We start from the raw sequence: 72,089 nt of genomic DNA on the forward strand, positions 1-72,089 counted from the left end.
CACAAGCTTCTACTTTGTTAAAACTTCAAGAAAGGGTTACAATTCACGACTGCAGATTGATGGAAACACAAGTGCATCTGAGAGGACTACCTGAAAGAGAGGAAACAGATTTAACGGACTACATGGTGAAAATCATTGCTGAATACTTTGAAGAAGATCCTGAAAAATTTAGAAGTATGCTGGACAGTGTCTACAGAGTCAACTCATCATATGCAAAAAACAAAGGCTTACCCAGAGATATCGTTCTGAAACTAAGGTCCAAGGACATAGCAGGAAAAATCATAAATAAAGGCTTTCAAAAAGCTTGGATAATAGAAGGGACCAGAGTTAAAATAATGAAAGAACTACCAAGACAAGTGATTAATGACAGGAAGAAATATAAGAGACTAACAGAGAAATTGCGGGCAGAGGGTACAAGATACAGATGGATACTACCGGAAGGTCTTGGTTTTGAACAGCATGGAAGAAGGATTACAATAAAGAATGAACAAGAGATGTATAGCTTTTTTGAGGAGAATAAAGACTCTGCACCATAATGGAGTACAAATTACTATCTTGGAATATAAATGGACTAAATTCACCACAAAAAAGAAAAGCAACATTTCATTGGATTAAAAAACAAAAATGTAATATAATTTGTCTACAGGAAGTTGTTCATATACAACAAAAAGACTGTAAATATTTGAAGAACAGAAATTTGGGATTGGAATTCTTTTCATTGGCAGAACAAAAGAAAAGAGGGGTAGTCTTTTATATTAAAGAACAATTAGAGCCAAAACTGATACTCAAAGATAAAGAAGGAAGATATATTGCAGTAGAAGTGACAATGGAGGCAAAAAAACCCTTGTTACTTGGATTGTACGCGCCTAATGGAGCAAAAGACAAGTTCTTTAAAAACATCAACCGACAGTTGGATGAAATGTCGTACGGCCAGATTTTGATGATGGGAGATTTTAATGGGACAATACAAAATAATATTGATAGATCAAGCCAAAAGAAAAAAGACAAAGAAGGAAAATTACCAAATTCTTTTTTTGAGTTAGTAAAACAAGAAAACTTGGAAGATATTTGGAGAAAATTTAATCCAGAAGTAAGAGACTATACCTTCTTCTCAGCAAGACATAATTCTTTTTCTAGAATAGATATGTTATGGGGTTCCAAAAACTTGGGCCTCATGACTAAAAAAGTAGAGATTCTACCAAAGGTTTTTGCAGATCACAACCCAATTTGTTGGACTACAAAATTGCAAAGGAAAACAAGAAGATGGAGAATTAATGAGGACTTACTACAAGATAAAGACATTGTGACATTCTTAGAGAAGGAATCCGCAGCGTTTTTCCAAATAAACGAAAATGAAGATGTAAACTTTCAAACAGTTTGGGACACTTACAAAGCAGTAATGAGAGGAATACTAATTACATTGAATAATAAAGATAAGAAGGCCAAAGAAGAACGGTTATTAGCTTTACAAAATAAAATAAATAAAAAAGAGGGGAAATTGAAAAAAAGACCAGGAAAAAAGAAGTTAATAAAAGAAATTACAATATTACAATCTCAAGTAAGGCATTTGCTGAACAAAGAATTAGAATGGAATTTAAAAAGTTTACAACAGAAATCGTTTGAGGGTGCGAATAAACCTGGGAAGTACCTAGCCTGGCAGTTGAAAAAAAAAGGAAAATAAAATCATCAATAAAATTATGGTGAATGGAAAAGAAATAGTAGACCAAGACGGAATCAAAAGAGAATTTTTAAATATTATGCAAAATTATTCAAAGGCGTGACAAATAGAAAAAAAAAAAATGGAAGAGTATCTACGAAATATTCAAATAGCGCCCCTGACTGAGTATATGAAAAAGATTTTAAATGATCCAATTGAAAAGATTGAAATTGAAGCAGCAATAAAAGCAATGAAAGAAGGTAAGGCTCCTGGGCCAGATGGATTTACATCTAAATTTTATAAAACCCTCAAAGATGAGATAACACCCAAACTGCAGAAACTGATCAATATAATAAGAGAAAAAGGGATAATTCCAAATACATGGAAAGAAGCTGTAATTTCGTTGATCCCCAAAGAAGACAAAGATGTCACAAATGTAAAGAATTATAGACCAATTTCATTATTAAATAATGACTACAAGATCTACACAAGAATTCTGGCAGAAGGATTGAAGCAATATCTGATAAACTTTATAAAAAAAGATCAAGCTGGATTTCTTCCTAAAAGGCAAATAAGAGACAATGTAAGAGCTGTCATCAATGTTGTGGAATATTATGAAAAGCATCCAGAAAAAGAAGCGGCTTTATTTTTTGTAGATGCGGAAAAAGCCTTTGACAATTTGAACTGGGACTTTATGTTTGCAGTAATGGAAAAAATTAATTTAGGGGAACATTTTATAAGAATGACGAAAGCAATATATACAGAACAGCAAGCAAAATTGTGCGTAAATGCAGACCTTACAAGAGAATTGATGGTAAGCAAAGGCACAAGACAAGGATGTCCGTTATCACCATTGTTGTTTATAATGACTCTTGAAATTTTATTACAACAAGTGCAAAACGACAAAGAAATAGAAGGATTAAAAATCAAAGGATTCTCTTATAAATATAAAGCTTTTGCAGATGACATTGTGTTTATTATAGAGAATCTGATTCAAGTAACACCATTGCTCTTAACCAAGATAAAAGAATATGGAGAGATTGCAGGACTATATATAAATGCAGAGAAGTCGATGTTTTTATGTAAAAATATGCAACCAAATAGACAGAATGAATTGCAGGCACTGACGGGGTGTAAAGTTACTTCTAAAGTAAAATATCTTGGCGTAGAAATAACTATGAAGAATATAGATTTATTTAAAAATAATTATGAAAAGCTTTGGTGCAAGATGGACAAAGATTTGATAAAATGGAACAGACTTAATTTGTCTTTATTGGGCAGGATTGCTGCAGTTAAGATGAATATTTTGCCAAGAATAATGTATCTGTTTCAAACTATCCCGATCGTGAAAGATAGCAAACAATTCAATAAGTGGCAAAAGAAGCTCTCTGACTTTGTATGGGCCGGGAAGAAACCAAGAATTAAGATGAAAATTTTAACAGATGCAAAAGAAAGAGGAGGCTTTCAGCTCCCGGACTTAAGATTGTACCTTGATGCTGTTTGCTTGACGTGGATCAAGGATTGGATAATGCTGTTGGATAAAAAACCTTTAAGGTTGGAAGCTCATGGGAATAAATTCGGCTGGCACGCGTATTTGTATTATGGGAAACACAAGATGGACGGGTTTTTTTCTCATCACTATATTAGAAACACTTTATTAAGTACTTGGATAAAATATAAGAAATATGGTGATGAGAGGAAGCCGCTTTGGATAGTGCCAGCAGAAGTAATAAAAATAACAGCTGAATCTGAGGAAGAAAGAGTGATGTCATACAATCAATTGTTAAAGATTCAAGGTGGGAAAGTTGAATTAAAGTCAGCAGAAGAGCTAAATAATAAATATGACTGGTTTCAAATGCAACAAATAAAAAGTCTGATGGAAAATGATATGAAATCTGATGGAATTAGACGTGAGCAAACAGAATTGGAAAAGGTTTTGCTTGGAGACAATGAAAAATTAATATCAAAAGTATATAAATTATTATTAAAATGGTCTACAGAAGAGGAAGTAGTAAAATCTCAAATGGTTAAATGGGCAATCAATATAAACAGAGAAATCCAAATGGATACTTGGGAGTACCTTTGGAAGAACTCGATGAAGATATCAACATGTCAGAATATCAAGGAGAACTGTTTTAAAATGATGTATAGGTGGTATATGACTCCGAAGAAACTGGCAAAGATGAGTAAAAAGATGTCAGACAGATGTTGGAAATGTAAGCACCATGAAGGTTCTTTTTTTCATATGTGGTGGACCTGTGAAAAAGCAAAAAACTTTTGGCGGATGATACAACAAGAAATTTCTAAAATTTTGGGTTATGACTTCAAGAAAGTGGCAGAGACTTTTCTGCTAGGATTACAAATAGAAAAATTTCCAAAAGAAGATAGGACTTTAATTTGGTATCTGCTCTCAGCTGCTAGGACACTGTATGCGCAGCTGTGGAAACAAGAAAAAATACCAGAGAAATGGGACTGGATTTTGAAAGTTTTATCGTGGAGCAAGATGGATAAATTAACAAGAACTTTGAGAGACTATGATCTGGAAGTGTTTAAAAAGGAGTGGAAGAAATTTAAAAAATATATAGAGTTAGAATGGAACGTAAAAAGACATTGGACAATTTTTTAATATGAATGAGAAGAAAAAGACAGTGTGTTTTGATGGGTTTGGGATACCTTTATATTTAGATTTAAATATATAACTTCGGGGTAAGTCTAATAACGGAGGGAGGGGGATTGAAAATATCATATGGGTTAGGGATAGAAAAGATATAACTAAACATCGTAACCGTATGTTATTAATAATTTGTTAAAATACAACATTGGAGGGAGGGAGGATTGAAATGTCATACGGATTAATATTGAGATAATTAAGAAATAACTAAGTTGTGTAATCATATGATATCAATAAATTGTTAAAACCCGAAATAAATTTGGTTGGCACGCTTATATGTATTATGGGAAGGAAAAGATGGATGTTTTTTTCTCTCATCACTATATAAGAAGTAATTTGTTGAATACGTGGATGAAATACAGAAAATATGGAGATGAAAGGAAACAGTTGTGGATAGTGCCAGCAGAAGTAATTAAAATATTGGTGGAGACGGGGGAAGCAAGATGGTTGTCATATAATCAATTATTAAAAATACAGGGTGGCAAGTTGAAAACAGCTGAAGAATTGAATAAGAAGTATGACTGGTTCCAAATGCAACAAATAAAGAGCTTGGAGGAAAATGATATTAAAAATGAAGGAATAAGGAAAGTGCAAACTGAATTAGAAAATGTTCTGCTTGGAGATAATGAAAAGTTGATTTCAAAATTATATAAACTATTACTGAAATGGTCTACTGAAGATGAAGTAGTAAAATCTCAAATGATAAAATGGGCAATTAATGTTAATAAAGAAATACAGATGGATTCATGGGAATACTTGTGGAAGAACTCTATGAAAATTTTGACATGTTATAATATTAAAGAAAACTGTTATAAAATGATGTATAGGTGGTATATGACTCCTAAAAAGTTAGCAAAAATGAACACTAAGATGCCAGATAGATGTTGGAAGTGCAAAAAGCATGAAGGTTCTTTCTACCACATGTGATGGACTTGTGAAAGAGCGAAACAGTTTTGGGAAATGATCCAACAAGAAATCTCTAAAACTTTGGGATATGAATTTAAGAGAACTCCAGAGACTTTCCTATTGGGATTAGAAATGGAGAAATTTCCAAAAGAAGATATAACTGTAATTTGGTACTTGCTAGGACATTATATGCGCAGTTATGGAAGCAAGATAAAATGCCAGAAAAATGGGACTGGATTGTAAAAGTCATGTCATGGAGTGAAATGGATAAACTTACAAGAATCTTGAAAGACTATGATTTAGAGGGATTTAAAAGGGATTGGGATAAATTCAGAAGATATATAGAAAAAGAATGGAAAGTAAAAGGACATTGGGTGATTTTTGAGAATACCACCTAGATTTTTAGGAGAAGAAAGAAGATGAACTGTAATAACTGGGTGGGACTTTATAAAGTATAAGAAATGTGTTTGTTTATTTCTCAGCAAAATGATTCTATATATTTCTTTTTTTATTAAGATTCTTTTAAAGTTAAAGATATCTTTTGATATTAGAATTTTAGGTAATTGGCACTGGCAGAAGTCATGATTTGGAGGGAAAGGAAGTGGGGAAAGTGTAATGTATGGGGAAGGTAGTAAGTGCTTATTAATATGTTATTAGTATTGGATATGATTACCATATATTACCAAATAAAATTGTTTAACTCGAAAGAAATGGCAACAATTTTATTTAAACTTGACTTTAAAGTATAACAGATATGGTTTTTACTGGGAAGAAGGGGGCTTGTACAAAAATGAGTGTTCTCTAACTGTGAACATTTCAGAGAGCTCTGAGAGAGAGCGGATAAGAAGTGCTATAAGGGTAAGGTTTGGGTTTCTAAGCAGCTGGGGAAGTTGCTGAGAATTTCTGAGTTGGTGATTGCTGGGGAACTGCTGTTTGTCTGGTTTGAGTGGGCTGAAGGTGATTGTTGCTGATTGATTAGGAGTGGCTGTGTTCCTGGGGCAGACTGAGACCCCATCCTCTTTGCATTATTAAGCTGCACCTTTGCATTATTAAGCTGCACCTTTGGCACGAGAGCTAAAAGGTTCTTGGCCTGGGGGCTGTGTAAGGACTAGAAACCCAGATCCCTATTTTCCTTCTGTTCCCAATAAGGTAAGTAGACCCTCCAGAAGGAGAGCCACATAAACAAACAGGATTTAAAAGGGGACTGTATATTTTAAAAAAGCTATCATGAAGGTAAAATACCAGCAGGGGGGGGGCTTTCCAGTGTTTTGCACTGGGTGTCACATGTGTGACTATCTGCCCACAGGACAGAAGTCTTGGATGTGTGCTCGATGCATGGAGCTCCTGGTACTAAGGGAACAAGTTCGTACCCTTGAGGCCGAGGTGGCGGACCTGGAGAAGCAGAGACAGTCAGTTAGGCACTCGGAGAAGACACTCAGGGACGTCTTAGATAAGCCCCACTCTAAACATGACAGCCCCGTTGCTGCCAGGGAGCATGAGGGTTGAGAGGGAACAGGGCACTGTGCTGAGGATAAGGGGAATGCGCCCTCAGAAGGGACCTCTTCTTCAGTTGGTGAGTGGGTATTCTTTCGCATCAAGGAACCATCCCTGGGCAGGGAGAGAGGTGAGGTCTTGGTAGTTGGTGAAGAAATCCTTAGGCAAGTAGACAGCTGGATGGCAAAACCACGTACTGACCATATGGTGACTTGCCTGCCTGATGCAAAGGTAGCGGACATTACGCATGTTGTAGATAGGCTGATAGACAGTGCTGGGGAGGAGCCAGTGGACATGGTGCATGTTGGCACCAACGATGTGAGGAAATGCAATCGTGAGGTCCTGGAGGAAAAATTTAGGCTGCTAGGCAGGAGACTTTAGGCCAGGACCTCCAAGGTAGTCTTCTCAGAAGTGCTACCTGTTCCATGTGCAGAGCTGGAGAGACAGACACAAATTAGAAGTCTCAATGTGTGGATGAGACGATGGTGTAGGGAGGAAGGGTTTAAGCTGCACCTTGTTTGTTAGGCACTGGGATGCTTTCTGGAACAAGCGGGAGCTGTACAAAAGAGACGATCTCCACTTGTCCCCAGATGGAACCAGGCTGCTGGCACTTAAAATCAAAAAGGTGGCAGAGCAGTTTTTAAACTAAATCTTGGGGGAAAGCCAACAGAAGATGAAATGTCTCTGGTTCAGGAGGACTCATCTCAAAAAGATGAAGGTTAGTTGTTACCTTTCTACCGGGTAATGGATCAGAGTTGTCCACTGAGATGGTGAAAAACAGTATGGACTGTCTGCCAAAGTCTCGAGGCAGCAGGAGGAAGGTTGCGGACCTAACTTGCCTGGGAAATTATAGATGTTTGTATACAAATGCTAGAAGTGTTCAAAGTAAAATTGGTGAGTTGGAATGTTTAGTGTTGGGGGAAAACATAGACATTGTGGGAATTTCAGAAACTTGTTGGAATGAGGAGAATCAGTGGGACACGGTGATTCCTGGATATAAATTATATCGGAAGGATAGGGAGGGAAGGGTTGGAGGTGGGGTGGCTCTGTATGTCAGAGGGTATACAGTCCAGTAAGACTGAGGTCATAGAATTATATTTCCTTCTAGAAATGCTTTGGGTCGAAATAGAGGGCCCAAAAAGGAAATTTAACTATGGGAGTTTGTTATTGCCCACCAAATCAAAAGATAGAGGACGATTATAATATGACAGAAGGATTAAAGATAGTGGCTAAACATAAAAACTGTGTCATAATAGGTGATTTTAACTACCTGCAGTTGATTGGGTCAATATGTGTTCTGATCGAGAGAAAGAGACTGAGTTTCTAGAAGCTCTCAATGACTGTGCTATGGAGCAGATGGTCACAGGACCTACCAGGGGTGGGGCGATTCTGGATTTGGTTCTAAGTAATGCCCAAGACTTGGTGAGAGATGTAAAAGCGATCGCACCGCATGGGAGCAGTGACCATAATGTTATTGATTTCACCATTTGTATAAATAGGAAGTTGCCCCAAAAGACCAGCACAACCATGTTTAACTTGAAAAGGGGTAAATTCTCTGAGATGAGGAAGCATGTGAAGAGGAAACTGAAAGGAAAGGTAAATACAGTCAAAACCCTTGGGGAACATTGGAGAATATTTAAAACTATAATCCTAGAAGCTCAGATAAAATATATACCACAAGTTAGGAAAGGCACAAAGAGGTATAAGAAAAGGCCTGCACGGTTAACAAACAAAGCAATGGAAGCTGTAAAGGTAAGAAGGATTCCTTTAAGTGGTGGAAAGCTAGTCCAAATGAGATTAATAAAAGGGAAGACAGGCTGTGGTGAATCACATGCAAGACTGTGATCAGGCAGGCAAAAAGGGACCATGAGGAGCATATTGCAAAAAACATAAAAACCAACAATAAATATTTCTTCAAATATATTAGGAGCAGGATACCAGCCAGGGAGGCAGTGGGGCCCTTGGATGACCAAGGGGTAAAAGGATTACTGAAGGACGATAGGGAAATGGCTGAGAACCTGAATGCATTTTTTTGCCTCCATCTTCACTGTGGAAGATGAGATGTGTTTGCCCGCTCCAGAACAGCTAATTTTGGAAAGGGTGTTGAAAGACCTGAGTCAGATTGAAGTGACAAGAGAGGAGGTCCTACAATTGATTGATGAATTAAAAACTAATAAGTCACCAGGTCCAGATGGAACTTGTTGAACTTGTGGATCTCCTGACAAAAATATGTAATCCTTCATTGAAATCTGCCTCCGTTCCTGAGGACTGGAAGGTAGCAAATGTCACCCCCATCTTTAAAAAGTGTTCCAAGTTTATGCATGGGATGGAGAAAGTAGAGAAAGAAGTACTTTTCTCCCTTTCTCACAATACAAGAACTCGTGGGCAATCAATGAAATTGCTAAGCAGTCGGATTAAAACAGATAAAAGGAAGTACTTCTTCACCCAAAGGGTGATTATCCTGTGGAATTCACTGCCACAGGTGGTGGTGGCGGCTACAAGCATAGCCGGCTTCAAGAGGGGATTGGATAAACATATGGAGCAGAGATCCATCACTAGCTATTAGCCACAGAATATTATTAGAACTGTCTGGGGCAGTGATGCTCTGTATTCTTGGTGCTTTGGTGGGGGTGGGCAAAGTGGAAGGGCTTCTAGACCCACTTGTGGACCTCCTGATGGCACTTTGTTTTTTTCTTGGCCACTGTGTGACAGAGTGTTGGACTGGATGGGCCACTGGCCTGATCCAACATGGCTTCTCTTATGTTCTTATGAAGGTTCACATCTGATGTACAGATATGCAAAGAAATAATACAGGGTTCTTCTGCATGCCCATGTGTGTCCATGCAGATTTTAGCCATTTATGTTTAAAAATTGCCCCCATCCCCCACTTCCACCTGGATTTTGGTAGTGACAACAGATAGATAAAGGGAAAACACTGATTACCACAGTTATGGGTACCCACTTGGCAAAGGAGAACTTTAATGGGTTGTAAAATGGGGCCAGTTTATCCTCTTGGACTTAAATTTGGCAAGTAGGGTTCCCTGGAAGACAAGTGAAATCCCTAAGAAGTTCATCTAAGTTTGAGAGAGGAAGCAAGTTGCAGATAGGAATGTGTTTCCCATTGAAAGCAATGCAAACGTCACCCAAACCCCCAAACAGAAGTTAAGACTATTGAGTAACTTGAACAAATTTTTGCATAAACAAAATCAAGTGGAATAAAATGCCCATTTGCATTCCCAAGTCGTGGTGCTACTGCCTTTAGAAAAATGTATTACCTACCACCTGCAGCAGCCTTGTCTCTTTTGCACAATTAATACTATGCTTATAACTGAAAGCAAGGGTTTTTTTTACTGAAAGCAATTATGAATTGCTCATTTAAAAAAGAAATACGGACCTTCATGCTAACTTAATTCTCTGCTTGTTAACTATTGCATTTTTCTTAATGGAAAATACATTATCTATCAAATCAGTTCTTATATCCTGCTTTTTTGTCATAAAGGAAGTTAGTGTAAGAAACGTAGCCTGGTTGATCAAACAAGAATGAGTGGAAAAGTTTCTTGGCAAGATCACTGTAGGAACTTGGCTTGTGTACAGTGAAAATATGCTGCAGATGTATAAATTATGCAGGCTGGGACAGCATTGGTCAAAATCTTCCATGCTGGAGTCATGTAGGAAAGCGTCTAGACATCATAGATTAACTCATTTCTTTTACACTTGTGCAATCTAGACATGGTTTAAGAAAGCTTAATCAGCAAAGCCCATCAATGTAGAGTTGTGTCACCCAATGTCCTTATGCAAGTGCCATAGTAAGGTTCTGAGGATTCCTTAGAGAAAACTATTAGTTTGTTTGTTTGTTTATATCCACCTTTCTCACTGAGACTTAAAAGTAGATTACACAGTGTGGAACAATTTAAACAAACAGGAATGGGACATCCATTAAACAATACCATAGGGGGCTGGGTCTAAAACCCAAGCATAAGTCTTAACATGACACATTAAACAGTGCAGGAATTACCAACAGACAGTATGTACTGGACACAGTAGTACAGTCTACAGTCCATATCCCTTTACCCCATAATATCTTTCTGAAAAAAATTTCATTACGATGGTCCTATTACCTGTGTAAAAAAATATATTCTCCTGAATAATTCAGCTTTGCATGGTTTGTGGAAAGCTAGGAGGGTGGGAGTCTCCCTGACTTTATCTGACAGGCCATTTCACAAGGTGAGCCACAACACAGAATGCATGTGTATTTGGCCCATCTGAAGAGTGGCACCTGCAGAAGGCTCAGATAAGCAAACTGACATGGTGGGGCACAGGGGGAGTGGCATCCCCACAATGCGGTGGGCCAGCCTGATCAAACTAGCCCTGATGGAAGTGAAGACAAGGATGGTGATCAGGAAATACTGGATGTGGAGCTCCACCCACAACTCACTGATGATGAAAGGGTTTCAGAAGTCATAGCTGCCCCTTCAGTGGAGGAGCTGTTATCTGAAGATAGTGTATCCACAACTCAAGCCAATAGCTCTGGTGAAATCTCCAGACCCCCTTGCCCCCTCCTTCTCTGGAGCCACAGGAATGCCAATGGAGAAGAGTGTGGTCTGAACTGCAGGAACGGAGGTGCAGTGTGCAATTGGCAGCTCAGCGACACCTGAAACTAACAAGCCAGGTCCATCATCCACTCACAAACTCAAGATGATTCAGCTGTGCGCTCAGCATAAATGCAGAAGTGGAGGATGGGATAGGCATGGTGCTAGGGCCTTTTTGGCCTTGGCCCTGGCCTAGTGGAATCAACTCCCTACAGAGACCAAGCCCTCACTGAATTACTACCTTTCCATAGGGCCTGCAAAATAGAGCTATTCTGCCAGGCCTTTGGTTGAGGCAACAGGCGTCCTATTCCATCAGCTGGCCCTTTGCTATGATACCACCTCTGCTGCGATAGTATCCTTTATTTTAATTCCTGTTCTAGAACTTCAGTATTTTTAAAATGTGCCCAACTGTGCCACCATCGATAATTTATTTATAATCTCTTTATAATTGTTTATAATTTATTGTATTGTTTGTACTGGTTTGATTTTAAATGTACGTTTTAAATTATTATCTTTTATGTTGTTATCCACCCTGAGCCTGTTCTTGGGAAAGGGCAGAATATAAATTGCCTCAATCAATCAATCAAAATCGGAGCAATAAGTCACCAAACCTCTGATTCTGTGACCACAACTCTGGAGCCTGTTCTGCTCTGTTCCTGCAACTCTTGGACCACCTCTTAACCCTGATGGCAGATCCTCCCTCTCTGCACTCATGCACAACTTCAGAGGACTATCTGACTTTGCTTACTGGACAATGCTGTGAACTGGGCTCTACTTCATTGGTAATCAACCCTTGGATTGAACTTTGACTCTGACTTTGGAACTTGGCTTGGACTGAAGCTTGACTCTGACACACAGATATGATGGAACTAGACCATGGAGGGCTTTTTGTGTGAAGCCATGAAGGATTTTATATACAGTGGTCAGTACCTTGAACTGACCCCAATAGCTGATAGGCAGTCAGTGGAATGACTGCAAGATGGGAATAAGATGCATGCTCTGCCTAACGCCTGAAAATAACGGAGCTACAGCATTCTGCACCAACTGGGGTCTCCAAGTTGACTTTAAGGGGAGATCTGAGTAGAGTAGTAGTTTAGTCTTGATTTTGCCATGGAGAGGATCAAGATAGCCAGATCGGCTGTGTATAGGTAGAAGCATCTTACCAGGTAGACTAAGTTGAAACTTCTCTGGTTGCGGTACTAGATCCAGTATAACTCCTAGGCTGTTAACTGAGTCAGCAAGGGTCAACTGAATTGTATCAAAAATGGGAAGAACAATAGCTCAAAAATTGTGGCAAACCGAGGGGGGGGGGTTGGGGGGGGAGTTTTGCAAACTGAACCAGTTTGTATCCATTTGTGAGCTATTTAAAGTCTAACCCTCTGCTTTCTGCTTCCCACTGCAGAAAGCAGCTGCTCAGTTGTTTGGTTTAAATGGTCCCCTGCTTTCTGCTCCCCATTGCTTTTTAAACCACTGCTTTCTGCTCACTGCCAAAAGCAGCTACAAGCACAAAGCAGGGGGTGAAATTGGGAGGCATCTACACCCCTGCTTTCTGTTCCCTGTGGCTTTTCACAGGGAGCAGAACGCAGTGGTTTAAATCGTTCTCAGCCATTTAAAGCAAACAGCTGAGCGGTGGGGAGCTGTTTTTTTTTAAGAGCAGAAAAACCAGAGTTTTCTGCTCTTTGTGAACTGCCATGAACTGCATCAAAATTTCTGAAAGTTCATGGCAGTTCCTTAGTTCATGAATATTGCTTCATAAACCATAAACCAGCCAAAATTCATGACAATAGATGGTTTGTGCCTATCCCTAACTGTTGCTACCACCATCACTAATAATAATTTTATTTATCATGCAGCTAATGCATCTTGTTGTTTACCTTACTTTGTTGCACTTTTATCTTCACTGCAGTATAAGAGAAAGGTTTGAACCTGTGACTTCTCTCATCATCCCTTCTGTGTGTACTTTTCAAGGCTCTGGAATAGTAAACCATATCTTACTGACGATACCAGGCATCTACTTGCTCATTCTGACCTATATCCGCTCCCTTTCCATAACTCTGTGTACAAATTAAGAAACTGGTTTTTCTTCTTTCATTCCATCTGAGAAAGTGAGCTCTAATCCATGAAAGCTCAAGCTGTAATAAATGCTATTAGTTTTTAAGTTGCCACTGAATTTATGTAGTGTGGGGAAGAGTCTTCATAGTTGAATGCTACTACACCAGTGGAATACCTCTATGTTCTAATTCAAACAAAACTTTTCATACTTTTTGCAAGTTTCTTTAAGGCCTGTAGTATGAATCTCCTCAATACACTAAAGTGATTGATTCCCCACCAGTAGCTGCACAGTTGCATTTTGACTCATGGCTCTCCAATTTCCCCCATATCTTCCTGATCTTGTTTTTTAGAGATCTGGAAGATATGGGGGAATTGCAGGGAGCTGTAGATCAAAATGTGGCCATGCAGCAGCTGGTGGGAAATTGATCACTTGATCCAGGGAAAGCAGAAGCCCAGGGGTGGAGCAACTGCTTCTGTGGAATTGGTATTTTTATTTATTTAATTCCGTTGATTTATACTCTGCCCCTACGTGAACGGCTCAGTAAGAGTGAAATAAAAGCCCGCCCCTGGATTCTGCACTGGGGAAGTTGCAACTGTCTCCCCCATTTGCTGCTTTTTGTTCTGTGCGCCTTTTAGTTCTATGCCCTTTGGTCTATTAGGCCCCAACCTTAAATCTGACCAAAAGCATGCAAGGGTGTCCCTCTGATGTTTTTGTTTGTTTCTTCAGGGCTGTTTTTGCTTCCCAACCTGCCCCTGATACTTTTTGCAAGTTTCTTTAAGGCCTGTAGTATGAATCTCCTCAATACACTCAAGTGATTGATTCCCACCAATAGCTGCATATGTTGGTTAATGCTAACAGGGGCATGTTGAAGCCAGTAACATGAAGCCAAAGCTGTGGCAATTTGCAGGGCAGGTTTTGCCCAAGCTGTTATTTTTTTCCATGCATCTTCACACTGTGCAGTTACAATTAAACTACAAATATTTCAGTATGTTTTCAATGTTGCATCCACAGAATGAGTCTGGTTCCCACAACTCATAACAATGCTCTAAGTCGGGGCACTCGGGGAGGGGAAATACCTCTCCCAGTCTTCGACGGGGCGCCGCTGAAAGTGGCGTGCCGGGTCAGGAGCCTGGGAGTTTTACTGGAGCCTTCACTATCAATGGAGGCCCAGATTGCAGCCACTGCCAAGTCAGCCTTTTTCCATCTAAGGCGGGCAAAGCAGCTGGCTCCCTTCCTAGAGCGTCAAGATCTGGCAACGGTGATTCATGCAATGGTCACCTCGAGACTGGATTACTGTAATGCCCTCTACATGGGGCTGCCTCTGTACCGAACCCGGAAGCTGCAGCTGGTGCAGAACGCGGCGGCTAGACTGCTGTTGGGGCTCCCTAAGTGGGAGCACATACAGCCTGGGCTACGCGAACTGCACTGGCTGCCAGTTGTATACCGGGTTCGTTACAAAGTGCTGGTCATTACCTTTAAAGCCCTATATGGTCGAGGACCTGCCTACCTTAGGGACCGTCTCTCCCCATATGAACCCCAGAGAGCACTGAGGGCAGCCGGGAAAAACCTATTGACCATTCCCGGACCGAAAGAGATGACGCTGCAAAGCACCCGTAACCGGGCTTTCTCCTCTATGGCTCCAAGCCTATGGAACCAACTTCCAGAGGAAATGCGGGCCCTGCGGGACCTTGAACAGTTCCGCAGGGCCTGCAAGACCATCCTCTTCCAATTGGCTTTCGCTGACGAAGAAGGAAATTGTCAAGAAAACCTCCATCATAAAAGTAAACATAGCACTAGTACATTTTATTAATTTTAAAAATTTAATCAGAATTTTAATTAAACTGTTAAACGTAGTTTTATTAAATTTTGTATAATCAATGTATGAATCATGTTGTTAGCTGCCCTGAGCCTGCTCCGGCGGGGAGGGCGGGATACAAATAAATATTGTTGTTGTTGTTGTCTATTCCAGAGGTGTCAAACATGCCGTTCGGGGGCCGAATCAGGCCCCTGGAGGGCTTCTATCAGGCCCCTGAACAACTGGGTGTCATCTGCTTCCTTCTCCCTCTCTCTTGCTTTTGTATCAAAGTTTGGTTTGCAAGGCTTTCTCAATGGCACAGGAGCTACAGAGCAAAACCTCTTATTTTCTCCATTTGGCTGAGGCTCCTCCACCCCCACCCCCATTTTCCTGGGGAAGGAAGGAAAGAGCCAGAGCTTCCTTTGCCCAGTTCCCTGGATCCCATGGGAGAAACATAAAGAAAGCATCCTTAAGACCAACGAGTGCTAACGTTTTAAGTATGTTTTATTTATTTATTTTTCAAAAAAATTACATTTATGTTTATCTGTGCTCTTTATAACATTTATATCTCTGCTACCTAATCTTAAATAGGTACACACATGGCCCGACCCGACATGGCTCGGTCCAACCCAACATGCTCTGGCCCCTCAAGGTCTCATTTATGTCAGATCTGGCCCTCATAACACATGAGTTTGACACCCCCGCTCTATTCTATTAAGGACTTAAATCAACAGACTATCTTTCATGCTACAAGACAGTGAAAGAATGCTTTATCTATGTGCCAGCAAGCCTGTTTTATGTTCCAAGAGTATTACGCCAAATATTTTGTAACTAAGACAGGGGAACATCAGTTGACTCTAAGTAATTCTGAAGAACTTAAAAGGAAAAAGACTGTTCTTCAAACTGTGAATCATAATCCCTCCAAAAGTACACAAACAGCAGTGTATGTATTACCTGTAAATAACCTTGCAACTATGTTATTCCTCACCAATACAACAAATGTTTGTCATAAAAATGTATTAGTCCAGTGAGAGATTCCTCTCACAAAACTCAGAAAGGGCTAAGTAAGCACAGGGATCATAGCGGCTTGCCTTTGAATGGGAGCCTGGTTCTGACCTCCCTTTTTCTTTTTAAAGTAAGCAACTGAGACATACAGCACAATCCTGTCTGAGAAGTGTCTCAGCTGCAGTAGGAAAAGGTGCTTGGATCTAGAACAGAGCTGCTGGTAAGGTGAGTGAGACTTGATTTGCTTTTCTAAAACTGCTGGGGAGCATTACCTAGTTTGCTGTGGGAGGTAACTGTGTGTGTGCTTGATGCCTGCTGGAGAGGGGTTTCTGATTGCTTTTGTGTGTCTTTTGTGTAGCTGTTGCTGAGTGAGGAGAGCTTGTTTGCCTGGGGGTAATTGCTGGCTCCACCCTCTGCTGTTGCTCTGGCTGTTGAGTAAGAGGTGGGTGGCGGCTTGAGCCTTTAATTTGCAAGGCTCATCCTTGCCAGAGGCGCGAGCCAAAGGGCTCTTGGCCTGTGGCTCTTAGCCTGGGGGTCTAGCTCGAGGGTTCTGTAGATAGGTGGGTAGTTACCCACAAGTAGTTTCAAGTGGCAGTTGGTAGTGGAATTTAAAGATAAGTGAAGATAAAGAAAATTTTGAAATGGATTGCAGCAGTATGGCTGGTAAGGGAGCAGAGGCAGTGACATGTAAAAACTGTGGGATGTTTGTATTTTTACCTGAGAGTAGCACAAATTACACTTGCAGCAAATGTAAGTTAGTGGCCCTTCTGGAGATATAGGGACTGGAGGCACAATTGTCCACACTGCAGTGTATAAAGGAAGGTGAGGATTTTCTTGACAAAATGCATGAGGCACTCTTGAAAGGACAAGAGGAGGGAGAGGAAATGGTATCTCAGCAATTAGAAGAGAACCCAACACAGGAGGAGGGTTCCTGGAAGAATATAACCCAAAGGAGAAAGAAAATCAGGAGATGTTCTGAGCCCCTGCTGCTCAGCAATAGGTTCCAGGATCTCCCCACAGTAACTGATTTTGAACCATTGGAACAAGGCCTATCTCCCCAGCCTCCACGAAGCTTGAACAAAATTTCTCAGGATCCTGTGGATAAGAAGCCTGGAGCTTCTGCTCCCCAATATAGGAAGAGGAAGGTGGTGGTGATTGGAGACTCCTTGCTCAGAGGGGTGGAGCCCAAAGTGTGCCGACAGGACTTGTCATTCAGAGAGGTCTGCTGGGAGCACGCATCCAACATGTGACAGAAAGGATTGGAAGACTTATCAAGCCCACGGATTACTATTCTTTCTTACTGATCCACGTGGGAACGAATGATACTGCCCATCATAGCCCTGAATGTATTAGAAAAGACGATGTGGCTCTGGGTCAAAAGGTGAAGGAGCTGGGCATACAGGTTGTGTTCTCATCAGTGCTTCCTGTTGAAGGCTGTGGCTTAGGACAAGAAAGAAGAATACTTCAAATAAACAACTGGCTACGTCGATGGTGTTGTCAGGAAAGATTTGGATTTCTGGACCATGGCTTACGCTTTCGAGATGGTGGTCTTCTATTGGGGGATGGTTTGCACCTTACGGCAGTGGGGGAAAGGGTGTTTGGTAAAAGCCTTGATAACCTAATAAGGAGGGCTTTAAACTAAATTGTATGGGGGAGCAAGACAAAGCCTTGTATGATGCCAGAAACTGGGGATAAGAACATTAAAGATTTGCAGAGAGTGGCGCATATGCTAGGTAATGTTAACTTGCAGGCTTGTACGGAAACCAAACCCTTGGGATGCATAAAACTTGGATTCCAATGTCTCTACACTAATGCACAGAGTATGGGAAACAAACAGGAGGAACTGGAAGTCCTAATACGGGAAGGAGGCTATGACATAATAGGCCTTACCGAAATGTGATAGAATGACACTCACAACTGGAATATTAGGAGTCAGGGGTACAACTTATTTAAAAGGGACAGGCAAATGAGAAAGGGCGGAGGCATAGCAGTATATGTGAAGGAGGTATATACTTATGAGGAAATATGTGAATCGGAGCATGGCAGATCAGTTGAGAGTCTCTGGGTAAAAATAAAAGGAGTAAGAAACAACAGTGTTATTATTATGAGGGTCTACTATAGACCACCAAGTCAGGCAGAGGACTTGGATGAGATACTTCTACAGCAGATTGCAAAGTTCTCCAAGAGAAGGGATACAATGATCATGGGAGATTTCAATTACCCTGACATCTGTTGGAAGTCCAACTCTGCTAAAAATGAAAAGTCAAATAGATTCCTGACTTGTCTTGCTGACAACTTCCTTTTCCAAAAAGTGAAGAAGGAAACAAGGGAATCCGCTATCATGGATTTGATTCTCACCAACAAGGAAGAATTGATTGAAGAAGTGGAAATAGTGAGCACCCTGGGCAGTAGTGACCATGTGATTTTGGAATTTACAGTCTTAGGGAAGCTATACATAGTCAGACTTATAGGTTGGACTTCAGAAAGGCAAACTTTGATAAACTTAGAACTATGCTGGGTAAAATCCCATGGTCAGAAATACATAGGAGGAAGGAGGTTCAGGAGGGATGGGAGTTTCTTAAAAGCGAAATCCTGAAAGTGCAATCACAGACGATTCCTATGAGAAGAAAAAATGGAAAAAGCCTAAAGAAGCCACAGTGGCTTCATAAACAGCTCTCTAAAGACTTGAGAAATAAAAAAGACTCCTTTAGGGATTGGAAGGAGGGCCTTATAACTAAGGATGAATATAAACAAATCACCAGTGCTTGTAGAGAAAAAGTTAGGAAAGCTAAAGCTCAGTATGAGTTTAGGCTGGCCAAAGATGCTAAAAACAACAAAAAAGGGTTCTTTTCTTATGTTCAGATTAAGAACAAGAGCAAGGACATGGTAGGCCCATTGCGAGGGCAAGAAAGTGGAATTGTAACAGGTAATGAAGAGAGGGCGGAACTGCTCAATTCCTACTTTTCCTCAGTCTTCTCTTCTGAGGGGAACGGTGCTCAACATGGCAAAAACAGAACATATAAGGCGGGTGTGAAGTTCCAACCTAGGATCAGCGTAGGGGTAGTACATAAACGCCTAGTTCCTTTAAATGAAACGAAGTCCTCAGGGCCAGATGAATTGCATCCAAGGATTCTAAAAGAATTTGCTATTCTTTTCTGAGCCTCTGGCTATTATTTTTGAAAATTCTTTGAGAACAGAAGAGATGCCAGAAAACTGGAGGTGGGCGAATGTTGTCCCCATCTTCAAGAAGGGGAAAAAGGGAGATCCGGGTAACTACCGACCCATCAGTTTGACGTTTATACCTGGAAAAGTTTTAGAACAAATCATCAAACAGTCAGTCCTGGAACATTTAGAAAGAATGAATGTGATTACTAGGAGCCAGCAATGGTTTTCTCAAGAACAAGTCATGTCAGACTAACCTGATCTCTTTTTTTGAGAAAGTGACCACCTTGTTGGATCAGGGGAATGCTGTAAACATTGTTTATCTTGATTTCAGTAAAGCTTTTGATAAGGTTCCACATACTATCCTTGTTTACAAGTTGGTAAAATGTGGTTTGGATCCTGCTACGGTTAGGTGGATCTGTAACTGGTTGACAGATTGCACCCAAAGAGTGCTTGTGAATGGTTCCTCATCCTCTTGGAGAGGAGTGACAAGTGGAGTGCCTCAGGGATCTGTCCTGGGACCTGTTTTGTTCAACATCTTTATCAATGATTTGGATGAAGGAATAGAGGGAATGCTTATTAAATGTGCAGATAACACTAAATTTGGAGGAGTTGCAAACACAGAAGAAGACAGAAACAGGATACAGGATGACCTTGACAGGTTGGAAAACTGGGCTAAAATCAATAAAATGAATTTTAATGGGGATAAATGTAATGTTCTGCATTTAGGTAGAAAAAATCCAATGCATGGCTGTAGGATTGGGGACACTTGTCTTAGCAGTAGTATGTGCAAAAAGGATCTAGGGGTCTTAGTGGATCATACGCTGAACATGAGTCAACAGTGTGATGCTGTGACTAAAAAGGCAAATGCAATTTTGGACTGTATCAACAGAAATATAGTGTCCAGATCATGTGAAGTGATGGTATCGCTTTACTCTGCTCTGGTAAGACCTGGAGTATTGTGTTCAGTTTTGGGCTCCACATTTTAAGAAGATTATAGACAAGCTAGAACGAGTCCAGAGGAGGGCAACGAAGATGCTGAGGGGTCTGGAGACCAAGTCCTATGAGGAAAGGTTGAAGGAGCTGGGGATGTTTAGCCTGGAGAGGAGACGGCTGAGAGGTGATATGATCACCATCTTCAAGTACTTGAAGGGCTGTCATATAGAGGTTGGTGTGGAATTATTTTCTGTGGCCCCGGAAGGTAGGACCAGAACCATTGGGTTGAAATTAAATCAAAAGAGTTTCCGGCTCAACATTAGGAAGAACTTCCTGACCGTTAGAGCGATTCCTTAGTGGAACAGTCTTCCTCGGGAGGTGGTCGACTCTCCTTCCTTGTAAGTTTTTTAACAGAGGCTAGATGGCCATCTGACAGCAATGAAGATCCTGTGAATTTAGGAGGAGGTATTTGTGAGTTTCCTGTATCGTGCAGGGGGTTGGACTAGATGACCCTAGAGGTCCCTTTCAATTCTATGATTCTTTGAATCCTAAGTGGGGGGGCTGAAAGCTCTGTTGAAGCGGACTTACAGCTATGCCAGCGGTAGGGAGACCTACGCTGGCATATCCAACTCTGCACCGCTGGAAATAGGGTGTGACAGAGTGTAGTGGAAACATCCCGCAGGGCCACTCTGGTCAGCCCAGCCTCAGCTGATGTTCTAATGAATACACACTCACAGACAGCCAGTTAACAGAATTGTATTAGGGTTTAGGCAATAGCAAAGTCAAGTTACAGTCCAGAAGTCAGTCCACTTACAGCCAGTCCAGCCAGTTCAACAGTACAGGTACACACAGCCCAAAAGAATAGTCAGTTACACAGTCCATCCAACAATCCAACAGCATACCACTCCTCTCCTTCCGTTCTCTCCACAGTAGGTAGCAGTGTGGCTACTGCTGTTATACCCCCACCAGCCAATCACATTCCTTATTGGCTAATGGGTTACACATGCTACTCACATGCTTTCACTTTATCACCGGTATAGCAAGTGTTACTGCCAACAGTACCAAGAAACCTTAAAGTGACGGATACTGTCAGGGTGTGTGCCACTCTCTGGCCGCCGCAGCATGCCACTGTTGCGGGCTGATGGTGGCGTGCCACCCCGCTGCACTTGGGGTGCAGCAGTGGTGCAGGGCGGCAATTTGGCGCAGGAAGGGGCCGACGCAGGGGCGTGGCTGCTGCTAGTCGGATCCCAGAGACCTTTCAGTGTGGGAATGGCCCCCCCGTCAGGCACAAACCTGCGCAATGGAATATGCTGCTGTGCCCCATAGGCACTAGTGGAAGCACAAAGCACACACCAGCAGCGTGGGCACAGAAGCACAAACCCATTTGGGAGTCATGTTATCACCCTACCAACTCCCTTCCACTCCAGACTGGCCAAGGCCCCACTCCCACACCCAATCAGTGCCCCCCTCCCTACAAAGGTTTCGACTCCTGCCCTGCACAACTCCCCAGGGAGGGCAGGGCGCACGAACGGCACTCTTCTTTGGAGGGCTATGCCGTGCGGATTTAGCGTGAGGAGGGTTGCACTTGCTGGAGGGAACGGCACAGAGAAGGATGTTAGTAAAGTTTGAGCAGCTGGACTTGGGGGGAGGTGAGCAAAGTTTGGGCTGCCTTTTGCTTCCCAGTCCTAACTGGTCTTGCTTCCAGACCCCCGCATCAACGGGTAAGTCCAACTAGGAGTCTCCGTGGCCCCCAGACCCCAAGTCCGGCCAGCATGGTTGCGGATTCTATGCATGTGGGGGTGCACCCTGGCCGTCCATGCCGCTGGCGACACCCCCCCACCCTGTGTCTCGGTCATCCACATGGCGGGGCGAAGGAGATGCGACACATGTCCCAGCTTTCCACAGCCCAGCCAGCAACTTGCCATCTAGGGGAGGTCCTGCTGCTTGCGCCGACCCCCGCTGCGGCTGCCATGATTGCAGGCTCGCATGCGAGTCAGCTGGCCCATTATGCAGGATACCTGGAATTGTGTGGGATGGCCCCACCAGAGACAGCCGGGACGCTCGCCCTGATCCCCGCAGGCTCGCCCAGGTGGGGAGTCCTATGCTTGCAGCCAGCAAGGCTCCCCCCTGTCTCTATGTCTTTCAGGTGTGTGCGCTGCACTGAAGCCTCAGCAGTCGCTGGAGCATAGCCGGTCAGTTCCATCAGCCCCGCAGCTGTTGGTGCATCCTCCGTCAGTGGCATCTCAGCCTGCGGGAACCAGGAACCTCCGCGCCCGCTTGTTCTCCCTGCTTGCAGACCAATAAACTTAGCCAAATGCGGCCATCTCGTCTCCCATGTCTTTTACTTTTCCCACCTCGCCCCGGCCCCCTGTATCCCCCGTGCACTCTGCTTATGGCCATCCCAAGGGCATGGCTCTGTGGCTAGGGGGACTCTCGAGGCATCCATTAGTGTAGTTGTGTGGGAGATGCAGTGGGCAATAGCGGGGGATGGAGTGTTGGCATTTAGTGTGTGGTCTCTTGAGACTCGAAGGAATAAAGTCTGCACACAGCTGCTGTTAGGCAAACTATATACACTATTTATTTACACATATTTACACAGACTAACAAAGTACTCCGCATATACAACCACCATCCATCCACCACACGTAGCACTGGGCTACATTACATTTATATAGTTCAGCACAGTTCATTATCCAATCAGCTTAGTGCTGAGTCATTATACTCTTCCCCCTTACATCATCCTAGCTGATGCAATCTGGAGGACTGCCAGCTGTCAACTGTCAGTTAGATCATCTACTGCCATGTAGATCATGGCAGCTCTAGCTGTGGTCTGATGACTGTATACTCTGACAGGGAGGGGCTGATGGTCGGCGAGGCAGATACTTGACTGGAGTTGCACTATGTGCCCATGCCGCCTGGGTCTGTGATGCCGCTGACAGGGGGGTTGGATCGGGGTGGGTGCCCGCAAAAAAGGGGGGGCGGTCCAGGGAGTAGACTTGGACAACCAAAAATAATGGCACTGGATGGCAAGCTCAATAAAGAGGGAAGCTGGCCATGTGAGCAGTCCTGCCGCAGGGCAATCTCGAACCCCCAGGCCCAGCATAATGAGGCGGGGAAGTGGCTTGCTAAGCCAACCCACCTCCACTGTGTTCTTAGGCAGCTTACAGCTGCTACATGCTGGGGGTAGGGTTGGTCCTGGTTGAGAGTGTCGGCATGATCAGCTCCTCCCAGCCCCCTTCGGAGCAGGCTTGGTGGGGTCACGCAGGGGCCACAAGCAGGGGGCGGTGAGGGCCGCCATGAGGGCTTCTCGATATGCAAATGAGATAAACCTATGGACTTGAAGGTGCGCCTGCTCAGCCCAGGGAGCACGTGGGGAGGTGTGACTGGCGGCTCTCGTTCCCATTAGCCACTGTTTGTTGAGGGGCAGCTTCATCAGGGAGTTGAGTCTGTGGCCACTCACACCTCACAGAATGTCTACCGTGGTGCCCTGCCTGACAGTCCCATGGCCACGGTATGTGGAAACCCTGCCGAGGCATGCCTGGCATTGCACAGGGGTTCCCGGGTCCCCTCCTAATGTTTTTCTCCATTGTCTCTTTTTTGTGTGTCTCCCCCCAGGACTTCAGCTCTGCCTGCCATTTCATCATTTTTCCCCATGCCTTTTCCAATAAGTGCATGAATTTTTGAAGGGTTCCCGAGAGTGGTCCCGACAATACTGGTTTAATAATGGATTGAGGTGCTCCAGAGGCATCAGCATACATGGGAGCACGCGGTGTCCCATCGGTGGCCCCAGGTGTGTGAGCGGCCGCACTCACGGCATGCTCTCATCCCTGGGAGCCCTGCCCACGTGCTGATTGGCCCATATGTGAGCTCGAACATGCTCCCAAATCAAGTGCCCCCCAAAGTCTTGCTGGGAGGTGGCCCATGGCCCCGCCTCCTCATCTTCCCCCATCAGCAATCCAGGGTCTGGGAGGGGAAGGTCCTGGGGGGCAAGCAGGCATTGACAGGTGGCAATGTTGTGTAGCATGATGCACACAGCGACCAGCTTGGCCACAGGCAGGGGCTGCATGCTGCATCAGCCACCTGTGTGGTGCAGGTAGCAGAACCTCATCTTCAGCTGCCCAAAAGCACGCTCAATGACCATGCAAGTGGCCCTGTGCGCCTGGTTGTATGCTGCCCGGTCTTTGGATGCTTCCTCCTGGTATGGTGTCAATAGGTAGGGCAGCAATGGATACCCACAATCACCTGTGGAGGACAGGAAGGTGAGGACAGGGGATGGAAGGGGTGCTCCACGCCGCCACCTGATGGCCTTACCTAGCAACCACCCCTGCCCATCCGGCCAGGCAGCCAGGAGGCGATTGAGACCCGAGGACATGAAGATCTGGATGTCGTATACACTCCTAGGGAACTTCGCCACCAGAACTGTGAATTGTCCCTGGTGGTCATAGATGCCTGCACATTGAGGCTGTAGAAGTGGTGCCTGTTCCGGTACACCATGTGATCCAAACACAGGGCCACCAGGGTGACATGGGTGTAGTCCACGGATTCCATGACATTGGGGAACCCTGCAACTTCCGCTAAGCCAGCTCTGGCAGCCCGCAGCTCCTCCTCGCCTGTTGGGAACTGCACATGCTGCTGGAGGTGCTGAAGCATGGTGTCTAGGAAGAAGTGGAGGCAGCACCTGGGAGACCTCCAGGACCTTGGCCACCACACCCTGGAAGGAGCCGGTTGCCAGGAAGCACAGGGAGATGAGAACCTGGTGCAGGATGGGGATGGGGCGGGTTCCGGTCACCTGGCTGTAGAGGCTGTCCCCGAGCTGCTCACACAGGTCCTGGATGGCGGTGTGGTCCAGGCGAAAGCGGTCCAGACAGGTGGCATCCTTGAGACGCAAAGTGCTCAGGCGCTCCTGGTACCTGCGCACCGACGCCATTTCCACCACCACCGTGCAACCCACACATAGAGAGTGGGGAGGATGTGCACCGGCCGCACCTGGGGGGGGGCTCTGGCAGCGGGATGAGGGGGCACCACCCGCCATGGTCCCCCATGGTTTGCTCGCTGTGGTGTGGGCTGCGGTGGCTGTGCTGCCTCACCACGCCACCACTGCTTCCAGATGCAGCTGGAGGTGTGAGGGGCCCTACATGAGCGGATGCGGGGGGCTGTCGAGGCTGACAGATGCCCTGCTGCTGTCCCATGGGAAAGCTGGGAGGGCCAGCATGAGAGCAACCACTATCAGCCAGCTGCTGTCAGCAGCCCTCGCATTCCACTGCCCGTGGGAGGAATGGCGGCAGACAGATTGGCCTCGGCCGAGAATCACCGCCAACTGAACTGAACTGAGGCAGAGAATGTGCTCCTGTTTGGCTTGGTGGCCGAGAATGCCACGGTGGCGCTCGTTGCAGCAAGAGCCGGTGGGGCAAACTTCCGTCGGCAGGGCTTCTGGAGTATGGTGGCAAAGCAAGTGTCCACTGTGAGCCAGGTCCCCTGCATACCTGCATAGAGCAGTTCATGCTGAAGTGTTGGAATGACTCCTTCGGCCCTGCCAAGAAATGGGTCCGGCGTCTCATCGATGAGGTCTCAACCTATGAGGAGGCAGTGGCCCAGGCCCTGACCAGCTCTGAGGCAGTCATGGGACCCCTCATCCGTCCAGTGGCTGTAGCTGGCCACAGCATTGAGGAGATTCACGGTAGGTTGGCACCTTCCCTTCCCCCTGCCCTCACCACCATGGGACTGCCAGATTCTGATGGCGCCACCCTTTGCCCCCCAAGGTGACTCCCAGGAACCGTCATGGGCTGCCATAAGCCCCACTATAGGCTCAGAGGTGGGAGGCCACTCTAGCGAGGCAGTCAAAAACTGGAACTGGCCACCCAGCACCTGTGGGATGGGAGGTCACCAGGTCCAGCACACCCCGCCACTCCCAGGACGTCCGGACAGCCGTCAGTAGGTGCCAAATTGGGGGGGAGGACTGACCTCCGTGGCTGACCTCCATCTGTCCACAGATGATGAGCGGCCTGAGTCCCCTCAAGGTGCGACACTGAGTGCGGGGTGGCATCTGAGTGCAGGCAGCATCTGACCTGTCCTGTTCTACTGGTAGCCACACTGTGACACTGGCAGCCGACGTGGTGGAAAACCTACAATGGGTGTCCCCACGCAGACAGTCGGCCCTAGCTGCCTCCCTCATGCTGCGAACCCTGGATCTGCCCACATCCCCTCCCCATGCCCCAGGGCCTGGGAATGCGGGGGGGGGTGGGCACGGAAGATGTGTGTGCAGGGCAGCCCCCGTTCTCTTCCCCGGACCTAGACCTTAACCAGGGGGAGTCACTGGAGGATCTGGAGGGTGGCAGCAATGTGGAAGGCTGTGCAGGTTCCCGGGAACCGGGACCCAGGGCTCAGGGACCATGGCCAGCTCAAAGAATCCCCGCCACCCTGTTCTCCATGTGGGCAGCCATAGAGTGGGACCGGCTGGAATTGCACCAGGAATGGAGGGAGGCCACAGCTGTGGGCCAACGCTGGATGGCAGGGATGGAGGGGACTGTATCCATGGCCACTGGTCACCTGTCCAGTCTCCTGGCCATGGCGAGGCAGTTGTAGGGGTGGGGCGTGAGGGTGGATTGGCTGCTCGCCAATATTGACCAGTCCCTGGTGACTGGCAGAGGGGCTGCTTCTGCCAGTCCCAAGGCAGCCCCCCACGGCAAGGCAGGCAGGGAGACGGTGCACGTGGGTGCTGTCGGGGACGACATCCGGGACAGCGCACCCACCCCTGATGGGACCGGCTGCCCCACGGCTCTGCCCCTCATGTGGCCACCTCTGCCCACCACAGCTCGAGGCGGCTTCCTGCGAGGGGGCCGGGTGGCAGCCCCTTTGCAGCCCGGCACTTTAATAAATCTTATCCCTGCACAGTGCATTGAGTCCTTATTCAAGGGGGATCTGGGGGTGGGGGGAGGCAGGTCCTGCACACGACCACTTCAAAGCAGCCTTGCACCCCTCATGGGTGTCCGATTCTCAGCGGACGGGAACAACCGCAAGCCACCATGGCGAATATCGCTGGCACCTTTGGTGCATGGGTGCCTGTAGCGGGTGGCCTACTGTGTCCTGGAAGGGGGCCCCCACAGCATGAGGGATGCCATCTAGCCATGAAGCCTATGGGAGGGGCAACTGACAGGGGCTCAGCTTCACCCCTTTGGCGGGTAGGCTGCTCCATGGAGCTAGCGGTAAGTGCTGACTGGATGCTTCCCCAAGAATTACACTGCCACACCATGGGGCTGGGTGTGTACGTGACGGGGGTGGGGCATGCGGGCAGCCTATCACCAGGGAGTGCTCTCTCCACCGCCGAGGGTCACATGGGCCAGCTACCAGGCTGCCGCCAGCCAATCCCTGGCATCCCTATGGCAACGCCCCTTCCTGTCCCCGCTCTTGCGCTACTCTGGGAGTCCACGCTCCAGCGTGTTTACCACATCTGCCAGCAGTGGTTGGGACTTGGCTGCGCTGTGCTCTGGCGCCCCAAAACCCCTTTGGAAGCCATCATGTGGCGCCGTAGATCTGCCCATGCCCGAGTGGCTGGTTACCACTTATGTCTGGATTGGGCTGATAGTGAAGTTCCTGCAAAATCAAAGTTGTACTCTTTGAGCAGCCTACCCCTGTTAACGCTATCCCTGTTAATGCTCCAGCGGCCACATTCATAACCCATGGTAATTTTATGTGCTCTTCAGAAGCAGCCTCAAATTATAGTAATCTGATATAGATGCAGGGCTTTTTTTGAGCAGGAAAGCACAGGAATGCAGTTCCGGATGGCTTGGTGTCAGGGGGTATGGCCTGATATGCAAATGAGCTCCTGCTGGGCTCTTTCTACACATTGTTTAGCACAAAAACCCTGTGCTAAACAATGGCGGCATTTCAAGCTTCTTCCCCCCCCCCCTCCACCCCCAGGTTTACTCAGATTAGTTCCTGCTGGACTTTTTCCTATCAAAAAAACCTTGTATAGATTGCACCAAGACAGAAACAGCTGTGTCCAGGTCATTTTGGTCTAGGAAACAGTGGAGTTGGCAAACCAGCTGTGGCTAGTCAAAAGCACTTTCAGTCACTACTGCCAGTGACCAACAAGGAGCATTCATAGATCCATGAGCAGCAAGCAGCAAACAAATAGAAGTTATTCCACTAATGGCAAAAGCAACTTACTGTAAGCTCTAAGAGCAGCATGGATTCAATTTATACAGATGCATAAGGGAAGGGAAAAGTGAGAAAATATTTTCTTATTAAACAATTTTCAGCAGCACAGCATCTAAAAAGCTGCCTAAGAAACAGCTCCACTTTGTTTATGTTCACACATCATGAAACAGACCAAACCCCAGAGCCTTCAGACCGTTAGGTGAGGCTTTGATTTGGCACAAAGTCTCTTCAAGTGCAGGATCCAGCAACTCTGCATGAGAAAATCTCTTGCAACAATGTGCGTAAAGTATGTTCAGTCTTGTATATAAAAATAAGAATTTTTTAAAAACTCTCACTTTAAAACTGTATACTTTAAATGGAAAATGAAGCAAACATTATAGGTTTAACACAGCAAAGATGACAACAGCAGAAGTTCATTGTTCAAAAATGTTACTTTTTTCAAAAAAGGATTTGGCTGTATTTCTAAACTAGTGTAAACCTGTAGGCATAGCCCCAAAGTGAATATATGTAGGAAAATGTTTTGCCCAGAGACAAGATTGAAAAGGAGTTTGAAGAGTCTAAGGAGTTATTTCATATACTCATTCCCAGCCTTCCACTTTTCAAGATATATTGTTGTAAAGGGCCAGAGATCTTTAAGAGAGACCCAAGCTTGGCCAGCATTGGGGTTGAGCATTATAAGCTGGTGCCAGTCACAGGAGGACCGCCTACTGACTCCTGACTTACACAGCAGATTGGATCTCCCAAATGAAGCACAAAGAGCCAACACTGATGGTAGCTATAGGGGGGAAGTCCTGGTGCTCTGGGGGGGGAGGGGCAAATAACAGCATGATTCCCAAAGACCCCAAAACCCAGAGCCAAAACCTGAGCTGCAGTTGAGCCAGACACTCTAGAGTATTAACCTTTTTGTGGAATCCAGGAATAAATACCTTTTATCTATAACTCATGCACTTCTGTATACCAAGCATAGTTCTTCTACAATTCTGATTCATGCCAATGAGACTCGTTCATGAGTTGGGCTTATGATCCTTTCAGTAAAGGCTGAGTTTATTATTTGAAACTAGATGACAAATAACCACAGAAATATTATTTTGTTTTATTCATAGATGTATCTCATGTGAAAGATATTTATTAAGAGGGTGTGCTTTGATGGAATGTCTATGGCTTTGATGGTGCTTGGAAACAACACATTCTAGACTGAGGATTTGCTGGCAACTAATGATGCCTTTGCAAACCATGAACATAATTTCTCTAATTTATTTTACCAGGATTCTCGGATTATTATAGTAGTATCCTGTTAAAGAGAAGTGCCAATCTGGAGGCTCCTTATTGAAGACATGATGCAAAACAGTTTGAGACAAATTCCCCACTTGCCTTGTTCCTTTCTCGTTGCTCCTTTTCCTGCAGCATTTCTGCTGGATTTTGCACAAGCTGCCCTGGGGCAGCAACTTGCCTCACCTCTTTTCAAGTTCCCACCGCAGTAGGCGGGATCCTCTAAAAACCAGTTTCTGCCTGCCACGGAGGGAACTTGAAAATAGGTATTCAGCCATTACTGCAATAGCATGGGAAGTGACCTGAAGAAAGCACCAGCCCATCCTCTTGTATAATATAAAAAGTTAAAAATAGTCTTTTTGAGTTCAATGAGTAAAAATATGATAACTGATGGCTGACCTTACAAACCAAACAGAAATTCAGCTCACTTGAGGCCATGCTTTGAGCAGAGATAAGCAAAGCAGAATAAAAGTATATGAGATGAAGTCCTATTACCTTTAAAAATTTAAATACTAAGTTGCAATATATGGTATTAATCAAAACTGTCTGAATATCACAAGTGAGCCTGTCATGTACATTTGGGAAAACATAGAAAGCACTTCAGAACTGGCATGGTTCAAGTCAGAAATCTTGAAAACTGAAAGCATATGCATGTAAAAAGAATCGCATGCAGATGTTATTCAGATCTAATCTTCCACCACAGCCTACTCTTGGAGGTCACAATGCCGTTACATGCACCTCTCAATTGAGCCAATCTAGTGACAATAAAAATGTTCCAGTGACATAAATAGGTAGCAACCCAAAGAGTTGTTGAAGTCTTGTATTAGCTAAAATATGTAGCTGTTGGGGCTCCTCTTGGTTTTAGCAGCCAGGGAACAAGAACTGTCCAGCTCCACACTGCTTGCCTTGCCCATGATGAGCTGTGGCTGTTGTGGTTTGAGCCTGTGCTATTGTAACTGGAGGGCTGAGCTGCTCAATAAAATTCAATGTAATGACTTGGCACCACTTTACTTCACCACTGGCAACTTCAAACCACACCTAAGTGAACAAATTGCATTTGCGATATTTTTCTCCTTCAAAGCAATTGTGGTGTTCATTTAGTTATTGTTTTTAAGAATTTTAGTCTCTTAGGGCTGGTAAACAACAGCACAAGGCCATTTCAACCACAACTAAGCATGCTTGCGTTCAAACTAGTCCCATGGATTTTAGTGAAAATACAAATGTTTCTGTGCAAAATGGCTTTTTGGATTACACATTGACAGAAAGAAACTCAGAACTGATTTTACTCTATTTACTGTGATCCTATCAGTATGCAATCCTTAAATCTCAGGCCAGTTACTTCTGGAATAGTTTATCTGATTAAACTGGATTTCATATTAGCTACCACAAGCAGCTTTCCTGATCTGTTTATAATTTGTAAGTTGTGTAGGGAAGACTAGAGCAGGCAGAGGAGAGAACAGGAAGATGAGAAGTATCCTGATTTCTGAAATACTGACAGCTCACACATTCCTAAAATATTCTGTACCTTCACAAGAACAAGAAATCAACCTCTTTTAAAGATGTTGTATATACATGATGACCTATATCAGAGTTTCCCAAACTCCCCCCCCCCCACCCGGTGACCTGGTTATTTTTACACTTCTCCTTTGTGGCCCACTAAAATTTGGGGGTGCAGCCAGGAGAGTTTGGGGGTGGAGCTGGGAGACAGGAAATGATGCACAAACAAGCCTAAAACTCTTGCAATATATTTTTTAGGAAAAGTAGGAGATGGTGGAATTTTGCAATGCTATTTTAAAAATAAAAAATCAAGAAGAAGCACAAGGATCACACAGCAGAAAACCAAAAATATAAAATGCTCTCATCCTGGGAAAACATGAAATAGCAGGCTGGGAAAACATGAAATAGCAGCAGGGCATTTCAAGCTTCTCCCCCCCCCCCTCCACCCCCAGGTCTACTCAGATTAGCAATGGCAAGGAAGGAAGGAAGGAACTGACCTGAAATGGCAGTGCTGAGAAAACATGAAATGGCAGGGCATCTCCCCACCACCCCGATCTACTCAGATTAGCAATGGGAAGGAAGGAGAAAAGACTGACACAGAGAGAGAAGATGGAAAAAGACTGACTGACAGAAAGAAAGAATGAATGAATGTCAGGAAGGGAGAGAGGGGGAGAGAAAGAGAAAGGAAATATGAAGGAAGGAAAGGGGAAGGAAGGAGTGAAAGAAAGGAGGGACAAAAGGAAGAAAGAAAGAGAAAGGAAAAGAAAAGAAAAGAAAAGAAAAGAAAAACGGAAAAAAACGGGATGGGAGCAACTCACTTTTAGAAATGCTGACTCTCACTGCACAAGCGCCTCCTTCTCCCTCCCTTCCCCACTGCTGCTATATTTCCAGCTTTGTGAAGCTCCCCCTCCCCACCTCCTCGGTGAGGAAAACGGAGCTGAAATAATTCAGCGCTGAGGCATGCCGCCAGCATTTCGAAGGGACCGCGCCTGGAAATGGCACGTGGCTGATCCTTTCCCACTCGCTGAGGAGATGGTCGGGGAGGGGGGAGCTTTACAAAGCTGGAAATTTACCAGCTGTGGGGAAGGGAGGGAGAGCTACACCACAGGGGGGAGGTGCGGGGGGGCAACCGATTGGTGGGAAATCAACACTGAGCTCATTCCACGCTGGGCCAAGCCGGCCACAGGTCGAAAAGACCGCCGCCAAAAAGGGTGCATGGCTCCTCCCTCCCCAGTACTTCCTGGATGGGAAGGAAGTGCCGAAGAGGGAGGAGCCATGCACCCTTTCTGGCTGCAGTCTGTTCGACCTGCGGCCAGCTTGGCCCAACGCGGAATAAGCTCAGCATTGATTTCCCACCGATCAGGCGATCGGTTGGGTGGGGGGAAGGGCTTTACACAGGATGAAATTGACCTGCCTGCAGTGGGGAAGGGTGGGAGAAGGAGGTGCGTGACCTGGGGGAGGGAGGCACAATGCGGAGGGAGGGGGCTGGAGGCCCCACAGCCTGACGTTGAGGGCTCCGCGGCCTGGTGCTGGGTCACGACCCTGCCTTTGGGAAATGCCAGCCTATATTGTATGGCTAGATTCTGCATGGCATAATTAAAAAACAAATGGCATCAATATAACTAGAGATGGGGCATCCAAAGGGGTTATGATAGCTCATCACTATTGCTGATGTAAGTATATACTGGAAATTTACATTACAGGCTTCAAGACATCCACATTTTCTCCTGTTGCTTGCTATAGAATAATAGGTATACCCAAAATATAAGTAAGTCTAATTTTTATCTCTTTTTTGTGTCACCAATCTCAGGATTGGTTTTAAACTTGCCAGACAAATCTAAAGAGGAAAATATGACAAAAGTTTGTGTGTGTGTGTGTGTGTGTGTGTGTGTGTACAGAGTCAATCAGTGCCTTCTTGAAGCTGGAGCAGGATGGGGCAACTTAGTCCTGAGAATATCAATTGATTTACCCTGATTTTAGTTTACTATTTTAGAATAAGCTATGTGTTTGCCCTTTGTAAACTGATATTCGGTAATACTGGAAATATCTAAAAAAGACTTGCATACTCTTTTGATCAGAAGATGGCCCTTGTATGCGTTATGCTTCTAGATATAGCTGCCTGTATAGGATGTGATAATTTGTGATTCTCTAGAGAGTGAAAAGATGGGGGTCCAAAAATTTTGAGCAGATGAAATGGAGGACTAACAGACATATTTTTCTCACCCTTTTTCCAAGGAACTCAGAGCCATGTACATGCTTCTCCCCTCCCTGTGTTATCTACACAACAAACCTTTGATGTAGGTTAGGCTGAAAGAGCATCTGACTCTAATCTACTAGTTAACTTCAAGACCATTTCGACCCTTTAGAAGCCATAGGGGGGACAAGATTGCCTGCTCCCCACCCCAGAGGGGTTATCAGTGACCATGGGTTGAATCCATGGCTGCCATAACATGTAGTTTGACCCTGAGCATAGACTTGAACCTGAGTCTCTGCAGTTCCAGTCAAACACTCTCACTTCAATGGGCTTAGCTCCTCTGAAACACATCAACATTCTTTAAGCAATAATCTCAATAAATGGCTCTGTCCAGCTTAGTTTTGACACGAAGGAGAGGTTTGGGTTGTAGATTCCTCCCAAAGGACAGTTTAAGCTTTTGAAAAGTTTTCTCTATTAATCTTTGATGTGATGCAGACATGACAAGTTATTTCACAATGAATATTTGGCAGTATATGTTTAGCTTATGTTGTGTATAGCTGTTTTACATGCCAGACCTCTGAAAGAAATTACAAAAGTGAAGTCATTGTATAACCAATTCAACTGGTATCTATTCCTATAGATTCTGCAGCTGTATCTGGATTAAAAAATAATCATGTGAGACCAGAGTACAAGCTTTTGCTTTAGTTAGATACACAGTTCACTAAACTATGCATTCATTCACTGGTAAACTGAAACATGCCAATTCCAAACTGCAATGAAGTCTCAGGTGACTTTTCTCTTGAGACATTCTGCTTAGCAGCTACAGCTGTATTTTACTTAACAGCTTTGAAATGTAGCAAGGCACACAGAAGTCTTTTGTATTTGTAATAAAAATTTGTTTTTACAAACCCAGTGATTTTGCAGCCATCACATAATTAATGCTATCTTACACTTCTGGATACTTGACCTTATTCCCTGAGATGTTTTTGGCTATGGTATGAACTTGCTACTCCAGCTCCAAAAGGAATGGGTTGCTATTTATTACTTAGCAAAGCAGCAGGTTCTATTAATAATGTAGCACTGACAGGGAAATATTTTCTCAGTTTGTCATTTTTTGTTTCTGTGGCAGAATGTTCCTGCTCTGGCCAGCAGGCCTGGTTACCATCCTGTCTACCAAAGTTTTTATCAACACCTGGAGAGGCTCTTCCTTCACTCTCAGGTAGCCTGCCACCACCACCTGAGCTTTGTAGGGAATTGCCCACTGGGAGGGTCAGGGCTCTCAGCTTCCCTTCCAAGTTCTGAGGCCTTCCCTCTATGTTTCCCACTGCCCAATGCCTGGTCACTACAGGGATTAGTTTACTGCATTGCACGCCCCTGGAGAAATAGCTGCTTGCCAACTGCCTGCCTTCCCCTGGCACTCCTCTTAAAATAGTGTGTCTGAGATGGTGGAGATCTATGTGGTACAAAGAACCACTGTCAGATCAACTGATGAGAGCATGCATAGACTCATGTTGAAAAAATTGAGCTGAGGCTCCGTGTAACGTCAGGAGAAGGAGGCTGACGAAGTCATCGAAACCATGAGGAGTCCTTTCATAAGCAGTTCCTTCCTTACTCTCTCTGCATCGTTAGGAATTGGGCACTGAGGAAAAAGCGTTCACCCATGACTGAGTCTACTCGAAGGAAGCCAATTTACAGGGCTACTGAAAGACTGTGTGGGAAAATTCATATGCTGAAAATTCAGTGTTCCTTAGTTTTGTTTTGTTTAAGTTTCATTTAAGCTTGCACTAAAACATATTTATATACGTTTCCACGTAAATTTCGTTGCTTCCAGTGGTTTTTCTGTTATTTCCATAGATCTGATCAGGGCTTGAATTCAGCAAGGGAGTTACAGGAGCACAGCTCCTGAACCTCCAGCCAGGGTCAGCATGCAGTGGGGAATTCTCTCCCAGCTACACACAGATCCTGGGGCATATGCAAATGACATATGCTACTGAGCTCCTACACCTTTTTTTTCTACAAAATGACCCCTGGATCTGATTGACATGAAGGAGTGCCATGGTCAGATAATTCTGTCCTGAAGGTCCAGCTGAGTGCCCTGGCCCCCCATCTAGGCATCTTTCAGCCTAACCTACAACAAAGTGAGTGGATTTATGCTCACCTGGGAAGACTAATGGATCCAATCGGATTCCAGGATGTTCTGCAGGATCCGATGCCCCCTGAAATTTATTAGATGTGCTGATAGAGGACTGGAATACCCATCTCTCTGAAGCCATCAATGAAATCACCCCCAACATTCTCTATGCTCCCACCCTCAACTAGTCCCATGGTACACAATGGAGCTTAGGAGGATGAGGTGGGAGCTTAGATGACTAGAGTGAGTTTGGCCATGGTCTCATGACAAAGCTGCAAGATTACAATGAAGACTACTAAAAGGCAATTTTACACCACCTCCACTGCACCCAGTAGCTCTTGTCCATCACAATTATTTAGGATAATTAGGTAATTAACTTCTGTCACTGAGAGAACTCAAAATGTTAATAATTCAGCCATTAGCTGTGAGTCTTTTTCACAGATAAAGTCTTTTCACTCCACTATAACCTGCCTGCCAATATTGATACAGTACACAAACTGGAGGCCCCTCAGCTGTCCTTTGATTTGTTCCTTAACAACTTTAGCTGACTCTCTTAGGCCTACATGGGTGCGGTGAAACCAGCCACCTGCCTCTTAGACCCATGCCTGTCATGGCTGGTGAAAGCCAGTGGTGAAGGAATATGGTGGCCTCTGGTGAACATTATCAATCTGTCCCTTAGTTCAGGAATCTATCTGGGGAGGACTAAAAGAGGGCATGGTAACACTGCACTTAAGGAAGCTATCTTTGGATCCCACTGATCCTCCCAATTGCTCCCCAGTATCAAATCTCTCATTTTGGTAAGGTAATTGAGAGAAAAGTGGCAGAGCAACTCAAGTTTCCTAGAGGACATGTCAGCCTTAGATCCATTTCAGTCTGGCTTCTACCCTAGCCATGGGCTGGAGACAGTGCTGGTCGCCCTCACAGATGATCTTCGCAGGCCGCTGGATTGAGGCAGGTCAACACTGCTGCTACTACTTGAGCTGATGCAATACTATTAGCCACAGCATATTATTGGAGCTCTCTGTCTGGGGCAGTGATGCTCTGTATTCCTGGTGCTTGAGGGGTGGCATAGTGGGAGGGCTTCTAGCCCCACTGGTGGACCTCCTGATGGCACTTGGGTTTTTTGGCCACTGTGTGACACAGTGTTGGACGAGATGGGCCATTGGCCTGATCCAACATGGCTTCTCTTATGTTCTTAAGAATCAGGATTATATCAATGACAAAAAACAAAACAAACCATGAAATTAACTATAAACCAAGAACCATATAGTAAATGCAAACAGAATAATTCTGCAAAATTATAAAGCATGTTGTGTCATTTGATAGGTAAAATGGGGATTCTTGGATTAACAAAAAATTATAAGTAGAATAGTCTATAATGCCCTATTTCAAATGCTTCATCCAGAGTTCTTAATTAATCTGGAGATGTGGGCTGAAGGATTAGAGCCAATAGGAGCGTAATTTGTCAAAGGTAACATGAGTCATTGCCTCAGTTGGAATTCTCAGCCCAATTTTGTATGCCAGGTCCCAGACCTGCCATGTTTAAAACTGTGAGGAACTCAAGGTCTTAAATAAAATGGGAAAGTTGACAGTTTAATCTGTAGTGGCAATAAATTGTATGTACTAAAATTTACAAGCTTCTCATTGGCTAATACTCAAAGCTCTTACTCAAAGCTCAGTTGCGCCTGACCTCAGGAATAATATTATTTAAAGTATATGGGAATTTTGCCAAGATTGGCCAATGAGATATCCACATTCATAGTCACTATAAAGTGGCCGCCTCCATAAAATATTTTCCCTACAGGTCAGTATAAAGAATTCCCTTTGTATATTTATGGGGAGTTTATTAGCAGAATTTCCATATGAAATGTAGACAGTCTGTAAAATGAACTGAAGCAACACATAAATAGGCACTTTGTGGGTAGCCAAATCTATAGTTCCCTACTGGGTGCCCATTTTTACCAAGGCCCACCTCTATCCTAAGGCAGCTTGGCTATTAAGGCCACTAAGAAGAGTCTCAGTGGGCCAATGGCATGTGGGCCAACTGCCCCCTACAGTACCACCTCAGCAAAGCACCCCCATGAGAGCCACCCCAAACTAAAGTAAGAGAAGGATGGCTATAATGTACCACGACGGGAGACGAGAGTAGGGCAACATGCTTTATTGCAGGTACATTATAAGGTAAGGAACTAACTACACGCGGGCCGGGTCCCGCTTATATATACAACACCCGGGACAACCTCTTGGTCTGGCCAGCCCTATCCAGGCTGTTTGGGCTTCCCGCCCTAGTAGGTGATTGGTGGAGCATTCGCGTGCTCTGTAGTGCCACTAAGGAACAGCCCCTGTCGTTACCGCACCTGGCCGTAAGTAGCGCAGTGCCGCCATTTCATTATTGCGTTATTATGTTATGGCGGCCTTGCGATACACTACACTCCTCCCCCCCTAGTTGTTGTACATAGTCCTGTAGGTAGGCGGGAGGCCGGCACTCCCGTGTTGACCGTCTTGGGGTTGCTTGCGGTGTCGGGGCGGCTTCGGCTTCCGGGGCTCCTCCGGGGGCTGAAGCGTCAGTGGGCGGCAGGTCTGGTTCAGTGGGTTGGTTCGGCTCCGCTGGTGGGGGCGGTAACGGTGCCGGTGCGGTGGTCGCTGGCGGCTCCCCAGCCCGTTTCTTCGCCCGCTTCGGTTGGTACCTCCGGTAGCATCCGGCGGCGCATCTGGTTGATGTGCCGACGTAGGATCTGACCCCCCTCTGTGGACACCTCGTAGTGGCAGGATCCCACGACCCGCAGTACCCGCCCCGCTAGCCACTAGTCCCTTAGCGTAGTTGCGGGCGAATACTGGATCCCCCGCGAAGAACCCCCTAGCCGCGTCTCTGACCTCGGGGGACCCACGCACATCCGAGGCTCGGTCGGGGTGCAACCTGTCCAACCTCGTAGTGAGCTTGCGCCCCATGAGAAGCTCAGCCAGGCTAACCCTCGTGACTGGGTTGGGGATGAACCTGTTGTCAAAGAGGAATGCGGCTAATCTGTGGTCCCAGTCGCCCTGCACGATTCGGCCCAGGGCCTCTTTGGTCGTGCGGACCATCCGCTCCGCCTGGCCGTTGGTGGCCGGGTGGAAGGGGGCAGAACTTATGTGTCTTATCAGATACCTCTGGAGGAACGCCTGGAATTCCCCCGAGGTGAATGAAGTCCCGTTATCCGGGACTAGGGTGTCCAGGATGCCGTGGGTGCACAGGACCCTGCGCAGCGCTCAGATCGCGGCTGCGGACGAGGTGGACCCCACGGGAATGACCTCTAGCCATTTTGTGTATGCATCTACTATGATCAGGAAGATCTGTCCCTGGAAAGGCCCCGCGAAGTCTATGTGGAGCCTGGACCAAGGTTTCCTTGTTGTTTCCCACCGTGTGGCCGGGGCGCTGGGCGGTTCTGGCCACGACTCCTGGCACGCGCTGCATCTCCGGACCCAGTTCTCTATCTCCCCGTCCATTCCTGGCCACCAAACATAGCTCCTAGCTAAGGCCTTCATTCTAACTATGCCGGGGTGGGTTTCGTGGAGCGATTCCAGGACCCGCTTCTGTAGAGGGGGGGAACTACCACCCGGCTCCCCCATAGCAGGCACCCTTTGTGGGCTGCTAATTCATCCCATCTTGTTTTGTAGGGCTTGAATTCTTCCCCCATGTTCCCTTCCGGCCACCCCCTCACCACCCAGTCGAGAACCCTTGCCAGTGTCCTGTTTTCCCCGGTGGCCTTGGCCACTTCCGCGGCGTGGAGTGGCTGGTCCGGGAGTGACTCGACCGACATGATGTGGTGTGCTGGGGCTGGATCGGGGCCCGTGTCCGGGAGCGGCAAGCGGCTGAGCGCGTCCGCATGGCCCATCGCCTTGCCCGCTCTGTGTACCAAGGTATACATGTAGGAGTTGAGGAATTGATTCCACCTCAACATGCGTTGTGACAGGATTTGGGGGGTTTGGCGGTCCAGGGCCAGCAGACCCAAGAGCGGCTTGTGGTCTGTGGCTATTGTAAACTTCCGCCCATACAAATAATGGTTAAATTTGTGGACCCCCGCTACGATGGCCAGAGCCTCCTTGTCAATTTGAGCGTAATTACGCTCTGCGGATGTGAGTGTGCGGGAGTAGTAAGCGACCGGCACCTCCCTGCCGTCCGGTAGCTGGTGCTCCAGGACTGCGCCCACCCCATATGGCGATGCATCACAAGCCAGGATTACCGGTAAGCGCTCATCGAAGTGATGCAGCACTGCATTGGAGACCAGAACGTCCTTCACTGCCTGGTAGGCGGCGGCCTGTCGCTTGCCCCACACCCAAGGAGCTTTTTTGTCCAACAGCCAGTGTAGGGGTTCAGCGATGGCCGCTTTATGGGGTATGAACGTGTGATAAAAGTTGAGCACCCCCAAGAAGCTCTGAAGCTCCGCTTTACTGGTGGGAGCCGGGGCTTGAACGATAGCCCGGGTTTTTTCCTCCGTCGGGTGGATGCCCTCAGCGTCCACTGCGAATCCCAGGAACTCCACCCGCGGTACTCCCAGCAAGCATTTCTCCCGCTTCACCTTTAGCCCAGCAGCTTGAAAACGACGGAGCACTTCCCTGAGGCGGTTGCTGAACTCCTCAGGGTCCGGGGCGGCGATTAGAATGTCATCGAAAAAGGGCTGGACTCCGGGGATCCCTTTGAGGAGAGCATCCATTATACTTTGGAAAATCCCCGGAGCCACGCTGACCCCAAACTGTAGCCTACGCACCCTGAAGGCCCCCCTGTGGGTCACAATAGTCTGGGCCTCTGCCGTTTTGGCATCCACCGGGAGCTGTTGGTAGGCTTGTGCCAGGTCCAGCTTCCCGAAAATCTTTGATCCCGCCAGAGCCGCCAATACGTGGCTGACTACAGGCACTAGGTAGGGGTTATCCTGGAGTGCCTTATTTATTGTGCACTTGTAGTCGGTTTGACCGGGGTCACTATGGGGGTTTCTATGGGTTCCCACATGGCATAATTGACCGGCTCCAGGACCCCTTGTGCCGTGAGGCAGTCCAGTTCTGCCTCAATTTTGGGCTTTAAGGCGAAGGGGACCCTCCTCGCCTTGAGCCGGATCGGCCTGACCATCGGGACGAGTGGTAGGGAGATGGCCGGCCCCTTATAGCTACCTAGCGACCCATCGAACACATCTGGAAACTCTCGGCACACCTCCCCGAACCCTCCGGCTGAGACCGTTTGCGCCACCCCCTCTATGCGGATTCCCAAGGGGCCGAACCACGCGAGTCCCAACAGGGTGGTAAGCGGCCGCTTTACCACCAGGATGTCCAGTGGGCCCTTAAAAGATCCCCGCTCTACTTGTACCCTGGCCCACCCCGCAATTTGTACCGGGTTCTTCTGAAAGTCCCGTAAAATGAAATCTGCCGGCTGCAGCTGCACCCGCTGGCGGGGGCGCAGCTTCTTCAGGGTCTCCTCCGCGATTATGGAAATGGAGGAGCCTGAGTCCACCTCCATGAGGCATGGGGACCCTTCGATGAGGACTTCCATTTTGATTTTGTTGGGGGTGGTCAGGGGCAAGTTCAGTACCTGGAGTGTGGTGGAGGCTGTGGAGTGGGACTCGGAGGCCTCGTAATGCATGGTCGGTCTCCGGCGGTTGGTCTTGGCTCGGCAAGCCCGCGCTATGTGGCCGGTCTTCCCACAACTCCTGCAATCCCAGGTCCTGTACTGGCAGTCCCTTCTGTTGTGGGGGTCGCCGCAGCTGGCGCACTTCATGGCGGGCGGTCTCTCCATCGTTCGGGGATGCTGTGGAGCTCGGTTGGGTGGCCCTGCTGGGCGGCGCAGCTGGAACGCTTCTCCTTCCTCCAGGCGGTCGGGGTCCAGCTCCTCGTGGTGGATGGCCTCGGACTTTGCCTTGGGGAAGGTCCGGGTGGTCCTCTCGAACACCACGGCTTCGCTGAAGGCGCTCTGGAGAGTGAGCTCTTCCCTCGCAAAGAGATTCTGCTGGAGCCTCTCATCGCGAAGGCCCCAGGCGAACCGGTCTGCCAGGGTCTCTTCCAGGTTCAGGAAGTTGCAGCTGCCCACGATCTGTCGCAGGGCCGCCAGGTAGTCGGCGGCCGATTCTCCCTGGGCCTGGTCCCTCTTGTGGAAGAGGAACCGGCGGGCTACCCTCGACGGCTGTGGCAGGAAATGGCCCGTGAGGAGCCTGACGACCTCCTCATAAGACTTCTCGGTGAGCCTGGCGGGGGCCGAGAGACCCTTCACGATCTCGAACGTGGCGGCCCCGCAGACGCTCAGGAGAACGTCCCTCTTCATGCTGTCCTCGGTTATGCGATTCGCCCTCAGGTAGCAATCAACCCTCTCCGAGTAGGACTCCCATCCTTCAGGATTCGCTGGGTTGAATGCTTCGATGTGACCGGTGTTCCCGCTCTGGCTGGCCATGGTGGCAGTAGCGGCGGTCGTGGCGATAGGTTGCCCGTAGGTCTCCTATGTAGCCCGGTTGTTGGCAGGGCTAGAATCCCACCTTCGTCGCCACTATAATGTACCACGACGGGAGACGAGAGTAGGGCAACATGCTTTATTGCAGGTACATTATAAGGTAAGGAACTAACTACACGCGGGCGGGGTCCCGCTTATATATATAACACCCGGGACAACCTCTCGGTCTGGCCAGCCCTATCCAGGCTGTTTGGGCTTCCTGCCCTAGTAGGTGATTAGTGGAGCGTTCGCGCGCTCTGTAGTGCCGCTAAGGAACAGACCCTGTTGTTACCGCACCTGGCCGTAAGTAGCGCAGTGCCGCCATTTCGTTATTATGTTATGGCGGCCTTGCGATACACTACAATGGCTCACCACAGTATGGGGCATGTCTGCCTGCCCAGCCTGGCCTCACAGAGCCATGGCAAATAATAGGGTGCATCAGCCCAACCTGCCACAGCAAGGGATGGGACTCACCAGCCTGGCTTTGCCATAGCAAGGGAATATATGGACCAATCGACAGCCCCAGAACTAGGGGTTCTGCTGCTTGAAGCAGACCCCTGCGCCATGCCTCCCATGCGCTATTGGGGAAATTTTCACTAAAAGTGACACAGGGCAGGCGGAGGAGCCATGGACGGTGCACAAGAGTGCTGCCACGCCACTGCTATCTCCTACAGACCGTATGCTCCCTTGGAAGTCTCTGAAGAGTGCACTGTTTTAACACTGCCTGGCTGCTTTCAGGTTGAAAATGGCTGAATGGCGCCTTCCCGTTGCACTGATGAGTACAATGGGAAGACATCACTTGGCTGCTTTCAACTCGAAAGCGGCCAGGCACCGCTAAAACAGTGTGCTCTTTGGACGCTTCCAAGGAAGCCTCCAAAGAGCATACTGCTCTGTGTAGCCCTCCTCTGAGCCTGCCAGAGTGCTCTGCAGGGGTAAGGGGGAGTAAGGGGGTGCCTAGTGGTGCCCTCTAGGCAGCCACCTATCCCGTGTACTCCCACGCGCCAGCCCTGCCAATGGATGGGATGGGCCTCTTGGCCGCACCGCTCTTGATCACACAACTTGACCAGGCACTTCCTGTTTCGGCAAGCTCTCTCTCCTTTTGGGAGACTGGCCAAGGCAGGCTGGGGAAAGGGGCCTTTTCTAGGGCTGTTTCTCCCCTCCCCAATCTGCTCCTGTTCCCCATACCAAAAAATCCACTATGCCAATCCAAGTGCAAATATTTATTGTTCCTGTCCAGTTTGGTGTAGTGGTTAAGTGTGTGGATGCTTATCTGGGAGAACCAGGTTTGATTCCCTACTTCTCCATTTGCAGTTGCTGAAATGGCTTTGGGTCAGCCATAGTTTGAAAGGGCAGCTTCTGTGAGAGCTCTCTCAGCCCCACCTACCTCACAGGGTGTCTGTTGTGGGGGAGGAAGGTAAATAAGATTGTAAACCACTCTGAGACTGAGTTTCAGAGTGAGGCAGGGTATATATCCAATATCATCTTCATCTTCTTCTTCTAAAATAGTTTTGTGAGATGTAGTGCATAATACATATATGTAACAGGGATCATTATGTAGGTTTACAACAGAGAAAAATAATTGGTGCTGTTTCCCTTGCAGTATTATGATGAGGAAATCTTTCTTTCTTTCTTTCTTTCTTTCTTTCTTTCTTTCTTTCTTTCTTTCTTTCTTTCTTTCTTTCTTTCTTTCCTTCCTTCCTTCCTTCCACTCAAGCAAAGGATACACCAAAATTACAAAAAGAAAAAAAAATGGATGTCATCATTAAACCATCTCACTAAACATTAATGTTATCCTGAAACTGATACATAAAAGGGTATCACAGTGAATCTAGTTACACAACATCTTCATTATGCTGGTAAACAGTAAATCAGACCAAAGAATACAAATCCTTAATTTTCTCAAATCACCACCAAATTGTAGAGAAAGTATATGACTTCCAAGGCCTAGAAAAAATTACTTTTTCAGCAGTAATTAGACTAAATAAAATAGAGTTATTTTATTTAGTCTAACTACTGTGAGAGCTCTCTCAGCCCCACCTACTTCACAGCATGTCTGTTGTGGCAGAGGAAGGTAAAGGAGAGTGTAAGCCATTCTGAGACTGAGGAATCATACCTGGCTGCTGTTGGAATTTTGCTTCTGTAAAGTATAGATTTTGCTTTTGACTGTTTTAGCTAGTTTTTATATTTATGTAAATTTTATTGATGTGACCCACCCTGAGCCCATTTTTGGAAAGGGCAAGATAGAAATCTAAAATAATACATAATACATACATACATATATAGTTCAGTATCATCTGTGGTGCAAATAGAACAAAAATTCCTTAATTGCACCAACAATCGCTTTCCAAAAATGCTGTGCTGTCTGCCATAACCACCACATACAAAATAAGTCAGCAGGGAAGGATTTACAAAACCAACTCAGACTTGCACAAGAATGATATAGTAACATAAGCCTCTATCCCAACTGCCTCTCAGGTCATCATTTACCCTCTCTCTTTCCTTATGTTATAATCCTGGCTAACAACAACAGTAACAATCCTAATAGCACGATGTAACAGTGATGATCAGGTCAAACTTTTCGGAAAGTAAGGAAATAGAGGGAGAAGAACTCTAAGGTCACCAATTACTGTGCTTTTTTTGTAGACACCCCACCCTTCCAATTTGACATAGCACATAGTAAAAGGACAACATTCCACCGGAATTGAGACTCTCTATTTAGCTGTGTCTCAGTGCCATCCTGAACAGACTTTATTTCTTCAAAATAAACCCCTTGAATAAATCTTTTTTTTGTTTAAAACAATTTTATTATTCTGTAATATATTGCAATAATACTCATCATCTATTATTAAAAGTTCATACAAAAACATTACATTTTTCTCCTCCCTCCCCCCCTTTTCATGACCTCCAACAGTGTATTTTAAGTAAATTGCTAAAACTAAAAGGTAATATCAAATAAAGAATCTTCATTAAAAAAATCTTACAGCAAAAAAAATAAAAAGGAAAGAAAAATATATATATTATAATTATAGTCCATCTTCATTGTAATCCTTTAGTCCTTATCAGAAGAAAATTAAGAAGAAAGTATATTCCCATATTTCCGCTTTTTAACTATAGTCCATGTATACTTCCTCCAATGTTCAACTATTGTCAAATTCATCAAATATCCTTTAACTTTCCATTGTTTTTCAACATATATTTGAAATTTTCCCCATTCATTTTTAAACTTCTCTAGATCATTTTCTTTTAAGATTCTTGTAAATTTGTCCATTTTACTCCAATGCATAACTTTTAAAGTCCAGTCCCATTTTTCTGGTTTTTTATCCTGCTTCCACATCTGCACATATAATGTCCTTGCAGCTGAAAGCATGTACCAAATTATCGTTCTATCTTATTTCGGAAATTTTTCCATTTGTAATCCCAACAAAAAGATTTCTGGTGCCTTCTTAATATTATAATCCAAAATTTTTGCAATCTCTTGCTGAATCATTTGCCAAAATTGTTTTGCCTTTTCACAAGTCCACCACATATGGTAGAAAGATCCTTCATGTTTTTTACATTTCCAACATCTATCCGACACCTGATTATTCATTTTTGCCAATTTCTTAGGTGTCATATACCACCTATATAACATTTTGAAACAGTTTTCTTTAATGTTATAACATGTCGATATCTTCATAGAGTTCTTCCATAAGTACTCCCATGACTCCTCCTTCTGTATTGCCTTATTTATATTTATCGCCCATTTTATCATTTGAGATTTGACTACTTCGTCTTCCGTAGACCATTTCAACAATAATTTATAAATTCTTGAAATCAATTTTTCGTTATCACCAAACAGCATTCTCTCCAGTTCTGTTCGTTCTTATCTTATTTCATCATTTTTACTGTCCTGTTCAAGCAAACTCTTAATCTGTTGCAATTGAAACCAGTTATATTTATATTGTAATTCTTCAGCCGAATTTAATTCCATCTTCCCACGATGTATTTTTAACAGTTGTTTGTTATGATAACCATTTCTCTTCATTGATATCAGAATATAGTTTTATTACTTCAGTTGGCACAATCCAAAGCGGTTTCCTTTCATCTCCATATCTTTTATATTTTAGCCATGTATTTAACAAATTGCTTCTTATATAGTGATGTGTGAAAAACCCATCCATCTTATTTTTTGCATAACACATATATGCATGCCAACCAAAAACATTTCCATGACCTTCTAGTACTAGTAGTTTTCTATTTAATAACGTCATCCATTCCTTAATCCACATCAGGCATACTGCATCATGATACAGCCTTAAATCAGGTAGTTGGAAACCTCCCCTTTCTTTTGCATCAATCAAAATTTTCATTTTAATTCTTGGTCTTTTCCTGGCCCATACAAATTCTGAGATTTTCCTTTGCCATTTGCTAAATTGTTTATTATCTTTTACTATTGGAATTGTTTGAAACAGAAACATAATTCTTGGTAAGACATTCATTTTAATTGCGGAAATTCTGCCCAGCAAAGACAAATTCAACTTGTTCCATTTTATCAAATCTCCATCAATCTTACACCAAAGCTTCTCATAATTATTTTTGTACAAATCAATATTTTTTGTTGTGATTTCTACACCTAAATATTTTACTTTAGAAGTAACTTCACATTCTGTTAAATTTTGTAGTTCTTTCTATTTACTCTTTGACATATTTTTGCACAATATTTTCTTTGTTTATGTAAAAACCTGCCAGTTCTCCATACTCTTGTCTCTTACGAAGCAACAATGGTGCTACATGAGTGGGATTTTCATTTATAAACATTACATCATCTGCAAACGCTCTGTATTTATAAGAAAAACCCTTCCGTTTCACACCCTCTATCTCCTTATCTTCTTGAATTTGCATAAGCAAAACCTCTGTAAATATACTTCAATTTTTCCCTTGTCCACCTTTTGACCTTTAAACAACTTGGCATAATATTTATAAAATTCTCTTTTAATTCCTTCCTGGGCAACAATATCCTTACCTCCCAATACGATTTTGTTAATAATTTTATTCTCCCTTTTTTTCTTCATTTGCCAGGCCAAATATTTTCCAGATTTATTTGCTCCTTCAAAAGATTTCTGTTGAAGTCTTTTTAAATTCCATTCCACTTCTTTATTTAACAAATGTCTCAATTGACTTTGTAATATTGTAATTTCCCTTATAATTTTCTTTTTCCCCAGTCTCTTTTTAAGCTCCTTCTCCTTTTTTACTATCTCTTTCTGAATATCCACCATTAACTTGTCTTTGGCTCTTTTATCTTTATTGTTCAATGTAATTAAGATACCCCTCATTACCGCTTTATATGCATCCCACACCGTTTGAAATTGAATCTCCTCTCTTTCATTTATTTGAAAGAAAGACTTGGTTTCCTTTTCCAGAGACACTACTACTTCCTTTTTCTGTAGCAAATCTTCATTTATCCACCATCTTAGAGTTTTGTAGACCACATTAATGGATTGTGGTCTGCCCCTACTTTAGGAAGAATCTCTATTTTTTTTGTTATAAGTCCAATATTTTTTGTACTCCATAGCATATCAATTCTTGAGAAAGAATTATGCCTTGCTGAAAAGAAAGTATAATCATGTTCTTTAGGGTTAAATACCCTCCATATATCTTCCAGACTTTCTTGTATTACTAACTCAAAAAATGACTTTGGAAATTTTCCTTCATTATCTTTTTCCCCAGATCTGTCCAAAATATTTTTAACTGTTCCATTAAAATCCCCCATTAACATAACTTGCTCATACGTCACTTGGTCTAATTGTTGCATAATATCTTTAAAGAAAGAGTCTTTTGCTCCATTTGGGGCATACAGTTCCAATAACAAAGTTCTTTTATAGTTCAACATCACTTCCACCGCAGTATATCTGCCATCATCATCCTTGAAAATCAATTTTGGGTCCAATTCTTGTTTAACATAGAAAACAACACCCCCGTTTTTTTCCCTTAACCAGTGAACAAAATTCCACACCCAGTTGTTTATTCCATAAAAATTTGTAATCCATTTTTTTAATGTGTACTTCTTGTAGGCAAATCCCCTTGACTAAATCTTAGTGGGATTCTGCATACAGCTGCTCAGGCTTGCTCTGTCTGTGTGCTTCTGGCTCATGATCATGAATCTGTTTCTCCCTCTGTTTACTGAATTTGGCAGAAGTGAAATTATAATTGTTCCCTGTCAGGTCACAACTGACTCATGGCAACCCCAGGACCATGGAGTTTTCAAGGTAAGAGATGAGCAGAAGAGGTTTGCCATTGCCTTCCTCTGCATAGCAACTCCATTCCTCCTAGGTGGTCTTCCCATACAAGAACTAAGCATGGTCAACTCTGCTTAGTTTCCGGGTTCTGAGATCATGTTAGTTAGGACTAACTCTGCTTAGTCTCTGGGTTCTGAGATCATGTTAATTAGGGCTATTCAGGCTACAGCTAAACTAATCAGTGCTCCAAAAATCAGGGCTTTTTTTGAGCAGGAGCACACAGGAACACAGTTCCGGCTGACTTTGCATCAGGGAATGTGGCCTAATATGCAAATGAATTCCTGCTGGGCTTTTTCTACACAAAAAAACCCCAGCCTCAAACAATCCTTTTGATCCAACCCACAGTAAAGAGATGTTCATAAAGAATATTTACTCTGAGCCCATTGCTAAAATGTCATTGCATAAGATTGCTAGAGGTAGTTATCCCTCACCTGCTAGAGCTGCTGGGCCTCCCATGATAGTGGAGGACATCCCGCTGGCAGACATCCATTGCCCACTGCTTCTCCAAGCAGAGGTGAGAGAATTCTGGAGGAAAACCAGTTTTGGCTGTTTCCCATGTTCTTGTTGTAGCTTCCTGCCATGCTCCATGTCATATTGGTCTGGAGGGTCCCACATCATTGAATTTTCAGGAGAGGGCTGTGGGTTGTTAGGGAAGAGTACCCATTTTGACAATTCATTGATTTCAGAAGCTTGGATCCAACTCACAGTATGAGGTTCAAACCATTGGCCTTTCTGATCTACACAGATGGAAGGTGATGATTTCTTAGATTAATTCCTACAAATAGCCTAAATATAGTTGTTAACAAAAACGTTGACTGTGTATTCCTCTGCTTTGCTTATAGATATAGTAGCCACTCTCAAGGAAAGGAGATATCAATGAGTTTCATTTTAAAAAATACCCTTAAAGCATAATTTATAACAACAAAATAACTGAAGGCACTCTCTATTCTTTCTAAGGGCATAAGTAGAAACAACATAAGAAATATAAGATACTTGCTTAAAGTATGTTATGAAGTGACCAATAATCTCACACTGCTATGCCATAGATCCTTATAATGGAAGGGGGGGGGGGTTCTACCAAAAGAGAACTTTATTCCAGAATTATAGTAGTGATACATTCTAGAGGGGCTGCTAGTAAGTCTATTGGAAGCAAAACTGCAGAGAGTCTTATGACACCTTAAAAATGAAAAGATTTATTGTGGCTTAAACTCTGTTCCACAAAAGTTTATGCTACAATAAACCACTGAATGTTGAAGATGTCATGATTCAATGATAGTGTTATTGAGGTGAATTATCCCAAGTTGTCAACATGGGTCATGATTCAGCCAATATTAAAATACTTTTAAGTTGCACTTATTTCAATGGAAGAGATTTCCAGTGCAATTTTACACAAACACCCTTCTAAGTCTATTAAGTTCAATGTAGTAGGTAGCATCGCACTGTTAAGCATGTGTCCAAATCTGGAAAAATCAGGGTGGTTTGGGGGGGTTTTTTAGCAGGAATGCACAGGAACACAGTTCTGACTGGCTTGGTGTAGTATGCAAATGAGTTCCTGGGCTTTTTCTACAAAAAAAAAAAACCCTGTGCAAAACAATGGTGACATCAGTGGTGTGGCCTAATATGTAAATGGATTCCTGCTAGGCTTTTTCTCCAAAAAAAAGCGCTAGGAAAAATTCTTACACTTTTTTGTGTTTAGACAATGGGTGTATCTAGGACTACACTAAAGCCATTAAGAGAGTGAGCCACATGATAGTGAGAAAACCAGATTTCAAATGGTTGTTGATTCCACAGTTGTAATGTTTTAAGCCATTCTTTATATGGGTCTCTTCAGTCATATTCATAATATTCATGCCAACAATATTGTGCTGATGTTGGAATTCTTCACATGATTTATTTGAATGCATGGGTATCTCAGCCATAAAGAGCTTCACGTGGAGCTCCATTTGAAAACCCCATAGTACAAACTTTGGGAGCCATGGACTGTAATTGTTGCAGTTTCTGCTGAGATATGCATTTCTGTTAATCTCAAAAAGATGACAGGCCATGCATCATTCACTTCTGAAACACTGTTGAATGCAAAGCAGTCATAGCATCTTCCATTGTTATTAACCAGGAAAATAAAACACCATAAATCAACAAAGCAATCATGCTCAATCTATATCACAGCTCATATTTTAGTGCATAAACATAATGTGACATGCATGCATATTTCTCATATTTGTTATAAACAATACCAAACACAATAAAGCCAGAATCTTTGTTTTCATATGGCATCATATAAATGTCATTTGTGAAAATTATAAAATAAGCACATGAAGAGTAGAAAGCAGGTAGGCTTCATCTCAAGAACAACACATGTGCCCCATATGTCCAATTTTATAGGGCTGGATTTTGTGCAAACTGGATTTTCCTCCCAGCCATTTGGAAAACATTGGATCATAAAAATGGCAAAGTCAGCATATTAGCAATAAAAGACCTAAACTTTATTAGGGCATATAATCTCTTTTCATTGAATAAAGGCTGGGCTTTGGGTGAAAGGGAGTTGGAAGAGAGAAGTATGTATAAGGTTTGTGAGTTGATGACCTAATCCAGTAATGTCATCAGATTCACAGAAATAATGCTAACAGTTTAACACACTAGGATTGTCTATACCCATGTTTCCTGTTCAATTCTGTTTTGATAGCCTTGAGATACACTATGCTAACAGTCTCATTTTACTGCATGTTACTATTGAAAATCAGTGTGAATCTGTTCAAAATTGGATGTATTGTAATTTAAATTTGCATTAGACAGATTGACTTTTGAATTACTTTTGTACATATTTTAGACCCTTTTAGAATGCTGTTTTGTCTTGACTCATGTGGGCATGTTTTATCTATTTGTATGCATATGTGTGTACATCTATTTTCCCCTCTCTTTTATCTATCCTTTAATGCCAATAAAGGTAACTGAACTGAACTGTTCAAAACTGGATATAAAAAGGACCTTATTTTCAAGGATTCAATAAATGCACAGGCTTGTCAAGTGCACATTGTACACACAAATTTAAATGCACAGATTTTCCCACTATGAATCTGCAGTAGAAGAAAAAAAATCCTTCCATACACTTGTTTGTTCATGGCAGTGAGCTATACTCAAATGTGGTATAAATTGCAACATTTATAGTTGTTGGTACAAATGCTAGTGTCACACCAGACATAATGTTGAGAATATAGGGTATACAAGATGGACACCAATATCTATTTACCTCCTTTTGTAACTAATTCATAACTTGGCCTGTAGTACTATTACTAAGAAGCCTGGCCATCCAGGAATCAGAGTGTAAAATCCCTGATCTGGATGCCACTATCTCTCCTCACTTATACACTACCAAGAATTTCTAAGAGTTCCTTGCTTATATCTAGATTAGATTACTGCAATGCACTGTATGTGGGGCTGCCCTTGTAAAGTATTCAAAAACATCAATTTGTGAAGAATGCTGCTGGCAGAATGTTGACTAGAGTGGGTCATAGGGACCATATCACTCCAGTCTTGGCCCATCTATCCTAGCTCCTACTTTGCTTCTGGGCACAATTCAAGATGTTGGTGATGACCTTTAAAGCTCTATATGGCTCAGCATACCTGGAGGACTGTCAACTCCCTTATGAATGTACTTGACTGCTATGGCCATCTTCTGGGGTTCTGCTTTGACCTCCCTTCTGAGTTTAGGCTGGTAATAACATGGGAGAGGGACTTCTTGATCATGACAACTAAATTCTGTAACTCTTTCTCCAGAGACACTTGTCCAGCAGGTAAAGACTATTTTATTTCACTTGGTATTCCCTCACTGATCCCTCCTTCCTAACTAATGTGAAAAGTACTGGGTTCAATGCAGGATGACACTCATGAGAGAGTGATTTCAGCTCTTTATTTAGTGATTACAGCATTTCAAGAGAGAAAATGAACTGGCTCACAGGGTCAAGGGCTCTGCTTTATATACATGCAAATTATCCCACCCAAATCCCAACATACATAACTATAGGTACAAGGGATGTCCCAATGACTGCTGATTGGCCACCACCCAGTGTCCAGGTGGCTATTGTTCTGGAGCCTCAAGCTCCGCAAAATCTCTAGTAACACACCCATGAAAAACCCAGTGTCAGTACATAACACAATGTTTTATTGCTGTTTTTTAAGAGAAGCCATGTTGGATCAGGCCAATGGCCCATCCAGTCCAACACTCTGTGTCACACAGTGGCAAAAAAACCCAAGTGCCATCAAGAGGTCTACCAGTGGGGCTAGAAGCCCTTCCCCCAAGCACAAGAATACAGAGCATCACTGCCCCAGACAGAGAGTTCCGAAAATAAGCTGTGGCTAATAGCCACTGATGAACCTCTGCTCCATATGCTTATCCATTCCCCTCTTGAAGCTGTCTATGCTTGTAGCTGCCACCACCTCCTGTGGCAGTGAATTCCACATGTTAATCACCCTTTGAGTGAAGAAGTACTTCCTTTTATCAGTTCTAATCCGACTGCTCAGCAATTTCATTGAATGCCAACGAGTTCTTGTATTGTGAGAAAGGGAGAGAAGTACTTCTTTCTCTACCTTCTCTATCCCATGCATAATCTTGTAAACCTCTGTCATGTCACCCTACAGTTGACATTTCTCCAAGCTAAAGAGCCCCAAGCATTTTAACCTTTCTTCATAGGGAAAGTGTTCCAACCCTTTAGTAATTCTAGTTTCCCTTTCCTACACTTTTTCCAATGCTATATTATCTTTTTTGTGGTGTGGTGACCAGAGTTGTACACAGTACTCCAAATGAGGCCGCAGCATCGATTTATACAGGGGCATTATGATACCGGCTGATTTGTTTTCAATTCATTAGCGTTTGTAGAATCTTTCGGGATCAAGTGCCGTGTTCTACTGGAGAAAGTTTTCCTTCCAGACGTTTCGTTCTCAGCTGCGGAGAACATCCTCAGTGGCGTTGCAGCTGGAGCAGGCACTCAGACCTTCTTGGCTGCTGTGCATTCCCCACTCAATGCACAGCAGCCAAGAAGGTCTGAGCGCCTGCTCCGGCTGCAACGCCACTGAGGATGTTCTCCGCAGCTGAGAACGAAACGTCTGGAAGGAAAACTTTCTCCAGTAGAACACGGCACTTGATCCCGAAAGATTCTACAAACTCTAATGATGTTACCAGCCGTGAAAACCTGAAATCTTTGTTTTCAATTCCCTTCCTAATAATTCCCAGCATGGTGTTGGCCTTTTTTATTGCAATCGCGCACTGTCTCAACATTGTTTTTATGTGTATTATTTTAGCTTTGATTTTAGTTGTTTTGTGTGTTCTTGTTTGATTTAAAGGGTTTTTAGATGTGTTTTTATTATGCATTTTTCAAAAAAATTTTAGCCTCCTTGGTGGCCCTGATCAGGGCAAAAAGGTGGGGTATAGATTTTATAAATAAATAAAAATACATTAATTCATGCTTAGTTTATATATTCCAGGACTGAACTGAAGTATTGAAAACAAATGCAGGGACTGAAACTTGCTGATCCTTGCTCAGATTAATCCACAACCCCACTACTTTGTGATTAAGAGAGCAGTTTGGTGTAGTGGTTAAGTGTGCAGACTCTTACCTGGGAGAACCAGGTTTGTTTCCCCACTCCTCCACTTGCACCTGCTGGAATGGCCTTGGGTCAGCCATAGCTCTGGCAGAGATTGTCCTTGAAAGGGCAGCTGCTGTGAGAGCCCTCTCCAGCCCCACTCACCTCACAGGGTGTCTGTTGTGGGGGAGGAAGGTAAAGGAGATTGTGAGCCGCTCTGAGACTCTTCGGAGTGAAGGGCGGGATATAAATCCAATATCTTCTTCTTCTTAACACAAAATTTAGTTTTGTAACATTGAGCACTCCTTTTAAGAGATAGTTTCAATAACTTCAATAAGCTTAGTACATTGTTTCATGCTATGAAACCTGGTTAAGTTCACTGAGAAATGTTTTATTCTGCACATTTGCTTAGAAGTTATTAAGGGAATGATTTACTATCAAATCCAGTCTATTGCTTTTGCTCCAGATACTTCAGAAAGGTAAAAGGCATTGTTTTATTAAAACTTATGGAGACAGTTTCAAGCCAAGAAATCATGTTGCTTGCATATGTAATGCTGAAGTCACTGCAGAAATTACATATTTTCTTTAACCTCTTTTAATGTTAAAAATCCATGAGAAAATGTCTTCAGTTAAACAGTTTTCCAACTAATGCTGCTTCAATTACTCTAGAACAAATTTCCATACCAAAAAGTTTTTAATGACAGAATAGACATGGACATTCAGCAGAACCAAGTATGAGTCCAGTAGCAACTTTAAGACCAACAAAGTTTTATTTAAAGCATAAGCTTTCATGTGCAAGCACACTTCTTCTTGCACACAAAAAATTATACCTCAAATAAAATGTTGCTGGTCTTAAAGGTGTCACTGGACTCTTTCTTCTGCTGCTTCAGACCAACATGGCTATCCACCTGAATCTATGGACATTCAGTGTCACTGAACAAATACCAGAGTATTCTACTAGTTGTTTATTTTCCCCTTAAGAATAAGAAGAAAAGAACTGTTGACTTCAATGGGCATAGAAGACTGTAATGATGCTTAGGATGGTATTCGTGATGGAGGTGGCCCATCTGCACTAGAATTGCCAGGTCTCAGACCCTGAAAGGTTTTGGAGCTCAGTCCTCAGAGTAACAGTTGAAATCTCTGGGTTATCAGCTCACACACTGGATGGCATCTGTGCATATCTGCTCATGAGAACTACTGCCCTTTTGAGCCAATAACTTAACTACATTTGATATTCAGCACCAGTTAATCTCTATGTTTCCCTCTCATGGATTGCTGCTTTGACGTGCTGAGAGGGCTTGCATGGTTCAGTGAGGCTGTGGGCTATGCCTTGCAGGGCCACCCAAGCTGGACAGGCTACAGCTGAGAACCCAGACAAAATGTGATCCACTGGAGAAGGAAATGGCAAACCACTCCAGTATCTTTGCCAAGAAAACCCCATGGACAGTAACAAAAGGCTAAAAGATATGGCACTGGAAGATGAACCCCTCAGGTCAGAAGGTGCCCAATATGCTACTGGGGAAGATTGGAGGGCAAGTCCAAGTAACCACAGAAAGAGTGAAGCGGCTGGGCCAAAGCCAAAAGGACGCTCAGCTGTGGATGTGTCTGATGGTGAAAGAACAGTTCGATGCTGCAAAGAACAATACTGCGTTGGAACGTGGAATGTAAGATCTATGAATCAAGGTAAGCTGGATGTAGTCAAACAAGAGATGGAAAGACTGAACATTGACATCTTGGAAATCAGTGAACTAAAATGGACAGGAATGGGTGAATTTAACTCAGAGGATCACTACATCTATTATTTTGGGCAAGAGTCCCGTAGAAGAAATGGTGTGGCCTTTATAGTTAACAAGAGACTGAGGAAGGCAGTAATGCGATACAATCTCAAAAATGACAGAATGATCTCGGTCCATATCCAAGGCAAACCATTCAATATCACAGTAATCTAAGTCTATGCCCCAACCACTGGTGCAGAAGAGGCTGAAGTGGACCAGTTCTATGAAGATCTACAACACCTTCTAGAATTAACACCAAAAAAAGATGTCCTTCTCATCATAGGGGACTGGAATGTCAAAGTAGGAAGTCAAAAGGTAACCGGAACAACTGACAAGTTTGGCCTTGGAGAACAAAATGAAGCCGGGCAAAGGCTAATCGAATTTTGCCAAGAGAACAAACTGGTCATAGCAAACACCCTCTTCCAACAACCTAAATGGACATCACCTGATGGGCAACACAGAAATCAGATTGATAATATACTCTGAAGTCAAAGATGGAGAAGCTCCTTACAGTTAGCAAAAACAAGACCTGGAGCTGACTATGGCTCAGATCATGGGCTACTCATTGCAAAATTCAGGCTTAAACTGAAGAAAACTGGGGAAGCCGTTAGGCCATTTAGGTTTGACCTTGATCACATCCCTTATGAATATACAGTGGAGGTGAAGAATAGGTTTAAAGAACTAGAGTAGAACTATGGAGGTTCATGACATTGTACAGAAGGCAGCAATCAGCGCCATCCCAAAGAAAAAGAAATGCAAGAAAGCAAAGTGGCTGTCTGATGAGGCTTTACAAATAGCTGAGGAAAGAAGGCAAGCAAAATACAAAGGTGAAAAGGAAGGATTCACCCAACTGAATGCAGATTTCCAGAGAACAGCAAGGAAAGGAGGCCTTCCTGAAGGAACAATGCAAAGAAATAGAGGAAAATAATAGAATGGGAAGGACAAGAGACCTCTTCAAGAAAATTGGAGAAATCAACGGTACATTTCATGCAAAGATGGCCATGATAAAGGACAAAAATGGTAGGGACCAAACAGAAGCAGAAGAGATCAGGAAGAGGTGGCAAGAATACACAGAAGAATTATACAAGAAGGATCTCAATGTCCTTGACAACCATGACAGTGAAACTGCTGACCTTGAGCCATACATCCTGGAATGTGAAGTCAAATGGACCTTAGAAAGCATTACTAACAACAAAGCGAGCGGAGATTACGGTATCCCAGTTGAGCTATTCAAAGTCCTAAAGAATGATGCTGTTAAAGTGATGCACACATTATGTCAACAAATTTGGAAAATGCAACAGTGGCCACAGGATTGGAAAAGGTCAATTTATATTCCAATCCCAAAGAAGGGTAATGACAAGGAATGTTCACACTATCGCACCATTGCACTCATTTCACATGCCAGCAAGGTCATGTCTTAAAGCTCCTACAAGCTAGGCTCCAGCAGTATGTAGATCGGAAACTACCAGAAGTTCAAGCTGGGTTTCGAAGAGGTAGAGGAACTAGAGATCAAATTGCCGACATTCACTGGATTATGGAGAAAGAACGGGAGTATCAGAAAAACTTCTATTTCTGTTTCATTGACTATGCCAAAGCTTTTGATTGTGTGGATCACAACAAACTGTGGCAAGTCCTTAAAGAGATGGGAGTACCAGACCACCTCACATGTCTCTTGAGAAACCTGTATAAGGGTCAAGAAGCAACTGTCAGAATGGGATATGGAACAACTGATTGGTTTAGAATAGGAAAAGGAGTTTAACAAGGATGTATATTGTCACCCTGCTTATTTAATTTATATGCAGAGTACATCATGCGGAATGCTAGCCTGGATGAAGCAGAAGCCGGAATTAAGATTGCCGGGAAAAACATTAACAACCTCAGATATGCAGATGATACCAGTCTAATGGCAGAAAGTGAGGAGGACCTAAAGAACCTCTTGTTGAGGGTGAAAGAGGAGAGCATAAAAGTAGGCTTGAAACTCAACATCAAAAAAACTAAGATCATGGCATCCGGCCGCATGGCAAATAGAAGGGGAAGTCATGGAAATAGTGACAGACTTCACATTTCTGGGATCCAAGATCACTTCAGTTGGTGACTGTAGCCATGAAATTAAAAGACGTTTGCTCCTTGGGAGGACAGCTATGGTGAACCTGGGCAGTATAATAAAAAGTAGAGACATCACCCTGCCAACAAAAGTCCGTATAGTCAAAGTGATGGTATTCCCAGTAGTAATGTATGGCTGTGAGAGCTGGACTATAAGGAAGGCCGAGAGCTGAAGAATAGATGCTTTTAAGCTGTAGCGCTGGAGAAGAATCTTGAGAGTCTTTTGGACTGCAAGAAGATCAAATCAGTCTGTCCTAAGGGAAATCAATCCTGACTGTTCCCTGGTAGGTCAGATGCTGAAGCTGAAGCTCAAATACTTTTGGCCACCAAATGAGTAGGGAGCACTCACTGGAGAAGATCCTGATGCTGGGAAAGACAGAAGGCAAAAGAAGGGGATGGCAAAAGACGAGATAGCTGGACAGCGTCACTGATGTAACAAACACGAATTTGAGCAGACTTCGGAGGATGGTGAAAGTCAGGAGGATCTGGCGTGACTTCGTCCATGGGGTTGCAAAGAGTTGGACTCGACTGTGTGACTGAACAACAACAGCAATAACAAATCTCTGTATTTCTATTGTTTTGTACTGAAAGATGCTCAGGATAACTCTCAGTTTATCAAGAAATCTCCAATGAGTATTTTATTTACTACTAAAATCTTGACAGCAAAAATTGTTTAATTATATTGAATCAGTATGAAGTATATGAAATTCATGTCTCCAAACTGGTCTGCATCCTTTTCACCCACAGTACATGGCCCTTTCTGTCCCTGAGACCTAAATTTAGGAATCCCCCTCTTCTTCCTCCTTGCTTCCTTAAAGCCTAGATCTCAGGTGCTTGCCTCCAAAACCCTCATATTTCAGCTTTTGGTAATGTACAATGCTGGTTGTCGCTGAGTGGCACAAAATGAACCACTAGAAAAAACAGACTTGGGCAAAACAGTCCACAAAGCACGGGAGAGGCTTCATGCCAGTTCCGCAGGGCCTGCAAGACTACCCTTTCAGCTGGCTTTTGCTTAATGTGGAACCTATTTTACTGTCGTCACGTAAAATTGTAAGATGAGTAATGTCGAGACTGTAGCACCAAAATAATTTGTTGGAACTGAATTTGATGGTTTAATTAGATGGTTCTAATGTAATAGTATATATAAGTGAATTGAAAAATGTAGTATGTTGTGTAAACAGTGTGCTTTTATTATCGTAATGTTTGTATTTTATATTATGTTATGTGACCCGCCTGCTTTGGCGGGGAGGGCGGGATACAAATAAAATAATATTATTATTATTATTAATTATTATTATTATTCCAAAATCCTCCAAATGCCTTGCCAAACTTTCTCTGTCATTATTCTTTCCACTGTAATCTGTGCTGAAGGGAGACTATTTGCTACTGAGTGTATCACTTTGGGCATGAGACAGCACTCATCAAGTGAACATTTAAATTTCAAGACAGTTTACATTCCAGAGCATTTGACAATGCCCGATATATAAGCTTTTTTGCTTTTTATTGCTAGCCAAAATAATGAACAACAAATTAACGGATATGTTAGGTAAAGTCCTGAATATTTCCAGTTCCAGTTCTGCAGCATCCAGATGTGCCTTGGGATCCAATAAAGCTTTCATGAGAGTATCAAACAGATACGTTCTGCATCACTTTGTGGAAAACAAGGTTTTTTAAACCCACGGCTTATCAACTTTGAATGTTTCGTTGATTTCTGTGGATTTCAATATATACTTAACACTTATAGTGAAATCTATGGGATTTAAATGTGCTTAGATTTGGCTGGCTACATCCTTAACTTACTGGAGGTACACACAGAGGAATTAGTATGCAATGCTATCTTTGATTTTTACTACTTAGGATGACATTACAAAGATGAATATAAAGCTTACTAGCCCACAACAGTTTTTACTAACCTGATCTTAACATATTTAGGCTTGTCATTCATGGCACATCAGTAGTGGAAAAGTGGAAGAGAAGGGGGAAAAAACACCCTCTTTTCCAGGATACAAAAGTTTCCCTGCCTGACTGATTGAAAGAAAATATTACTTGCTACAGGTTGCCAAGCTAATGGATGTACATAAGTCTGAATTCACAGATATCTGTGGAGAGGCACAAAAGCTACAAAAAATGTGTCCAGTCATGCTAACTTAGGCCTGCCAAAGTCAACTATCATAAACATCTGTAATTAAGTTCAGGAGCATAGCCAGAAAATCAGCAAAGTGATACCTTTTATCAGAGAAACTTATTAGTGAAAAAGAAGCTTCAGAAAATTCCACCACCCAGTTAGTTGTATTATTTATCTTACTTTTTTCCATCATGGATCTCACCTCATGGTGGAATACATTTCATTTGCATACAGTCTCCCATGAGACCCACAGCATGTGCCTTCTGACTGTGTATACTACAGGTAAAGAAGGGGAGGAGGAGGAGGAGATTGGATTTATATCCCTCCCTTCACTACCCAAAGAAGTCTCAGAGTGGCTTGCAATCTCCTTTCCCTTCCCCTCCCCACAACAGACACCCTGTGAGGTTAGGTGGAGCTGGGGGAGCTCTGACAAAAACTGCTCTTGAGAAAAAGAACTCTGAGAGAACTTGTGACTGACTCAAGATCACATCAGCAGGTGCATGTGAAGAACTTAACCACTATACCAAACTGGCTCTCTATAGTATTTTATTAATTATTTATTGGCTGTATGCCTCTCTCTATGAGGAGCCTATAGGTTTGTGTTTGTGTCTCCTATAAATCTTGTTATAGAGGTTAAAACATCTTTCAGTCTTTGTATGGCTATGGTAGCAACATGCAGCAACAAAAGGAAATCGGCCAGCCCTTCCGGTGGACCCTCGAAGCCAGCTGTGGAGGTCTCAGAATTGGATAGGGGCGGGGTTGCATCACCCAGCCTCCTATCCCTGGTGGTGTTTAGGGCTCCTGTCTTTCTGAGTGGGCAGCCCTTCTTTCACGGCCACCATCCTTCCTCCCTGACCTTCCAGCATGGCTTCCTTTTATTCCCCTGGGAGCCCCACCTCTTCTCCCCTACCATCTCCCCGGGCTGACCCCACCCCTCTTCATAAGCCCTGATGCCGATCCCGGGCGTCCTGAGGCGGTACCTTCTTCTGGCTCTCATGCCGGCTGTCTGGTGGGCTGGGCTGTGGGGCAGGCCTCATGGGCTCGGGTTCGGGGCAGGCATCATGAGCTCGTTGTGGGCCAGCCACAGCTCCTCCCTGGCGGCCAGTCGGCTCCTTCCACGTCAGGCGGCCACAGGGTCTGGTGCGGCCGCCGCCCGGTCCTCCGGGCTCCTCGGGCCACATTGAGGTGAGTGCGGGTGTTGTGGGTGGCTGGGCTTCCAGAGTCCCACTGGTGTGCGTGACATCAGGAGACCCCCCACACAGGGACAGCTGGGCCCCCAGAACCCTGCTAGTGCATGCGACATCGGGAGGCCCCCACAAAGGTGCGGCTGGACCTCCTGAACTCCGCTGGCACGCGCAATGTTGGGAGGCCCCCACAAAGGTGTGGGTGGACCTCTAGAGTCCTGCCACTGTGCGTGACGCTGGGAGGCCCCCACGCAGGCATGGCTGGGCCTCCAGAGTTCCACCGGTGTGCACTACACTGGGAGGCCCTTGAAGTCCCACCGGCATGTGCGATGTTGGAAAGCTGCCCAACAAACGCTGCTCAGCCCCCTGAGCCCTGCCAGCCATCTGGGAAGCAAACTGGAACGCTGGCTCAGGCAGCCAGAACTCTGCCCAGGCCAGCCGGAACAGCATTCCGGCTCAAAAAAAAGCTCTGCTACTAGCTGTGGCTCCCAAAGCCAGCAGAATGGAAGGGAGGAGATCTGAGTTCTTCCCTTCCCCCTTTCTGCTGGCCACAGCTCCTCCTTTCTGATGGTGAGCTGCCCAACAGAGCCCCAGCAAAGTCTGAAGGGAACCCACACTGCTTAAAGTTCACTTGAGCATAGCTTGGCTTGCTAAAGCCATTTAAAAGGAATAATATTGACAGACCTTATCATTACAAAGTTTTAAGTTCTTGATGAATCAGCAAATCCCTAACTGAAACAAATAATCAATAAAGTTGGACTTAGGACTACTTTCAAATGACATCTCCACCAGGGTTTCATGATTTGTGCAAGGCCCACAATGTCTCAGCTGCAACTTCCCATATGTAAAGTCGGAATAATATTGACAAACCTCATCATTACCAAACTTTAAATGCTTGATGAATCAGCAACTGGAGATTTACAGGAAATGTTGATACAACAAATGAGTACATTAAGAAATTGTCACAAAATATGCCCCCACCAAAAAAAAGAAAACAAGAAAAAACACTTATTTCAAAGTAAATATGACCTTCAATAAATTTGGGGAGTGGTATAGCCCTGCTCCTAGTGATGGCGTTCTGTATACACACATGCACATCCACCACTACCCCCTCCCCAAGATATATATAATTAGAAAGCAATTTGAGATGGAGTAATGAGTCACCAGATAATTTCACATTTTTTATTTACTATTGAGATATATTTTATATTCCTTTACTCACCTGCAACATCTGTCCAGGGATGGGGGCAGGTGAATTGCTATTTGATTAAGCAACTGAAGACAAAGCTACTGTAGCCAGGAGGCACTGCCTACTTTAATAGGAACACCCCAATAAGCAGTGGGGTCCCAATTTTCCTGACCTGAACTGGAAATTCCTTGTCAGAAGCAGGCCCAGTGAAGACACTCTTTGCAAAGGCCAGAAAACATGTCTAGGCTTGTTCTGAATGCATAAGGTTACAATATGGGCATCCTCCAGGTAAACTCCTGTCTTCCCCGCACCCACCCACTCAGAAATGAAATGTGTAAAGACAATAGGTTCTCAGGAAAAGTATCTCCTATGTCTTAATCTCTGGCTAGCAACTAATGGCTAATTGTTTCTACCTTCCTGCTCCAACTCAAATCTTTTGTCTTACCTCTATGCTAATACAGGCCATGTTGCACAAATCTTTTGTTTTATTCCTGACTCCTCAAAACCAAAACTCCTCCTCCTGACTCCAAAACCAAATTGATACCTAACATCAAGCCCATCATGGCCCTTCCTGACAAGCATTAAGGGTCATTCTCACTTTTTGTCTTGAACTGGAAATCTATTCAGGTACCGAAGAAAGACCTATCAATGATCATTAAGAGTCATCATCGCTCTGGGAGGGTCACCACCTCTCCAAATCCTATATAAACTGAGAGCAAACCCCACTACAGTGTGATTTCTGTAGTCACCATATACAGTCTGTATCGCGTTACTCTCTGTAATTGGGTCTCTTGGAAGTGTTATGCTGGTTGTGAACATCCCCATCTTCATTTTTCTCTATACAGACTTCTGCACATCTGGACAGGTAAATATTGCTCTTATCAACAATCCCTAAAAATCACTATTTCTCACCATTGTTTTCTTAGTCTCTTGATTGTGTGTATTGTATTGTTTTTGTGTGTGATTGTATTTTCTACATATTTTTCTAGTAAACATTTTAAATATACTTTAAATCTGGAGTCTTCCTTCTGACACTGAACCTTTGTATTATTGGTGTGAGAATCCTGTTCCAAAAATATCTCTACCTAAATTTCCCTCTTGCTAATTCCACCATCAAAAGCCAGCATTTCTGGTAACATTATGATCATGGAAGAGGACCACTTCATTGCCTTGATATGTGTTATCCATCTGCACAGTTTTCACCTGCAGTTGGTTAGAGCCCAGATGTTTTACATTAAATAAACTGATAACCATGAGGTTCTGTGTCTGCAGGAAAACCTCACACCAGAAGAGCAGAAGGCTGTTTACAAGTTCGTCCCAAAATTAGAATTGATAGTATCAAAAGTATTTCCATTTTCCATGAGTAAGTCCATCTTGCTGGTTATAATGACTTTAAAAGGAGTATATTTTGGGGCTTTTAGTTAAGATGGTATGGTGATCGTTACCAATGATGTGACACTCCTCTCTCTTCTGCATATGATGCTTTGATTTGAACCTGTTTATTCAGTGCTGTGGCTATTTGCTCTCACTTTTTCTTACCTCAGAATGGTTATTAGTCAATGTGGGTGTCCCTCAGCCACAGGAATCAACCTTCCTGGGGGTTAGAATGTAGTGCTGGAGGGAAGGGAACAAAGGAAATATCTGCACCCATCAGCACCTTCTGCTAATTGATTGGTGGAACCAACCCAATGATCATAAAGTTTTTTTAAAATAATAAGATGCATTAGCCAATTACAAAATGTGATGATTAAAGCAAAAAGATACTATAGTGCACAACAGCCCACCATAGCCTTGCTATACCCTAGTATGCAATCTTAAGTTAAGTGTCACTTTTCACAATGAACTATCTATAAGTAGCAACATCACTGGAAAAGTCAGTATATTCTGCATGAAACAAGAATAGAAAGATAACCTAGTACAAAAGCCAGCACTGATCTCCAGATAATTCATAATAAATGTCTCAACATAGGGGGGAAATTCCATACTCATTTAGCAACGTTTTCATAACTGGGGGGGGGGGTGCGCATTCACACAACACTAAATAATGCATTTTGCAAGTGGATTTTTGCTAATCTTACACAGTAAAAATCCAGTTGCAAAGCATATTATTTAGCATAGTGTGAACGCACCCTTAGTAAGAAATCACTGGATTCTTAATGCCCTAGAACCCCTCCTCATAGAACCCTAGTTGCCAAAGTGTATCACATAATAGAGAAGCATTGGTGAAAAAAAGGTAGTTGAGGTCAGGTCCGTGCTTGGACTAGAGACCTTCTGGGAGACATATCTGGTTATTTCCATATGGAAATTCAAAAGCACTGTCCCATATTGGCAGCTGCACCCATCATCCCCTCCCCCCACTGTACTTACCACTGCTGCCTATTCAACTAACCCCTTTTCAGATACAATAACAATTTTGGTGACCTCTCCACATCCCTGAACCTTCCCCTTTTCTTTTCTTGCTGAGCTTTGCTGTAATGCTACAGCACAGCTTAGCTATGAAGGGATGGGAAGCCTTTAAAGGGTTGAAAAGAGTCAGTAGAAATACAGAGCTTAGTTTCCCCACCTCCCTGTAGTGGCATCGGCAAAGCATCCATACTCTTCCCACTACAGTTTACCCTTTGGTCTAAGCTAGGTTTTTTTCCTTTTTAACTCTAGCTCAAAGGTAAAAAAAATATAGGAGCCAGATGACTTGGGCTAACACTGAGCACAACATCTACTGGATGCTACAGAAGACTGCAGGGGATTTCTACTACCTTTGTGGGGGAAAAGCTCCATGTGCTGAAGCAGCCATATGTTGCACTGCATTTCATGAGGGAAGAAAGGTGGGATATAAGTGCAATAAATAGTACCACCAGTCTCCACTTAATCTACTGTGTGGTACTGCAGAGGATTCCTGCTTTATGAAAGAAAAGTCCCATGCATGGAAGCAGCCAAGAGGGAAGAAAGGGGATATAAGTGAAATAAATAATTCCAGAAACCCCCACATAATTAATTCACTGTGTGTCCCTTCTTTGTTCAGCTTGTATGCCCACACTGACTAATTTTACAGAAACAGCTTTGGTATTTGATCCTTTAAAGTCAGAATACTTAACCTAATATAGCCACTGACTAAAGCAGTGGATCACTTGAGAGAGAGAGAGCAATCCCTGAAATCCATTGGTGCCAGATTGATTTGTTTATTTCTCGCAAAATAATTGCCTAATAGTATAAGACAGACCATCAGCGGCTATCTAAAAATGCTATTATCCACTCTCCAGTGGTTAAGTGGGGCAATTCCTAGATGAGAAGAAAACTTAAATATCAGTTGGTGCCATACAATAATGAGAAAGATTATCAATTTATTTACCTCAAAAAATTCTGTATCTGAGGAGCAACCCCCCCCCCTTTTTTTGACACTGGAACTACTTCACTATAGTGTGATCTCATGCTGTTCTAGGTACATGCATATGAAGGATCACAAATTGAGCCAAAGACCTGAATGGGCACATCTTCACATGTAGCCCCATTATATAAGGCTACCTCCTCCCACCAGCATTAATGAACTCTCTGTCTCTTCTGTTATTTTAGTTACACAACCAATAAATTCACATAAGCTATCTGATGACAGACTACTACTTCAAATGGCCAAAGGGTATGTGTTTAATGTCAGAATGCTGCACTATGGAGTGAAAAAACATCCTGCATGCATGTTAAAAGGTAATATATATCGATAAGGATAGACTAAACTTCTATAAATCCTTACAGTCAGCAAAAACAAGACCTGGAGCTGACGACGGCTCAGATCATGAGCTACTCATTACAAAATTCAGGCTTAAACTGAAGAAAACTGGGGAATCCATTAGGCCATTCAGGTTTGACCTTGATCACATCCCTTATGAATATACAGTGGAGGTGAAGAATAGGTTTAAGGAACTAGAGTTGATAGAGTGCCTGAAGAACTATGGATGGAGGTTCATGACATTGTACAGAAGGCAGCTGTGATGGTAAGCTAGGGGTTAAACGGAAACTGAAGACGCACAGGGCCTGCATCAGGTGACCTGAGGGTAGGGGCCAGAGTGCTCGGAGCTCTCAGGGAGGGAAAGTGGGTGAGTGACAGCTAACTTCTGAGGCAGTCAGTCAGTTGGTGTCTGACAGAGTTGGTGCCTGTCAGAAGTCTAAGGCAGGGAGCCTGACAGAGACTGAGAGAGTCAGTTCGTGCCTGACAGAGGCTGAGAGGGCAGCTGATTCTTTGAAGGAGCTTGAGACAGTGGCGGGAAAGTCTTATGGAGAGAACAAGCTGACTGCAAGCTCGACGAAAACAGCCAAGAGGGCTGTGTGTGTGGCAAGTGTGAGTCGGTCAAGACCTGAACGGTCACAGACACCTATATACAACTCTGAAGAACTAGTGAGGTGGTTGAGGGAGCAGATGTGGGTCTAAGAAGTCAGAAGGACTAGGAGTAGAGACTCCAGTCAACGGGTGAGACTTGGCACATCATTCCCAAGAGGCCAGACTTTGCTAGAGGTGGAGAGTGTGTTATATAGGAACTGTGAAACAGAGAGACTCAAGGAAGAAAAAGTTATTGTAAAGCCTGAAACAACTGAGCAATGTGTTAGCCTGTGTAAATATCTCCCATATCTCCAGTTAAAGACTTTGTGTTATAATAAACATTTGCGGTTTATGTTAAAGTTTCTCTGGAGCCTATATTTTTGGGAAAAACTAACAAAGCTGCTGTGGTCCCCTATGAAGTGAATTCTATTTCCATCAGAGAACAAAAGTAAAATACCCCGAAGAGACTGATATAAAGAGATCTAGTGAGGCCGTGAGGCGGGCACTGCTATAGCAGCAATCAGCACCATCCCAAAGAAAAAGAAATGCAGGAAAGCAAAGTGGCTGTCTGATGAGGCTTTATAAATAGCTGAGGAAAAAAAGAAAGCAAAAGACAAAAGGAAAGATTCACCCAACAGAATGCAGATTTCCAGAGAACAGCAAGGAGAGATAAGGAGGCCTTCCTGAAGGAACAATGCAAAGCAATAGAGGAAAATAATAGAATGGGTAGGACAAGAGATCTCTTCAAGAAAACTAGAGAAATCAAGGGAACTATTTGTGCAAAGATGACCATGATAAAGGACAAAAACGGTAGGGACCTAACAGAAGCAGAAGAGATTAGGGTGGCTAGAATACACTCAAGAATTATACAAGAAGACTCTCAATGTCCTTGACAACTAACAACAAAGCGAGCTGAGATGACAGTATCCCAGTTGAGCTATTTAAAGTCCTAGAAGGTGATGGTGTTAAAGTGATGCACACATTATGTCAGCAAATCTGGAAAACGCAACAGTGGCCGCAGGATTGGAAAAGACCAGTTTATATTCCAATCTCAAAAATGGGTAATACCAAGGAATGTTCAAACTATCACACCATTGCACTCATTTCACATGCCAGCAAGGTCAAAGATCTTACAAGCTAGGCTTCAGCAGTATGTAGATCGGGAACTACCAGAAGTTTAAGCTGGGTTTCAGAGAGGTAGAGGAACTAGAGATTAAATTGCCAACATTCGCTGGATTATGGAGAAAGCATGGGAATACCAGACCACTTCACATTTCTGCTTCATTGACTATGCTAAAGCCATTGATTGTATGGATCACAACAAATTGTGGCAAGTCCTTAAAGAGATGGGAGTACCAGACCACCTCACATGTCTCCTGAGAAACCTATATAAGGGTCAAGAAGCAACTGTCAGAACAGGATATGGAACAACTGATTGGTTTAGAATAGGAAAAGGAGTTCAACAAGGATATATATTGTCACTCTGCTTATTTAATTTATATGCAGAGTACATCATGTGGAATGCTGGCCTGGATAAAGCAGAAGCTGGAATTAAGATTGCCAGGAAAAACATCAACAACCTCAGATATGCAGATGAGACCAGTCTAATGGTAGAAAGTGAGGAGGACCTAAAGAACCTCTTGTTGAGGGTGAAAGAGGAGAGCAAAAAAGTAGGCTTGAAACCCAACATCAAAAAAACTAAGATCATGGCATCAGGCCCCATCACTCCTTGGCAATTAGAAGGGGAAGATGTGGAAGTAGTGACAGAATTCACATTTCTGGGATCCAAGATCACTGCAGATGGTGACTGTAGCCATGAAATTAAAAGACATTTTTGCTCCTTGAGAGGACAGCTATGGTGAACCTAGGCAGTACAATAAAAAGTGGAGATATCACTCTGCCAACAAAAGTCTATAGTCAAAGCGATGGTATTCCCAGTAGTAATGTACGGCTGTGATTTGGACCATAAGGAAAGCCGAGGACAGAAGAATAGATGCTTTTGAGCTGTGGTGCTGGAAAAGAATTTTGAGAGTCCCTTGAACTGCAAGAAGATCAAATCAGTCAGTCCTAAGGGAAATCAACCCTGACTGTTCCCTGGAAGGTCAGATGCCGAAGCTGAAGCTCAAATATTTTGGCCACCAAATGAGAAGGGATCACTCACTGGAGATCACTCACTCTTGATGCCGGGAAAGGCAGAAGGCAAAAGAAGAAGGGGACGACAAAAGATGAGATGGCTGGACAGCGTTACTGATGTAACTAACACAAATTTGAGCAGACTTTGAAGGATGGTGGAAGACAGGAGGGCCTGGCGTGACTTTGTCCATGGGGTTGCAAAGACTGTGTGACTGAACAACAAACAAAATTCTATAATTTCTCCGGTATCAATTTCAGATCTATTGTCATTCTCAGGAGGAAGGCATATAAATATTTTATAAAATATAAAATTCCTATCTGCTGTCTGAAATTTTCTATTTTACACAGGACCAATTTTATCACCTCATCAACTGTTTATGTGAACTAGTGCAGTACAAAAGCAAGCTACAAAGCAGATAAGCTTGGCTTTGTTAAGGATGGTCAGAAACAGATAAAAGGTGAAAAAGACAGCTGCAAGCAAAAGATAAGGGAATCAAGCAATATCTGGACCAGAGTGTAAAGTAGGTAAAGAGATAATGGTTAGGAACCAAGACTGAAACAGAACCAAACACCACAGACAAAGAACAGGATCCAACACAACAGGACACTATCCAACACGATAGTAATTTTTAAAAAAATCATAAGAATTTAGTTATAGGTCATGCCACAGCATAGATGGCAGCTAATGAATCAGACACCCATGGCGCAAAACTGGTAATGATTCATGGTCTTATGAGAATCAATTGTCATACTGAATTTTGTCACACAGACCCCTCCCAGGAGCTCATAAAACTAGGTTATGCAAGTCCTTCAAATAACTAATTCAGATAATTGTAATCCTTTCTAAAGGTTTGTTATATTGGTTATTGTGCTCTTAGTGCTATAATTATTAAATAAATTATTAAGATTTTTGTTTCCTGCATTGATTCATGAATGTGCTAAACACTGTACGCTTCATTATAGCAACTTGCATATTTTCCATTGACTACTCAAAATAAACTGAGGCCATTTCCTTCATGGAAGTCCCCCCTCACCCCCCAACAATGCACCTGAAGATGCCATGGCAGACTATCAAGGACAGTATTGATGGGCAGTAGTTGTCTAGAGTCTCAACTAGAAGCTTTTCCTCTCAGCTATGATCAGATCTTTTTAAACAGCAGATATAGTGGTTAGACTATTTGACCAGGATCTGGAAAACCCAGGTTCAAACCCCACCTCTGTCATGGGTGATTTTGAGCCAATCACATACTCTCAGTCCAGTCTATCTCACAGGGTTGTTGGGAGGATAAAATGGAGAACGGGAGAACAATGTAGGCTGCTTTGATATCCCGTTGGAGAGAATAGTGAGGTATAAATGAAGAAAATAAATTAATGAAGTAAATAAATTAATTGAAATACCAAGAATTTAAACATGGGACCTTTGGCATGCAAAGTAGGTGCTCTCACACTGAGTCATAGCTGCTCCATTAAGATTGTGCCAAAGGCTGCTGTAATTTCTCAATTATGCTGCAATTGACTAAAGCTTGTTCCTCTACTATGGAGCCACAGCCACAGTGTTCATATAGCTGCGTAAATGCAGTGCTCATACAGTTCTGGAAATGTTAGTAGAAAAAGGTTTTCCAAGAGCCAAAATGTTCTGTAGGATGTGTTAATAAATGCTTCACAGCTTTTGTGGACAAGTACCTGCCAGATTCAGAGAGCTCTATTTTGTGCTTATAAATGTGGAGACTTTCACCTGATGGATACTGAAGCAATTCATATGATAAATTAGCTTCTGATGCATGTGTCAGCAGGTTTAAATAATACATTGTTACAGGAAGCCTGAGTTCTCAGTTATGTTCTAAACAAACTTCAGGGATAGCAGAATAACACAATGTTAGTGCTGTTCAATGAGTACACTGTTACATGACTCATTAAAAGGCTGTGGAACACTTGACTGTGAGTGTTAAGGAAATAAATACGTTGTGAAAGCAACATCACCCCAGAGTCGGAAACAACTGGTGCTTGCACAGGGGACCTTTCCTTTTCCTATGTTCTCTGCCCCCACCCAGTTCCAGTCCCACGATCAGCTTCTGTGTTTGGCACTAGGGTGAGGCATTAATCAGAGAGCCAGCAGAGGAAGTCGGGCTAGCATCTAATTGATGTCCCAAGATGGAGTCTTGCTTCACCCAGAGTTTATCAAAGACCTCCAATAATTAATCAGTGTGTCTTTAGTCATTAGCAGAAACTGTCAGATTAGAATTGTCATTATCTAACCACAGGTTCCATCCTAGGGGTGCCAAGCTCCCAGACGGGGTGGGGGTTCTCCAGTTCAGGAGGTTCCCAATGTGGGCCAGCAGGAGGATCCGCTCTTGACATTGCTGGTGCAATGACATCACTCACATTGCGTGCCTGCCGCTCTAGGAGCTTCTGGGAAAACTCTATGGTTTTCCCAGACACTCTAACAATTTGGGAGGGAAACTCTTATACCAGAGGGAAACTCTATAATACAGCCCAAAATTGCATTTGTGTGTGTGGGGGGGGGGGGTAGTTACTTGGTAGTTATCCCTTTCCACCTTCTTGATGATGGGGACAACATTTGCCCACCTCCAATCTTCCAGCACTTCACTTTTTAAAAATTATTATTATTAAGTTGATTTGCTTAATTGCCCCATCCCATCCTAAGCCAGGCCCTGGGTGATGTACATCAGTAAAATACAAGTTAAAAACAAAATAAATATACAGATAAGCATAACAATACAATAAAATTACAATAGAATTATCCTGATGGCATCTTGCCAATTAAGCTTTTCTTCTGGGATATTGGCTCATACGGGGTGGGGGGGGGAGGAAACCTTCTGGGGGAGACAAAAAAGGAAAGGTGCCAGCTGTCACTGTCCTCAGTCAAAATGTTCTATCCCAGTCCGTTCCCCACTATGCTAGATGAAGCTCCAGACCATGGCTGGGGCAGGAGGGAGCAGGGGCTTCCATCTTCCTCCCCCTGTTCTGTTCTCTTGAGCTGAAATGTGGGGGTGGGGGGCACAGTTGGGCAAATATGGCCTCTCAGCTCAGAAAAATGGGGCAGGGGAAGGTTGAATCCCCTCTTATACTCCTAAATCCACAGACCATTTGGGAATGTTCATTCTCTAATGTAACATCTTATAAATGTGTCAAGGAACCCAATATGTGACAAAAGTCACATCCTGTTTGGCTCTAATGTGATCTCTTCCAAGCTTAGTCTCATCAGCACTTCACTTGTTCTCCAAGAATTCTCAAAAATAATGGCCAGAAGCTCAGAAATTATGTTTGCAAATTCTTTTAGTACCCTTGGATGCAGTTCATCTGGTCCCAAGACTTACTTTCATTTAAAGAAACTAGATGTTTATGCACTACCCCTGTGCTGATCCTAGACTGCAATTCCCTTCCCTTGTCGTGTGTTCTTCCCTCCCATATTGAGCACCATTTCCCTCATGAGAAGACTG

The sequence above is a fragment of the Heteronotia binoei genome, chromosome 21 (genome assembly GCF_032191835.1).
Source record: "Heteronotia binoei isolate CCM8104 ecotype False Entrance Well chromosome 21, APGP_CSIRO_Hbin_v1, whole genome shotgun sequence".
NCBI classification, from domain to species: domain Eukaryota; kingdom Metazoa; phylum Chordata; class Lepidosauria; order Squamata; family Gekkonidae; genus Heteronotia; species Heteronotia binoei.